Here is a 72,089-nt window from a genome sequence, read left to right on the forward strand (position 1 = left end):
AGAGGTCCACGATGGATAATGTGGGCCTCACATGAGCGCAATGATGCTTACTCGAAAAATCACACGGCTAGGCTACTACTGGACCACCATGGAAGCCGATTGCGTGAATTCACGTCAAACATTGCCACAATTGCCAAATCTTCGCCAACATACAACACATACCACCATCCCTTTTATACACCATGACGTCACCTTGGCCTTTCTCAACCTGGGGCATCGACATCATCGGGAAAGTCAACCCAGTAGGTACCAAGGGGCATTGTTTCGTCCTCGTCGCCATCGACTACTTCACCAAATGGGTGGAAGCACAGTCATATGCAGTCTTGACCGCCAAACAAGTGGACAAGTTCATTCAAAACAACATCATCTGCCGGTATGGAGTACCCCATGAGATCATCAGCGATCAAGGCTCTCACTTCCGGGCGGAAACTCAAGCTTTGCTGGACAAATACAAGATCAAACGACATCGATCATCCCCTACCTTCCCCAAACCAACGGAGCGGTGGAGGCAGCGAACAAGACTCTTGTCACCATTATCAAGAAGATGCAAGACAACTACCGCGATTGGCCGAGCAAACTCCCATTCGCACTCTGGGGATACCGAACCTCCATTCGAACACCGACAGGAGCCACACCCTTCTACCTAGCATATGGTATGGAGGCAGTTCAACCGATAGAGTTAGAGGTCCCTTCTCTACGCATCCTAATGGAAAGTCAAGTCCCTGAGGCGGAATGGACTCGTCAAAGGTACGAGCAACTCACTCTTCTAGACGAACGACGACTCAACGCCTTGCACAACGTCCAGCTATACCAACGACGTATACAACGGGCATTCAACAAGAAGGTTAAACCCAGGAACATCCAGGAGGGTGACTTGGTCCTCAAGTTAGTTCGAGCACCGCTACCCGTCGATCCGAGGGGAAAATTCAAACCCAACTGGGCCGGGCCATACCTGGTTAAGAAAATACTTTCGGGGAGCGCAGTGAGACTGAGTGACCTAGATGGGGAGGACTTTACAAACCCGACCAACCTGGACTAACTCAAGAAATACTACCCTTGAACCATAGCAACCAACGACCTAAGCCTAGTTTTACGACTAGCAACCAACTCAACCTCTTTTCAAGTCAAGTTCCTCAACGTGTTCTGATTTGAAATTGCATGTTTTATCGAGTCTAAGCTGCGGCACCTTACGCGTTTCGAATGTCCTTTGATCTGTCAAAGGCAACATCCATTTGCACTAAAACAAAAACCCCTGAACTACATGGTTTGATTTCACCTCTTCAGGTGGATACGTAGGCAGTCCCTCTTATGCCTGGGGGATACAACCACAAAGCCCAATCAAATTCTACAAAACATTTCGAACTACGATGATGGTTTGATTTCACCTCTTCAGGTGAATACGTAGGCAGTCCTTTCTTACACAAGAAGGATACAACCATCCCCACAATCAAATACAACCATCCCCATAATAAAAAAAAACATCACCCACATAGAAAAACATCCCCATCAAAAAAGAGAAAGGGAACAACATTCCCCTTTTCTCCACAAAATACAAAAATAAGCCTTTCTCCCTTCCTACAAAAATACCACTTTCCCAAATGCAAATGTTTAGGACGATTCAAATCGAATTGCCTTTACAAAATGGATGGAAGAAACGAGCGTTCACAATTTTTGACACGAGTAATCCTCTTATTTAATTAATAATGGGAGGGATTACAATTTCAACAACAAATAAAGCTCGACGAGTCTACAGCTTGTCAAGGCTAAGGTGTCGACTAAAACACCTCACGTAATAAAACTAGCACAAAACACACAATAACTAGCTAGCACAACATAATAAAAACTCACAAAAATAATACGACATAATAATAAAACGGGTAATGGAGGTCGTCACTCTTCCATTCTACCATTGCCTTTTCCCTCGGGGTACATCTTCCCCTTGTTCTTCTTGTTGGCCCTCCTAGCATGGATTTCCTCTTCAGAACAGATCCTCAACGGATCTAAGACGGCGACGGCCTCCGGTCTAGCACAAGATCTCGTGTTCGGCCCAAAACGAGCCAATTCACGGCCCACCATGTTCTTGGGACCCGAGCTTTTCCTCTTCGGTGGTCTCATCACATCGGGGGTAGCTCCATCGACATACTCCTCAAAGAAGGCACGGTTGGCCTTGCCAACCTCTCGGTACTTCTAGTCGACAACCTCGTCCTTACGGAATTTAGACCTCTCTTCCAAGGACGGAGAACGTGACCACTTGACATAAGCGGGGGTCACCCATGTCGTAGCAACGGGGTTTGGTACCTCCCAAATCGGCCGAGTGGCCCACCATCTTTCGAAGACCTCCACAAGCTCGGAGTTCCGGAAAACATTCTCTTGGACAAGGGTATCTTGTGCGGGCACCTTTTGTTGACGCCTCATTTGCCTCATGAGCCTTTCGGGATATATGAAGGAAGGAACCTTCAAACCAACCACCATCAAAGAACGAGGACTAGCACCCGAAGCGGGCAATCCTGTGAAGGACCTCAAGTGCCACCACGGCACCACCCAACGGATGTGAGAACCACCCTCCTCCGCCAATCTTGCGGCCTAATAAGCCTCGGTAGAAGCAAAACTATCCGGGTACAACTTCTTCCTCATGGTAAGGTGGCGGAAGGAATAAGAAGAAGAATCAACCAGAGGCTCCACATACCTTAGTCTCACCAATATCCACACTTGAAGGATCCTTGGGGACCCAAATGAGGGAACTTCTCCACAAGAGTCTTCCTTGTCCAAAGCTTGGATGATCTCGCCAAGCACAAACCACGATGGATCTCTACCATTCTCCATTTGCTCAACCACATGAATAAGGGTCATGCTACCATAGCATTTTGGCCCCTCCTTCTTCAAAACATCAACAAAAATGTACACATGGACAAGGCAAAAGGCAAAGGCCCTTCTCCTAGCCACTTCCGAGACATTGACATCTAATCGGTTTGAAAAGATGTTGATAAGGGCCAACATATCCACACCATGTGAAGCAACAAGAAAGTTGACTTGACTTGTCGACAAACCCAACATGGAACGGAATTTCTCCTTGTAGCACAACCGAGTCGGAGGAAGCACCGAAACGCAACCCGGCCACCCACCAATAGCTCCAACACTTCTTCGGCAAGAGGACAAATCTCACCCTTCGGGAAAACGAAAACATGGTGTTTCGAATCCCAAAACCGAGAACATGCTTCGAGAAATGAAGGTTGTACCTTGACTTGACGGAGCACCAACAATTGACCAACTTCCATGCAAATGAGTTGATACTTTTCGGGAGGCGACAAATCACAGCACCATTGTCGCAATGCATTCTCGAAAGCATCCATGAAATATTTTTGTGGAAGAAGAAGAAGAAGTTTTGTAGAGATGTTTTGTGTTTCGGATGATGAAACAATGAAGCGCAAACATCACTATTTATACAAAAATGACCAGCGCGTTTTTCAGAAAAACGGGAGAGCCGGCTTCCATCGCCAGGCTGCTCGCGCCTCTTTGGACCTTCCCCAGGATTCCCGCTGTTGACTTGTGTTTTCTCTTGATACCTCAAACCTCCCGCCAGGACGCTCGCGCCTCTTCGGGATGATCCAGGACATCTTTGTGTTTCCTCGCACTCACATTTCCTTGTTTTCACGTTTTACGAAATCCGACACGGTTTTCATGATGCGGCTTTAAACATACTGATTTTTCTTTCTTTTTTAAGGGGGGAAGGGCTAGTCGCCCCGATCCGCGACGGATCGTTTCCATGTCAGTCGAAATTCCGAAAAGTTTTCGCTTATTCGCAATTTTCCATCAAAATAAAAATCGAAAATTGATAACACGACGTCAATTTCCTAAAAATTTCAAGCACTCACAAATTCGAGTCTTGACCTCAAAAATCAAATACACTCGTAAAAATCTTTTCTAAATTTCATTTCCCGACGGTTTGAGTTTGAATTTTTCGAGTCACAAATCAATTTCAATAATTTTCGATGCAATTTAATTCACGACACGAGTTAATTGCTCAAATTTCCAAATCAATTCCATTTGAATTCCATACGTGACAACTTGTCGCGGAATTTTTCAAAATTCATTTCAATTTTTCAAACTTCAATTTTAACTTCGAGTCATCTTGGTTAATTTTTGTTCAAAAGATTTTACGTGTTTACGTTTATGCATATGTGCTATCTGTTGCCTGTTTTCTACACTAACGATGCAGGAACTGGTGCAAAGCATAAGGAGAGTCAGCAGCCGACAGCGCTCCTCCGAAACACAACACAAAAAAGCCAAAAATCACAAAATGGGCTACAATCCAAAAACACATATATACAAACCGCCTCACGCAAAATACATCGACACGCGTTTGATATGGACAACGACGATACAAAACAGGATCCAAAGATGGACATCTATCATACAGACACTGGCCTAAAACAACTATCTATCATACAGACACTGGCCTAAGACAACGAACTGGGGGCTATCCACCACCCACCGAACTAAGCACTCCCTATCCTTCCAATCAGAAAAGAAAGGGAGCAACATAAGGAACAGAGGAGCAACAACGGAAGCAGAGGTGGTTACCATGACGGTAATACCTCGTTCCTGCTCCACGATAAAAAGAAAAATGGTACCTGGCAGATTTTGGACGACGCAATAACCGAGGATCGTAACTCAACGCGCTACCCCGACGTTGGCCTCCAATCGTCAGAATTCAAGGGTGAAAAGGGACCAGGACAACGGATACTACCCCGATGTTGAACCCCAATCAGCTGAATTCAACGGCGATTGAAAGTGCCAGCATGGGATAACACGCCCGTATTGAACCCCACTCATCGGTCATCCGAATCTCTGCAGACAACGACCAACGATCGATACCCGATCATTGGCCGGGCAAAGGCCGCCAGGGAGAAACACAACCAAGCCTGTAACAAAAAACAGTCGTTTCTTCCCCTCCAGGATCATCCTCCTCCTCCAGTACCTCAACAACGGACCCCATAGGTCCCAAATGGTACTCTGCGATCAAAAGAACAAAACAAAGAACGTCAGCCGAAATTTCGGCATTATGACGGCATAAAATGGACAAGTCAAAAAAACACAACCTGCAAAGCAAAACCAGGGCAATCCCGCTCAAAATCCAACCAAACAAAACCATTCACAAAAAAAAAAAAAACAAAAACAAAAAACGCACAAAAAACGACTCGCCCATCTTTTCAAGCAAAAGACGAGTCAAAACCACCACAAAAAAAACGGCATTTCAAGACCCATAAAAAGTTCGCCAACAAACCAAAGTTCATTCCCAAGGCAATGGAAAATTTTTCTACGGCTCGAAAAGGCAATTCATGCGCCAATTTGAGCACAAGCCGCTCAAAATTCAAAAACGACCGCAAAAAGGGCAAACATGATTTTATCACGCCTCAAGGCGACCTAAACTACCAATAAGGTCAATTTCAAGGCAAACTGACTCAATTCAAGTTCAAACAGACGCTTATTTTATCAGACATAAGACCGTCACAAAAGGCAAAAATTCCAATTTTGCCCACAATACCCAACAAAGGTCCACAATGGCAAAAATGATCTTTCCCGACTACAATGCAACCTAGTGGGACCCATTATCCAAGCAAATAAACTTGGCATTGTGAAATGAGACGGTTTCTCACCTCACTCATATTTTTCGAGCATAGGGAGCGGGAACGGGGACCAAAATGCAAACTAAAAGCACCCCTATACACCTAAACAGGCTTCTAACCTAATGCAATCGTCAATTTCACTCGAAATGGGCTCAATCAAAAACGCCCAAATCGATTTTCTAGGGTAAAGGACCGCCCTAATTCAATTAAGCCAAAAGGCCAACAAAAACAAATGGATTCGAGAGGAAATGCATACCTTGAGACGACATTATTGTTGATGGCACGAATGGAAGCTACCAAGAGTCCAACAATGTCGATTCTTTGCGGGTTTTTATGTCGAAGGTTGAAGATGAATGAGGAATGACGAGCAGCCGAACCTCGCGTCTTTTTACAGAAAAAAAGGGAAGCCCCTTTGGTTCGCCAGGTGGCTCACACCTCAATCAGGCGTCCCTTACTCTTTCAACGAATTTTGGGCTTTGGCCCAATTTCCACATAACAAACTTCAAATTTTCATTGACGATATCAAAGATCGTCATTCTCTCAGAAGCAAAAACAAATAGTGAAAATTTAACTTCGCTAATTTCGAAAATTTCAAACAAACGGCGATCAAAACCGCCAATTTCAAAAATAATAGTGAAAATTCATAATTCACAATTTTCGCCAATTTCAAAAATAATGGTGAAAATTCAAAATTCACTATTTTCTTCAATTTTCAAAATTAATAGTGGAGATTCCAAATTCACTATTTTCTTCAAATGTCAATGGCGGCACATAAACCGTCACTTCATATAATAGTGAAGATTCCAAATTCACTATTTCATCAAATGTCAACGGCGGCACATAAACCGTCACTTTAGATAAGAGTGAAAATCCCAAATTCACTGTTTCCATCAAATATCAGCGGCGGCGCATGAACCGTCACTTCAATCAACAGTGAAAATTCCAAATTCGCTATTCCATCACACGTCAACGGCGGCACATAAACCGTCACTCCAAGCGTAATAGCGAAATTTAAAATTCGCTGTTCCCTTCAAAATTCAAACAGATGGCGATCAAAACCGCCACTTCAAATTCAAACAAATGAGTAGTGGAAGTTGAAATTCGCTATTCCTTCAAATGTCAACAGGGGGGCTTCCTCGCAGAACCCGCTTATTTCAACAACATTGATAGTGAAATTCAAAACTCACTATTTCCACGGCGGCATCACGAGTTCGCTAATTCCAAAACTATCCCATTTGACGCGGCTGTTCTCACGATCCATTAACCGACCACCATGGCTGGCGAGCCTTACTACGCGTCATGGCTGGCGAGCCTTACTACGCACCATGGCTGGAGAGCCTTACTACGCGCCATGGCTGGCGAGCCTTACTACGCCTCATGGCTGGCGAGCCTTACTACGCACCATGGCTGGCGAGCCTTACTACGTGCCATGGCTGGCGAGCCTTACTACGCGACATGGCTGGCGAGCCTTACTACGCGCCATGGCTGGCGAGCCTTACTACGCACCATGGCTGGCGAGCCTTACTACGCGCCATGGCTGGCGAGCCTTACTACGCGCCCTGGCTGGCGAGCCTTACCACGAACCACAGCTGGCGAGCCTTTGTCCGCACACACCCAAGGACATATCCCGAAGATGCCTCGGGTACAACTCGTTACCACAGCTGGCGAGCCTTTGTCCGCAAACGTGCGAGGACACATCCCGAAGATGCCTCGGGTACAACTCCTTACCAGAGCTGGCGAGCCTTTGTCCACAAACGTGCGAGGACATATCCGAAGATGCCTCGGGTATGACTCCTTCTTATGGCTGGCGAGCTTTTGTACGTAGTCTAACGGACTTTAAACGTCCCGCACGGATAGTCGACAGACTCTAAACTGTTCCCGACGACAGGTCCTTGGCTCGTACCCTCGAGTCGCCTTGGCGTCGCCCTTCCAGACGGCAGGTCCTTGGCCCGAATCCTTTCGAGCCACCTCAACGTCGCTTGGGTCTCCAGGTTGTAATCTTCGATTGACCTGGGGGCTCTACTTTGACTTTTGTCGTGTCCAAGCCTCAGTCAAAGTGGGGGCTCTGTATCTGCCCAGTATCTTCTGAGACTCCAACAAACACCCGATGATTATCGGACTATAACATGTTTTGAAATCACGGCGTTTGATCGACAGTTTGTGTACAACTTTACGTCGGAAAACTTAAAACGATTTCGAAAATAAAACATTTCAAAAAAACCTGGAGTGTTTAATGCACGACGACGGAGTCGCAATGGCACTAACTAGAGTCAAAACCGACACCGGACCAAGAATCGACTCAAAAATTCAAAATCCCGACTCCAACAACGAGTCAAACCGAGTCAACCACCAAAAACAAAACATTTCAAACCTTCTACCTTAAGTTTTCCCGGATTTATGTTTGGTCAAGTACCAAACATATGACAACAAAATCTAGGATAGAACAAATCATGATTACGTTTGTGTGAAAGCGACAACTCACCTCAAAGACCCGCGACGTGGCTCGCGCCTCTTTGAGCAGCCCAGGTGGCCACGTCGCTCAAAACTCACACAACCACTCATTTCCCTATAAATACCCCTCAAATGCCCCCCATTTAAGACTTACGCGAGTGTCCGCGCCCCTCTTTTCTCCCTTAAAATTCTCGACTCGACTTCTTAAGTCACAACCCGACATGTATTTATGACCTACCGATCGTAAACACAAGCCTTACACATTGTTTGGTACCGTCATCGTGCATTAAATCACTTGACCGACCACTTCGACCACTACACCGTCACTAATCTTAAAACACTCTTTTTACTTACAAAAACGGTTTTAAACCGAGTTTTTTCCGACTAAACGAGTTGTTACACTTACGTCGGTCACTCCCCATAACCAAACATGTAAGTATGAGGGTGTAAAAATCCTCTTTTTATCATGTTTTCATTTGTTTCATGACTATAACATGCTAAAACGTGCATAACATGAACCAAAACATGGGATAAACGAGCCAAAACTGATTTTTGGCCTGAGACAGAAGCCCCTTGGTTCGCCGGCTTGCCCGCACCTAAATGGGGTGTCCAGGTCAGAGATCAACCATGTTTGTTCTCGTCTTTCCCCTTTAATTCATTTTCATATTTGTAATCGGTTTTTACTTTTTACCATTTCAAATATTTTCAAACCCTTTTTTTTTTATTTCATTATCTTTGTTTTAACCATAAAACATTTTTCACCCTTGGTTCCTCATACCATGACAATTAAATCCGTGTTTCGGTGATAATATTTAGTTATTGACATTTAAAAGGCATTTAAAACCTTTTATTTCATTTCTTTACATTTTTGTGGTATTTTAAAGCCTTTCATCATTTCGTTACATTTTCGAAACGAATATATTAGTCACCAACACAAAGTCATATCCTTGGTTCTACATACCATGCCGGATTTTAACCCGGGTACGATGATGAGTATCGACTAATTATAGTCAAATGAACTTAAAATAATTAGTTCATAATCATTTTCAAAACTATTCATGTCAAGCTTGTCAAGTCGAACCCGACATCGAATATTATAAAAATAATGATGATTATTCGAGTCTAGTTCTTCAAATCAACAAATGCGGTCTAAAGGACCCTTTCAGACCAAATCGGGTTCAAATACCCATTTCTCAACACAATTTATAACGTATTCAAAAGGTCAGAACATGGCATATAACCGTAGGCTGACCCGCGCCTCAAGCAGGCCTTTTCTTTCTCATTTTCACAACCAGGGAAGGCCCCTTTACACCGCCGGCTTGCTCGCGCCTCATGTTGCCGTCTGGTACAGGGCCTGTTCCCTTTCCAGCATTAGTCTAGGACGATCCCGTCTCCGGTTAGCCCGAATATAGGACGGATCAGATGACTATTTTTTTATTCCAAAATCATATTTGCAAAATGCCTTACTAAGAAAAATGGATCACGTTATGCACCCTAAACCTAATACGGTAAATGGATGTTTAATCTCCGTCTTGCATGCAAATCAATCATTAATCCAACTCGACATATTATACTTGATACTTGGATTAAATCAACCGACTTAGAAAGCTCTCACATGTTAGGTTTAAATTATTGGATGCGCATTCATGCATTTAAACCGTTTTATCAACTTTTGCATTCAACCAACCAAGATCGATCAGTAGAGGCTGCTACTGCGGGCGGGATTGGGTGTCTAATTAAAGGGCTTCCCAATACGTACCTTCACCTCTTACTCAGAAACTTTGGATAGTGGACGACCTTATCAAGGGCGTACGAGAGTCATTCTAGAGATAGGATGCTAAAGAGGGACGATTTCCTTATCTTTAGTACCTATGTCAAACGCTGCTTTGTGCTTCAATTTGACCGAGGAATAGATGATGCTTTAGGCTCCAAATGACTTGCAATATTCAGCATCTTTACTGGGTGGTTTACAGAACTGAGATTATTTTCTCCTAAATAATGATCTTCTGTAAATACGAAATGCTGAAGTTCGGGTTCGAAAGTACTCAAGTCTTCCTTTCGTGATTCTCTCTGCAGACGGAGTCTATGCCTGAACAATCTCTCTGGCTCAGAATCAGCTGAAACTAACTCCAACCTGTCTGACCTGGGCATACACAACACAGAAAGAAAATAAATAAGAACTGTCTCAAGGAATAAAAATTCCCTGAGATGGATAAAATAAACGAAATAAAAACAGATAGGGCAATTGCCTCCTCGGCAACGGCGCCAAAATTTGACAGGGCTGTTGTATACCTATCAAAAATAACTAACTAAACTAACTATATAGCTAGGGAAGTCAGGTCGATCTCCTCAGGGAGGCAAGATATCTGTGAGAGTCCGTCTATTTGGTCACAAATGGGGGGGTTTGTAATTGATTTTCTAAACTAAAAGATTTAAAGGAAGAGAAGCAAGGAAAGTGCAATAAAGATAGAAAATGAGAATAAACTATCAATAGAGAGGGGACATGTCAGGATTCCGGTTCACTACGGTAGTCCAATGGCTCAACTGTACACAACTTAGATAAATTACTGCGAGACGGATATGGAAAGGTCCTTCCGGTCCACTTTCTACCCTAGATTCCCACTAACTTAACTTCCGTCCTCGTCAGGGTAGTCTACTGTTCATAGCAGGTCTATTTAGTCCAATCTTCCAATCCAGGATTAAATTTAACCAGATTAAAAAGGTGACTCAGAAGCGTGCACTCAACTAAGTCGGTAAATACAGTTATATTGCTATGGGGACAGAGTCTCACAATTAATTCATCTAACCTATTTACTATATCGTTACATTTCTACCGTAGATCCCCTAATCCTAATGATGCCGGTCGTTATGTGTACTAAAAATAAATTTATAATTCCTAACTACAACTATAGATAGTGGCAGCAGGGTCGAACCACAGAGAGGCAGATGTAATTATTATTTGTCTAGATCCAGTCCTAGGTAACAATGATGTGGGGGTTTGATTGAATTGGTCTATAACTAATGAGCAATGAACTAAAGAAATGTATAAAATCAAATATAAAAGAGGTACTAAGATGGTCGGTTCACTGCAGTTTCGGCAGCAGCATATTATGTAGGTCTGAAATAAACACATGAGGCGGGAAAACAAGAGGTCCTCTCGGTCCACTCTTAACAAGTAGCGTCTTTCGATCTCGCTACGGGTCCCTAATACCTTTTTTTTTAGTGTAAGGTAAGTATATTAAATAAAAGGTGTCAATGTACAATGCTCATAAGATCATATTACATAAGATTCTTGCTCTCTAACCATTCAACATCAAAAATGCTTAAATGACTCTTATCTCTCTCCCTTATCCTAGCTTTCATATCATTTAGAATTCTTTTTGCTAGCCATTCAGGACGAGCTAGAACCATCTCTTGTCTGCAAGTATTACGCTGCTGCCATATCACATACACTGCACTGACCACCATAGCATACTGCACCCCCTTTTGCACTGCAGACCCTTGCATGTTCACACACCATTCTAGTGCATTTGTTGTAGAGATATCCAACCTACTGGACTGCTTAACCTGTTGTATTACTCGTCTGCTGTAAGGGCAATCAAAAAAGAGATGTTCCTGGCTTTCACTTCCCATTCCACAGAGCTGACATGTATCTTCATCTACCACCCCATAGTTCAGCAATTTACTCTTTGTCTGCAATGCCCCATGTGCCCATAACCACCCCAGGAAGTTGTGTTTGGGAAGACTCCACCCCGTCCAGACTACCTTCTCCCACAACATTTTTGGAGCCTGCCCCTTCAACCAGTCATAGCATCTGGCGGAAGAGAACCCCTCCTGCTGGTGCCAGATACCATCAGTATATCCATGGGCTATTTCATGTTTAACCCTGCAAATTCTCCTCCACACCCAGCTAGAATTAGGACTAGGAAAATAGTCCGTCCATTGCTGCCCCTTAAGATAATTGCATTCCACCCATTGAACCCAAATTGTGTCCTTTTTCTCCATCACCCAGTTAACAAGCTTAGCAACTAGTGCTTTGTTCCAAGTTTCCAGGTCCCTTAGCCCCAATCCACCCTAATATCAGTAGTACTGAATCTCGTCCTGAAAAGTGATTAATAACCTAAACTTTACCTATCTTTCGATCTTAGCATAGTTTAGTCGTTTTAATTGGTAGTCTAACAACCTTCCCTATCTTTCGATCTAATGGGTCAGTCAATTACTAAGCATTTAACAAGTCGCGTGCCTCGATTCGTCAAATATAGAATTTAAAACAATTAAAACGAAACAAAACCTCACGTGGCCAGTCGATCGACCAATGATGCCAGTCGATAGACCAGCATGCGATTTCAGGGTCTACAAACTAATGCCGCCTAACCTACAGTTCCCCTACATCCTAGCACAAGGTATTTAGCTACTCATGATATTGGTAAAAACAACAACAAGATTAACAAAATAGACTACTGAATTCATGCTTAAAATAAATAAAAAATAACAATAAACGATAATCGGCTTCGGGAAACTAACTAGCAATTCTATACTATGAATAAAATAAGCAATGAAACTGAACAGAAGAATACCGAAAAGGAATTGCAGAGCCAGATCCAAACCGAAAGCGAAGGGAACTTTACTAATCGAAGAACAATAATTTCGAACCCTAATTATGAAAGTAGAACTAAAACTAGATTAAAGCTTGATAAAAACTCGATAAAACTGGATGATTGTTCTCAAAACCTAGCATACGTTATATAGAATACAACATAGTTCTTATTTCCAAAACCTAACTACTATGGGCTTGCTATTCCTCGATCTTTTAATTCACGCAGATTAGCGGCTTGGTCGATCGATCACTGAAACCGGTCGATCGACTGAGCTATGCTGAACAGTAGTTCCTGGAAGTCGTGGTATGGTCGATCGACCATCGGTAGCGGTCGATCGACTGCTTTAGCTGATACTTGACTTCTAAATTCTCGTGGATTTGTCTTTTGGGCCTCGAAATGCGCACCAAGTTCATCTCTTGAGTAAGTACTTCACGTCAAATGCAATGCAAGGTACTCGGGGACGGATTTAGCTCGATTTCTACTCATTTCCGCATAAATCTGCAATATTACATAAAAATACGAAAGTAGACGAAATGGGGCAAATAGTAGCATAAAACTACACAATTGAGCTCTGAAATGCGTGTAAAATGGGGTGTAAAACATCATATTTAGGACACGCATCAAACTTCCCCAAACCAAATCCTTGCTTGTCCCCAAGCAAGAACTAGACTCGGTCCTAAAACCTAATGAAACGAGTTCAATCTCAGAGCAAAATGCAAACTGAATAGCCTAAACCAATTTAATGCACAACTAAAAATCAATTAGTAATATGAATCATGCAAACGAATTATGGAGTCGTTAAAAACTGCTGAACTGTCAACTATAGAGACTTATCAAATCGGAGTCTCACGGGTCGCTCAAATCACTCAAATAAGCGCAAGGTGAATAATGTATAAGATAGAAAGAAGTAATTTTGTAATGACTCTCACCTAACTACGACCTATAAGAACATGCCTGCAATCTAATATGAAAATAATCTCTACAACCGTACATATGCATTCCAACCAAACAAATGACCATGACACATGCCGAGGTAAATATGGATATGTGAGGAAATGGGTAAGAAGAAGGCAAAATATTTATGGGAATGTGGAGGTACAGGTGATCAAGCTAGTACCTAAACAAAGCCATACGACAACATCCAACTTCTTGCTCAAGATCAAGAATAAAACCCGGTGCTAATTAGAAGCACAAATCTTACAATCTCCATAATAATTAATCAATCAACTCCCCATAAGATATAAATACAGCATGGGAGCAAAAAATCGCCATTAAATAAAACTTTAAATCATGCGAATTGATTTTCTTCTTTCCTCCTCGGGCTGCAGTCGATCGACCAATAAGGCCAGTCGATCGACTGCCTCTACAGTACAGCATGCACTTCTTTTTTTTTGATATTTTTTCGAATCATTTTTTCCTTCTTTTTTTTCCTTTTCAATTTTATTATTTTTCTTTCTTTCTTTCCTTTCTCCATCTTTCCAACTTCATCTCAAAATGAGCATATGCTACCAAAAACGAAGTAACAATCCCAAAAACGTAAACTACTAGCTTGACATGGGCAGGCTAAATGTAGGATGTAGTAATGGGACAAAAAGGCTGTTTTTGGCAGTGTGGAGCTTATGGGTAAAATGAATAAAGGAAAACCTCTACCACATGTGTCAACAAACCACTAACCGAATGCATACAGGTATTAAGCAGATCAAGTTCATATTTATGCAAATTTATGTAACATGTCTCATAAGGAGTAACTACTCTCAATCCTAGATAAACTGGTCATGAATGACACCAGTTATAAGCTCTAAACTCAGAATATGATTTAGCTTGCCAAAAATCGAAGTCAAGTCTCAAGCTCAGCAAGATATTTAACAAAAACTCGTAGATATGCACAAACGATTCTTCTAAAAACTTGTCAATTAGCAAGGCTTAGGCGTAAACAGATGCAAATGCAATGTCATCATTGAAATACTACCGTTCCGACTCGACCTATATGCTAAAATAAACGTGCATTTTTTTTTGAATTTTTCAAACTTTTTAATTTTTGATTTTTTGAATTTTCTGTATATATGAAGGAAAATAAACAACAATGCAAGACAAAATGTAAACGTGAATGCAAGCAAATGAAATGCAACGCAAAACCCTTCCCCAAACCAAATCGCACAATGTCCCCATTGTGCAAAATCATGTAATGAAACAGACACGAAATGGGAATTTGCGATAAATTAACGAAATAAGACATAAAGTAAGACTCGGAAACTCACAAGACTTTAAGCGCAGCAAAAGGAAACCTCCCCAAACCAGCGTGAGCTAGGAGGTTTCAGTAGCCAGCAGTGCTACCAATAAGTACCTGAAAAGACAAACAATACCACGCGTAATCTCGAGAAAGCAAAGTGGAAGCGGTAATTATGTGTAAAAATTAAAAACGGGAGAAAACAGAAAAATGGCGGAAAGTAAAGAGGAGGGAAGACTCCCTCAATTCCGCAAATCGATCAAACACAGCAGGGGAATGATCGAAAACAAGTACATCAACTCTGGGCGGTCGATCGACCACATCACCCAGTCGATCGACCAAGGTGAACAAAGAACAGAGCTTACGAAATCGCGGCTCGGTCGATCGACCATAGGAGGCGATCGATCGGTAGCCGACTCTTTAAACTTTCTGATTTCGTCTAATTAGCTCAATAACTTGAGCTAATATGGTCTATAAACCTGCATACACACGTAATAACGCGCCCAAAATTGCGCAAAACCCAAAGTAGTCGACTAAAGTGCTTAAAATCTTAAACAAACTTATTAAGATGCGAAGTCTCGCGCACACGAAAAACGATAAATAGTCTTAAAAAGCAATAAAATGAAAGTCTGAAAAAGCATGTGATCAACTAATAGTTGATCAAGAACGGCCACGGAATGGCCCACTTGGTCGGCTTCTGGCTACAAGAAGTAGCCTCAACAAAGCTCATCTTCTCAGCTGCACTCTCACTTCCATCATCTGCAAGACTCAATGGATCAACAGCTTCATCATCCTCCCAAGCAATGACCTCTTCTGACTCATCCGAATCCAAATCAGACTCCCTCACTTTGACTGGCTCATCTTCAAGCTCCTTATCAGTGCCATAGCTAAGACATCCTAAGCCGCCTCTTGAAACGATTGGCTCCTTCACAGCTGGAGCAACATACGGCTCTTCCTTCCCCAAACCAGCTCCTGCAATATCATAAATAGACGAATCTTCCTCCAATTTGCTCCCAATCTGGGGCGGAGGGGTTACAACAGGAATAGGTGTAGAGACAGCCATATCAGGAAGCACAAAATAGGATTTATTTTCAGAAACCGTATTATAAGTTATCGGCCACATGGGGTCTTTCTTCTTAGCAGTCTGGGCAAAGACAATAGAATGCTTTCCTACTTTGAAGGTCAAAGTCCCTGAACCAACATCTATAACTGCACCAGCAGTGTGCAGAAATGGTCTACCCAATATGATAGGAATGTGAGCATCCTCGGGCATATCTAGTACAACGAAGTCAACAGGGAAAAAGAACTTTCCTATTTGCACAAGAATGTCCTCTAAGACTCCTATAGGCTGGACCGCAGATCGGTCAGCCATCTGTACTGTCATGTTGGTAACTGCAAACCTAGTCAATTTGAGCTTCCTAGCAAGACTCAAGGGCATAACGCTAATACTGGCTCCTAGGTCACATAAGGCCTTCTCAATAGAAAAGGTGCCAATACTACATGGAACTGAAAAACTACCCGGGTCTTCTAGCTTATGGGGTGCAGTATGGGTCAAATAAGAACATGACTCCTCAGTTAGTGCGACAGTATGCACAGTTTCAAGTGACTTCTTTTTAGATAAAAGTTGTTTCATGAATTTCATGTAAGCAGGCACTTGATTGACTATCTCAAGAAAAAGAACTTGTACGTTTAAGCTACGAATAACATTTTCAAACTTATTAAATGATACCTGTTCCTTTGTCAGCACTAATCTCTCCGGATAAGGGGCTGTAAGAAGTAACTTAGCCCTCTCATCTAAATCTCTCATCCCGGCATCGGTGGACTTAGGCTGAAAATCTACAACCTTCTCCTTATTGTAGCTTGACCCTTCTTCAGACCATCTCAAATGTGAACCATTAATCGACATAGGGTCGTACTTCGGAACCGGAACTGACCCATCAGCATTCGGGTCTTGCCTCAATATTTTCGGGGCGAGTGTACCCCGAAACAAGTGATCCCTCAAGTTATTAGGCATTGAAGGACGAAAAACTTCACCTTCAGCAGCGCCGACAGTCGATCGACTAGGTTGGTCAGTCGATCGACCGACTTCTACAGGACCAGAAGCTGTCTCTTTGGGCGGACTGGTCGATCGACTGGGTATGTCAGTCGATCGACTGACATACCTGCTGATTGTCTTTTTCTTGTTATTATTCGTTCCAGCTTTCTTCTGACTCGGTTCCGCCTCATCTTTTTCAGAGATATCCTTGACCATAACAGCCCATCAAGGGTAGACCCACTCCTCAAGGTAATGGCATTAATGGTCTCCTTTTGATCTGTCTGAGTCGGTAAATGCCCCGGAGCTCGAGTTGTATTCTTGCTAGCCAATTGGGCAATTTGGCTCTCCAACATCTTCATCCCGACCTCTCTAGCTTGAAACTCCTTCAGCAACAAATTCTTCAACTCATTGAAATCAGAACTTTGGGATTATTGTTGCTGTTGTGGGACATACGGAGGCTTTTGGAACTGTTGTTACTTATGAGGGGGCACATAATTCTGCTGCTGCTGCTGTTGTGGAGGTTGAGTCGGATTCAAGACATTTTGGCTACTCCACCTCAAGTTTGGATGGACATTCGGCTCATAGTAAGTGTTTGTCTGCCTATAATGTTGAAAGGAAGCACAAGACTCAAAGGGACTAGGACAATTGTCTGAAACATGTCCCTCAGCTCCACATCTTTTACAGACGAAAGGACCGTCTGAAACAGCATTTACATGATAAATCCCTCCTTTTGAACCTCCACCCAACTCATACTTATCAAATCTCGCCGTGAGAGCTTCTAATGCAGCTATAGAAGGAGATTCAGCAGCTCTCCTATGATTTCCCCTGGAATTTCCATACTCAGCTTTATGGGTGGCCAAATCATCAATGATCTTCCACCCCTTAGTCTCCCCCGTATTCTCCTGGAATCCGCCATTAGTTGTCGCGTCCAGGATAGCCCTCTGATCGTCATAGAGCCCATTGTAGAACTGATTGCATAGGCTCCATTTCTCAAACCATGATGCGGAATGGTTCGCACCAGCTTCTTAAAACGGACCCATGCTTCGTGAAAGTTCTCATCAGGACCCTGTTTAAAGCTCGTGATCTGAGCTTTAATGGCATTTGTCTTCGAGGTAGAGAAGTATTTCTTGTAGAATGCCAAGGCCAAAGAATTCCAGTCTGTGATCCCATTAGCAGCTCGGTCCAGGTCTCTGTACCACTCCCTTGCAGCATCGCGGAGTGAGAATATAAACATAGTCTCCTTTATCTGGTCCTGGGTCACACCGGTTGGTGGGGGTATAGGGCAGCAATAATCGATAAATATCTCCATATGCTTGGCTGCATCTTCATTTGCAGCTCCCCCGAATTGGTTCCTCTCAACCAAGTTGATATAAGAAGGCTTTGGTTCGAATTTTCTATCAGCTCCCGGTAATTCGAACTCCTTATATATATTTGCAGCTGTCGGTTCAGAATGACTGGCTAAAATCGCTTCCTCAGCCATGACTGGAAAATCTGGAGATGTGACGGTCTCGGCTGATGAAGTAGAAACAGGAGATGATGGTGGATCCTCCTCGAACAGCTCGTTCTCGTAGTAACTAGACAGAGTACTCAACTCTTCCTTTGTCGGCAATACTCTAGATGATCGTCTCAACTCACGCAAGGTCTTCTCAATCTCGGAATTGAACGGTAGTAATTCACCACCCTGTGACCTGCGCATAAGAAGAAACTACAAAAAGAATATGAGAATAGTTTAAGGAACGAATGTCCCTTAAACTAAGAAACGGACTAAAATAAAATAACTAAAAATTAGAACAATTGCCTCCCCGGCAACGGCGCCAAAATTTGATGCCCGTCGTTATGTGCACCAAAAATAAATTTATCACTACTACAAATACAGGCAACCACAACGGCCCTTTAACAACGCTTATTCACGAAAATCATCAAAACACGTTGTAGAATTTATTCCGCGAATTTTACCAAACTTAATTACAACGGTTATGTGTTGTTAGCCGTTGTTATTGGTTTTAACAACGGGTCATACTTAAACAACCGTTGTTAATGAAAAAACTAATAACAACGGTTAAATTTTAACCGTTGTTAATTGTTTGGCGCCAAATTAGTGAAAAGTAATCACAACGGTTATATTAGAACCCGTTTTTAATACGTTTTAACAACGGTTGTAGACTCAATAACCGTTGTTATTAATATTATGAAAATCTTAAGAACAACATATTGCTTTATTCTGCTATACGCTACAAACACAAACACAAGCTAATACTGCTACTATATCATCCTCCATTCCTCCCTGATCGTCTCTCTGTCTTCATCTTCATCACTGTTGTCACGTCTTCTCTCCCTCATCGTGTTTATCAATCAGGTATATATATGTTTCTTAGCAACGCTTATAACTAGATATAGGATTTTTTGGGTTATTATCTAATTTATTGATAATTTAGCTTAATTGCTTTCCTGAATTTCGTTTATTTGTTTGCCTATTATTGTATTTTCTGAATTAGTTGCGTATTATTACGAATGTAGAATAATGACTCGAACTTGGATGATTGATGCAAATATGAGTGACCGCACCTACAAGGATGGTTTAGCTGAATTGTATGAATTCGTTTCGAACAATTTGAAAGGTTCTTCTAGTATTGCAGTTCCTTGTGAAAGATGTGGTAATATTAGCTATATGGCTTTTCCGGACGTTAAAATACACCTAGAAAAGTGGAGATTTAGTCGATCCTATACACTTTGGATTTTTCATGGGGAATCATTAGAGGAAGAGAATAACTCTGAAGAAGATGATGTTGAGGTACACGAAAGGCTAACTGATGATCCTGAGTTTGCCGAGTTTTTTGAGTTGGAAGAGTTGGAAGTAGAGAAGTTGAATGTTGGGTCTATAGATAATGAAGAGAATGATGATGAGTCCATTGCTTTTGAAGATGTAGGTGATGACACTAGTAATTGGGATGACCTTAACAACATGTATGAGAAGTTGTGTGAGTCCGAAGCACCTCTCGTATCCTGGTTGTAAGTTCACAAAAATGTCACTGTGGTGAAGTTGTATAATATCAAGGGGGCAAATGGGGTGAGTGACACGTGTTTCACTAGTTTTTAGCCTTGATAAAGGAGTTGCTTCCTGATGGTAATGTTCTAACTGTTAAGACATATGAGGCGAAAAAACTAATAAGAGGAGTGGGTATGAAATATGAGAAAATACATGCATGTCCAAATGATTGCATATTGTATCGGAAATTATATCAAAACTTAACCAATTGCCCTAAATGTTGGGAGTGGCGTTATAAGGATAAGGAAGGGATCCCGGCTAAGGTGTTGTGGTATTTTCCATTGATACCAAGAGTCATAAGGATTTATGCGAATCCCGATGATGCAAAAATGTTAACTTGGCATGAAACAGGAAGAATAAATGATGGAAAGCTAAGACACCCGGCAGATGGTAAGCAATGGAAATCGTTCGACGCTAAGTATCCCGAGTTCGGCAATGAACCTAGAAACTTACGTCTAGCGCCATCCACGATGGAATGAACCCACACGGAAACATGAGTAGCCAACATAGTACTTGGCCAGTAGTGTTGGCTATTTATAACTTACCTCCATATGTGTGCATGAAAAGAAAGTATTTGATGTTGTCGTTGTTAATTTCCGGCCCTAAACAACCTGGAAATGATATAGATGTATATTTGGAACCTCTTCTAGATGATTTGCGATTGTTGTGGGATAGTGGGATAGAAGTATTTGATGCATATAAGAACGAAACTTTCAATTTGAGAGCGATGTTATTGTGTACAATAACTGACTATCCGACTTATGGCGACCTTTACTCGGGCACACGTTCATGGGAAAGAGGCTTGTCCATTGTGTGGGGAGGATATCGAGTCCGAATACTTGAAGTCTTCTCGTAAGTATGTGTATATGGGAAATAGGAGGTTCTTGTCTCATGACCATTGTTATCGCAAGATGCAGAAAGCATTCAATGGAAGACAAGAACTTCGTCAACCTCCTAGAATTTTGAGTGGGCATGAAGTTTATCAGAAAGAAAAGCATATTGAGATAGATTATGGGAAGAAGAGCGGCTCTAAATTGTCTACTCGTGGGTATAAGAAAATATCCATATTTTTTGATAAACTTCCATATTGGCCTGACCTGGAGGTCAGGCATTGCCTCGATTTCATGCATATTGAGAAAAATGTCTGTGATAATATTATCAATACCCTTCTGAATGTTCCTGGTAAAACAAAGGATAACGCCGCAGCTAGGGAAGATATGAAAATGATGGGTATTAGGCTAGAGTTGGCACCACAGAAGAGAGGTAATCGTACATTTTTACCGCCAACAGCTTTTACCCTTTCACGGAATGAGAGAAAAGAGTTCTGTGCATGCTTGAATAGAATTAAAGTGCCACATGGTTATTCATCGAACATCAAAAGCCTAGTGTCGATGCAAGACCTAAAACTCACCGGGTTAAAGTCACATGATTGTCATTCTTTGATACAACAATTACTACCTGTGGCTATTCGTTCCATTTTACCTGAAAAGGTAAGATATGCTATAACTAGATTCTGTCTCTTCTTCCAGTCCATATGCGAGAAAGTCATCGATCCCGATGACGCGGATTCATTGCAGGACCTCGTTGTAACCTCTCTTTGTCAGTTGGAAATGTATTTTCCACCCTCTTTCTTCACTATCATGATTCATCTGACCATTCACTTGGTTAGGGAGATTTTGTACCTTGGGCCCGTGTACTTGAGATACCAGTATCCTTTCGAAAGATTGATGAAAGTCTACAAGGACTATACATCTAATCGGTATCGTCCGGAAGGTTGTATTGCTGAACGCGCTATTTTAGACGAAGCTCTTTCATATTGTTACGCTCATCTCTCCCTGAGGAGTTGATTGGCGTTTCTAAGAATCGTCATAGTGACTGGATGACCGGAAAAGGTATTAGGGGCCGGGTTGAAAAAATTGTGACACGTGAAATGTTGCATTTAGCACACATGTATGTGCTAAACAACGAAGATGAGGTGCAACCTTATATTCAACAACACAAAGATGAGCTCAAATACGATCACCAAAACAAGACCGAGAAGTGGATTGCGAACGAGCATACGAAGACGTTTCCGAGTGGTTTAGGAATATTATCTTACGATTATCTGATCAAACTTGTGATGACATCTCTCCTAGGTTACTACGTCTTGGTTTAGGTCCAAATGCCAGGGTCACCTTTTACAACAGTTTTGCCATTAATGGATATACTTTTTACACCCGCGAGCAAGATGAGGTGAGCACAATACAAAATAGTGGTGTGAGTTCTCAATTTGAGGCAATGCACTTTGCTACTTCAAAAGATAAAAAGCCTATTTGGGGAAAATGCCTTTATTATGGTGTTATTCAAGAAATATTGGTACTAGATTACATTGATTTCACAATGCCTTTGTTTCGATGTATCTGGGTTGATAACAACATCCATTGTGTCCGAAAGGATAAGATGGGATTTACGTTGGTCAATCTGGGTAAGGTTGGCAATAATAAGGATGATCCTTTCATAATGGCATCCCAAGCTAAACAAGTGTTCTATGTCACCGATCCTATGGATAAGAAGTGGTCATTGTCTGTACTGTCTATAAGGAGTAGAAGGAGTAGTCCATCCGATAATGGTGATGATGATCGGGATGTCGTTTTTGAGGGAATGGATCAGTCTACCACTGTATCTTATTTCGACGATGTTGACACCGATCATGAGGACACTGAAAGCATCTATATGCGTGATGACCATGGTGAAGGTATTTGGGTTAACGAAGAAATTATGACATCCAAGAAACGTCCCGATCCTGAGATAGTTCATCGGACACGATATGCATGCATCTTTGGTGTTGTCTTATTTTCTTGATCTTATTATTAGATGTGGATGCTTTGGTGTTGAAATTGTTTGAATAATGTTGCTTTGGTGCTTCTTTTTATTCTGTATGTATTGTTCTGAGTTTAGACCGTAATGTAATTACAAAGAATTTTTTAAAAAAAGAGGTTCAACAATAACAACGGTTATATTTAAATTACCCGTTGTTAATACTTTCAACAACGGGTGTAGTACCTCTACCCGTTGTCAATTATTTTTTTGACATATTTCATTTTGGCGCAAATTTGGTGAAAATATACTACAACGGGTATATTTTAACCGTTGTAATAAACTTTTGACAACGGTTTACTTTTATTGACCCGTTGTTATTAACATATAACAACGGTTCTTCTTTGAGCACCCGTTGTTAATAGTTTGTCTTAATAAAAAACTAATATAGAAACCCATACAAAGATGCCATACACAAACACACACAACATTATTAGTTCAACCGTTGGTATCCAGTGTTAATTCTTCTCTCTTCCTCGCTTTTTACATTCTCGTCGCCGCCGCCCGCCTAAAGCCCGTTCCGATTCCGTTGCCTTCCCTTATCATCCCGCTCGTTCTCTTTATCATCATCATCAACAGGTATGTTCACTTTAATTTTGTGTTTCGTCATTAGGGTTTTAAGACGATCATCTTGTTTCTTTTTCATGCATCTGTTTGTTTTTCGTCTTCTTTGTTATCTTTATCATCCCGCATCATCTACTTTACTCCTCTTATCAGGGTTTAGGATTTTAGAAGCTCAATCTGTTGTTTTAAATTTTCATTCCTATTAGGGTTTAGGGTTTTAGATAATATTCTGCATGTACGTTGTTAAGTTGTTCATTTACTATATCATTCATATTTGGGTTTTAGGATTATCATGGGTGAAAAACGTAAAAGAAGTCAAAAGAATAATGAGCCTGGTGATAATAAGCCTGGTGAGAGGGGTGCTACGAAGTGCAAGAAAGTCCTTGCGGCTATAGCCGCTAAACAGTAGTTCCAAATAACATGGAGTGAGATGGGTTTCCCTACTGGTCCAAATGCGGGTCTTTTCTCCAGTTGGATTGGTGCTTGCATAAGACAGTTTGTGCCTATCTATTTAGATGATGTTAGAACTTTGAATCCAAAATTGGCGGAGTTATACTTGGCTCGTGTAAAGGAAGGCTTTATTATACCCGATAAAAGCCATGATGAGTATTTAATGCATAAGGCGGCGGATGTCCACAGCGGTGGAGGTGTGGCGTTGCTAGGGATTGGTTGTATGTGGACAAGGCAACGGGGAGATGCGTAAGAGCCCACCGGAAAACAAGTGTCCCACCATCAAGCAGGAAGAATGGGATCTTTTCAAAAAGATGAGAACTACTGAGAAGTTTCGGGTTAAATATCCTCGCCTTTTAACGATTTACCTATCATTTTTTTAATTAATGAGTCCTTTATATAATCTTTTTATTATCTCATCTACTTGCGCTTTTATATAATTATTTGAAGGCCGTTAGCAGAAGAAATCGTGCTAACATTTCATGCAAGAAAGGGAAATTCTATGGTTCTCGAGGCGGTTACAGAAAGATAGAAGAGGACCTCGTACGTAGCATGCATTATTCCCCTGTGAGACTTTATTTTTTTAATCACACTTGGACTTGCATTGATACACATTTACGTGTATAAATGTTACCATGTTAATGTGTAGGTGGCAAAGGGAGTGAAAGAGGTGGATCGGCATGTAACTTATAAACAAGGGCGCACGCCTAAAGGATCCCGGTCGTCGCGTGACAAATATGATGAGGAAGTTTTGGCCAACATAGTAAGCATTATTTTATTAAGACGAGTTCATTACTAACTTTATTATTTTAGTCACAAATATAATTTGAAGTTTATTTAATATATTATAGGACAACGTATTGAAAGAGGTAGAAGAAGGGAAATTCACTCCCGATTGGGTCGTAATGACGTTCTTGCTAGAGCGATCGGCCGACCCGAACATCCAGGTCGTTTGAGGGGCGTCCGTTACGAGGTTGAGTAACAATTATTATGGGAAAACGCCCGAGATAAAGAAGAAAAGGAAGACTAAGTCTGAGAAGGCCGACATGGTAACATTTATTCTATTATTTTCATTTAAGTTCAATTCACATGTTATTGTTGGGATAAAAATTGCTGACACATTACATTCTTGGCAAGCGACTTGATTAATGGCATACGTACTACTAAAGCTGAATGCTGGAGGTAAGCTTTCCGAAGAAGAAGTGAAGATGATGGAGGATGTCATTTCTAAAGGGGGTAATAATAAGGTACAACAGATTGGTGAAGAGGCCGCTACTACCTTGGCAATACATGAGAAGGAAGTATCGGTCAAACGAGATTCAGAAAAGATCGGGTACCTAATAATGCTTCAAGTTGTAACAACTAAAGCCGATCAGGTACCTAATACTTCCTTATTTTTCTTTTGTTTTTTTTTTTTTTGGTAAGATCGGGGTGTGTTCACTTTGCCGCCTTTAATGCTATAACTTCTGACATGGTGCCATTGAATTGGTTAATTTTATTAGGTAAATAATGGGTCTGAAAAGGAGATGCAACTTGAGAAGACGGCTGATGGAAAACAGCATACATCCCCTTCAAGTCAGTTCCCTGTTTTCAGTAAGGTATGCATGAAGTGTTTAATTAGTTAAATTTATATGAATGCTGAAGTTTGTGCAAAAATCGGCCTGAGACACGTTTTGCAAAATCTTTTGAATTTTGAAGCGTTTTTGCAAAGATATAATAATGTATGTGTATATTCTTCAGGCCGTAAACAAGAGGCCGTTATTCTTCTTGACCCTAATAGAACCGAAAAGTCACATGTGCGTGTTGGCCGGGGTCTCGTAGAAAACAAATCTGCAGCAGCGGAAACTGTAGTTCATGGCGAAAAACTTTTGCCGAATCATAGAATAGTAGAGATAACTACAGTCTTTCCAGGCCATGAAAACTTTCAACTGCCTGTCCCAGTTCGTGACGACATTACCATTCTGGGAGATGCGCTTGGAAGTTTCATCCAATGGCCTGAAACTCACATCTACTTGGCGAAGATATCTCCGCCGCCTCAGCAGCGGAAAGCAGTTGGGGTTAGAAGAAATACCTTTATATATATGTTACATTTTTTAATTGTTGAATGTTTTTATATGTTAAATTTATATGTTATTTTTTTTTTTTTGTAGGGAACAAAAAAGACGGCTTTGGCGGATAAGCCTAAGTCCACAGACATGCCAACGACCTCGACTTCACAACAACTTGATGAGGTATTTAATTAACTTCTCCATTTTTTTAAAAATTAACCTCGCTCCCTTTATTTATATTTTGTCTGTATTTATAAAAAGCATGGTAATTTTGTGTAGGGGACAAAAAAGACTGATAAGCCTAAGTCCCCAGTCTTACCTGCTACTACTACCTCATCATTGAAAGAGCAGGTTGACGAGGTATTTAATTAAGTACGCTTTTATTTTTATTACTCCAACTAGGATATGTTACCTTTGGATTTTTTTATATTTTAATTATCTACTACATGTGTAGGCTGGTGGTAGTAGCACAAAATCAAAGACTCATTCTTTCCCGGACCGGAAAGTTAGGACTTTAAACTCCACACAATATAAAGGGAAGGATTACATGCAAAAAGTAAGAACGGTGACGATGATGAGACTACATGAGGAGGCTGGCCATCGCATAGCCACCGAGCAAGTGATAGTTATTCCGCTCGAGGAGGATATTCTAGGGGCTGAGCGCCAAGCGCTTATATCATGGGATCTGCTAGCCGTATGGGCTGGCCTAGACCAGATTGATATATCACACATATTTGTTTGGATGAAGTAAGTTTCTTAATAAATAATTTCATAGTCTAATATTCCGACTACTAGATAGTGTTTTAAATACCGGAATTAATACCGTAATAATGTAGGATATTGAAATTGAGAGTGATCCCCGAGAAGAATATTCAATCTGATCTATACGGATTCCTGTGCCCCTATGTTTTATCTTTATTTATTCCGGATTTCTCGTTCGAACAACGGGTAGATTATATTGCTCAGCAATTGGCGACAACCAAGAAGCTGATTTTTGGCGCTTATAATGAAAAAGGGTAATAAACAAATTAATATTACGTTTCCCCCTACAATTGCATTTTCATACCTAATATATGTACTTGTTAATAATGATGATGTCTCTTGATGTAGGACTCATTGGGTGCTAGCAGCCATCATGCCGACAAGGAATAAAGTTTTCTGGTTGGACTCTTTACATCATCAACCAAGCGAGACTTTTAAGCACTTGATTAATATGTAAGTTTATAATACTGATTTATTTATAATAACATTTTCATTTTTTATTTATAGAAAAAAGCTCTTTCATATTTTTTCCCTAAAAAATTAGTTTCTGCCTCCTTTTTTATTTTTTAAAAAAAGGGCCTTTAAGAAGAAAAGAGCAAACGAGCAGGATCAACCCACGGAAGATTCTGATGTTGGCCCTGATTTTATTACAATAACAGGGGTACGTGCTCAAATACAATAACATTAAGTGCAAAATCTGTGTTCAATACTAATACAATACCTAAAGTTCAAGATTCTGATGTGAGCCTTCTCTCGTCTGTTTTTTTTATGTAATAATAGGCCCCTCGCCAGCCAGATAGCATACAATGTGGATACTACGCTTGTCGGTTCATGTTGGAGATTATTAGGCAAAGATATCTCGTTATTCCAGACAAGGTTAGTAATAATTTAAACATGTGTTTATTACTTTTTTTTAAATTAGAGCTAATGTTGTCTTGCTTGCTGCTATATATACCATGATGTTGCTAATGTTGTCTTGCTTGCTGCTATATATACCATAATGTCTTCTCTTTGTTTTTTCCGCAGTATGCAATCAACCCGTCACAACAGATTGAGCAGTACTCAAGTGTAGATATAGACGAGGTAAGAGACATGTAGGGCAACTACGTCTTAGAATATATTAGAAATGCATGATACTCAGAGTTTAGATCAACTTATTAGTAAATTTTTTGTTGAAGTTAGGGAATGATTAGTTCATGTAAATTCAACTCCTTGTAAGTATATATATATATATATATATATATATATATATATATATATATATATATATATATATATATATATATATATATATATATATATATATATGATGCAAATTGTGGTTGTGGTTGAATTGAATCTATTGAGTTACGATGAACCCAAATTTGTGATTTATCTTTGGTGCTTGTATATGGTGTTTCTGACATATGCAGGTTTTTGAATGGCATGAAACAAATTTATTTTTTTCAAAACATTAGGAGTTTGTAATAAAAACGGTTACTAAAAAAAACCGTTGTGAATACCTTTCACAACGGTTAATAAAAATAACACCGTTGTGAATGACATTCACAAATACCCGCGCATAATATTCAACAACGGGTATTAAACAAAGAACCGTTGTTAAAAGTCTTCACAATTTTGGAGGTAAAATTACAACAACGGGTATTAAACAAAGAACCGTTGTTACTAAAAATTTCAACAACGGGTATGTACCATAAACCCGTTGTCAAAAGACTTCACAATTTTGGAGGGAAAGTTACAACAACGGTTATACATACGACAACCGTTGTTATATTATTCCCTCCAAAATTTTGAAACATTTTCCACAACGAAGAACACCCAACAACAACGGCTTTTAACCGTGGTTAATAGTTTAGACAACGGTTTCACTAAATAAGCAAACCGTTGTAAATACCTTCTATAACGGCCGCTTTAACAACGTCCGCTTTTTGATTTTACAACGGTTTTTACCCGTTGTTATAGGCTGTATCTGTAGTAGTGTATAATTCCTAACTACAACTATAAATAGTGGCAGTAGGGTCGAACCACAGAGAGGCAGATGTAATTATTAGTTGTCTAGATCCAGTCCAAGGTAACAATGATGTGGGGGTTTGATTGAATTGGTCTATAACTAATGAGCAATGAACTAAAGAAATGTATAAAATCAAATATAAAAGAGGTACTAAGATGGTCGGTTCACTGCAGTTTCGGCAGCTGCATACTAAGTAGGTCTGAAATAAACACATGAGGCGGGAAAACAAGAGGTCCTCTCGGTCCACTCTTAACAAGTAGCGTCTTTCGATCTCGCTACGGGTCCCTAATATCACTAGTACTGACTCTCGTCCTGAAAAGTGATTAATAACCTAAACTTTACCTATCTTTCGATCTTAGCATAGTTTAGTCGTTTTAATTGGTAGTCTAACAACCTTCCCTATCTTTCGATCTAATGGGTCAGTCAATTACTAAGCATTTAACTAGTCGCGTGCACTCGATTCGTCAAATATAGAATTTAAAACAATTAAAACGAAACAAAACCTCACGTGGCCAGTCGATCGACCAATGATGCCAGTCGATCGACCGGCATGCGATTTCAGGGTCTACAAACTATAATGCCGCCTAACCTACAGTTCCCCTACATCCTAGCACAAGGTATTTAGCTACTCATGATATTGGTAAAAACAACAACAAGATTAACGAAATAGACTACTGAATTCATGCTTAAAATAAATAACAAATAACAATAAACGATAATCGGCTTCGGGAAACTAACTAGCAATTCTATACTATGAATAAAATAAGCAATGAAACTGAACAGAAGAATACCGAAAAGGAATTGCAGACCCAGATCCAAACCGAAAGCGAAGGGAACTTTACTAATCGAAGAACAATAATTTCGAACCCTAATTATGAAAGTAGAACTAAAACTAGATTAAAGCTTGATAAAAACTCGATAAAACTGGATGATTGTTCTCAAAACCTAGCATACGTTATATAGAATACAACGTAGTTCTTATCTCCAAAACCTAACTACTATGGGCTTGCTATTCCTCGATCTTTTAATTCACGCAGATTAGCGGCTTGGTCGATCGACCACTGAAACCGGTCGATCGACTGAGCTATGCTGAGCAGTAGTTCCTGGAAGTCGTGGTATGGTCGATCGACCATAGGTAGCGGTCGATCGACTGCTTTAGCTGATACTTGACTTCTAAATTCTCGTGGATTTGTCTTTTGGGCCTCGAAATGCGCACCAAGTTCATCTCTTGAGTAAGTACTTGACGTCAAATGCAATGCAAGGTACTCGGGGACGGATTTAGCTCGATTTCTACTCATTTCCGCATAAATCTGCAATATTACATAAAAATACGAAAGTAGACGAAATGTGGCAAATAGAAGCATAAAACTACACAATTGAGCTTTGAAATGCGTGTAAAATGGGGTGTAAAACATCATATTTAGGACACGCATCACCTAACATGAAACAAATTAGCTACTCATGCTATTAATATTGTCAAAACTAATAACAAAGAATAAACTAACATTAAGCATGATGAAATAATAATTAAATTGCATAAAAGATATTAGGGCATAAAATTAAAGGAACAAAACAAGTAATTAAGATGAATAAATGAAAGATTAAGAATAAAAGAGAGTAAGGGATTATAATCGCAAGAATCCGGCGTAAAGAACAACTAAATCCGAGCGAGAAAATCCGAAAGCAAAAGTTACAGTGAAAGAGAGAAAGCAACGTAGTGTTTACAGTGAAAGATGAATGATAAGATAAAAACTGAATGCTAATGACCTAGTTATTATGCGTTTAAATGGAAAAATTACTAAGTCCACTAACGAAAAACAAGTTCACGGACTAATTAAAGCCCATGAAAGACAAAACCACTCGATCGAGAAGTCTAAAACAGCTCGATCGAGTACTTCTCCAAGTAATCTACTCGATCGAGTAGAATTGTTGCTCGATCGAGTAACTCCTAATTCCAGCACTTTTCGATCGAGTAAAATACTACTCGATCGACCATTACCAGCAATAGAAACCACTCGATCGACCAATAAAACAGCTCGATCGAGTATTCTTCCTCCGAAACAGCTCAAACTCATAACCGACTGCTTCGTAAACCGTTCCTTCACGCATCCCAATGCAAGATCTCACTCTGAAAATCCCGTCTCCTCAAAATGCATGCAAAGTAGGACGAAAATGGTACGATTCCACTACTTTCACGTTCATTTCTACAAAATGGACAAAACGAACCAAAGTAGCCAATTCGAGGCATAATGCAATATAAACAGTACAAAAGTACATGGAAATACGTGCTAAAATAGGCTAAAAAGACTATACAAAATATACGTATCAACAAATCTCTCAATTCTCTCTCTTCTTCCCATCTCTCTCTAAACTCCATTGCCGCCACCACCATTCCACTGCCGCCACCACCCACCTCACCGCACACACCATTTCCGTTGACCACTAGCCACCACAACCTCCATACCCACGTGACACCGCCCCTTTAATCCACCGCCGACAACAGCAACAACGCCAACACACCGCCACAACCACGATGACGCCGCCAGAACAATCGCCGCAATTCTTTTTTGATATGACTCTTATTTGCGCACATTTAGTCCCCTAATTGAACCCATTTTGCATACTAATATAGAATTGCATGACCATTTTATCCGTCAATTCCTTCCTATTTTGCTTTCCTATTGCATTGTATATGTCTTGTAGGAAAGAAGATAATGAGGCAGAATTCCAGTCTCCCGTGCATATTTGGAAGCTTATTGACGATCTTGAATGGACTAGTATGAAGAGGAGGCAAGAATAATGACCAAAGATGTAGGAATAAAGAGTATATAGAAGGATCATAGGCTTAAAAGCAAGGATGACGAGAAGGAAGCCATTACAAGAATAAATTGCTCGGAACCAAACCAAGAGTTTCTCCTTTGGCTCTTAAAGTATTCTAGATGAAACGGCGTCGAAAAATCAAGTGGTCTAGGCTTTTGAATCACTACAATAGGAGTCCGGATGAGGAAATGACGTCCATTTCACGATCCGAGCTCAAATAGACAAGCTGTCCCAGGATCCGCGCATTCCGAGCTCAATCCGGGCATCCCAAGCTGCTTTGCCATTTCAGAAGGTACTGCCCAAGGATCCGCGCATCCCGAACTCAAGCTGAGCATCCAAGACCTAGGATCCGCGCATCTCCCTCAGGACTTGCAATTCTCTATTCAACACTTAGCATTGTTATTTACTAATCTACCCTTGCTTAACCTAATGATGTACCACTATATATACTCCATTTGAAACTTCTTTAGATTAGATTAAACCTTCATTAGGAGTAGATTAGAATAGATTAATCTCAATCATTCCACAAAATTACACATTAATCTTTCCTTAATCATTGTTCAAGTTTATTATTGGGTAATTGAAGATTATTGGGTTTATTATTGGAGAATTGACAACTCTTCATCAATCAATCAAGTTTTCTTCTATTATTCTTTCTTTTCCATATCTTCATCTTAAGTTTGGTATAATTCCTTTACTCTTTACTCTTTATTGCTTATTTTTGCACTCTTTTATCATGTTTATACTTGTTGTGATGATTGACACCATTGATGACATGTTTCCATGATAATAAGTGAGTAGTTACTTAATTAGGATTAGTGGTAGATTAGGGAAGTTAATCATAGGATAGATTTATGCTTAATGAGTTCATATGAATGCTTGCTTATTGTTCTTCAACTTATGCACATATCATGTTTGATGAAATGCTAGACTATTAAACCTTGTATTTTTTACCCATCTCTTATCTATTTAACAAGGCTTGTAAGATATAAACAAACTCATGCCTTGTTAGACCTTGCATAGAGTTGAATAGGGATAACCCAAGTCGACTTGTAGGTGTTGTAAAGTCTTAATCGACTCGGCTCCGAGACGTAAGTTTCTCTAGGATTTGGTTTATCATGTATGTAGTTTAATAGGAAGAATTAAGTCGACTTGTAGGTGTTGTACAGTCACAAATGACTCGGCTCTGGGACCCAAATCTTCTTATGAATTATAAGACATGAACTAACTCAATTCCAATAATAATAAATTGCTTGCATCTATATAACTCATTTATGCTATCTTACCATGATTCCCCTATGATGTCATGACATCCTAGTATCCTTTATTATTTGTTTACATCTTTAATTGCTTTATTGCTTGTTTTATTCCATTGCCTTCTTTAGTTTAGAATCATCAATCCAAACCAATTGTGACAACCCTTAGCACAACTACGATTAGATTGATTAATTTAAATAACCCCGTCCTATGGGTTCGACCCCGACTTGCTTGCTATGCTAGTAATTGGGTATAAATGTGTTTGAGGGCGTACAACAACACGCACCATCAAAATGGCGCCGTTGTTGGGGACGGTGTTGTGTATTTGAATTATTCTTTTGTCTAGTTTTAGTTGTGCTTTTTATTCTTCTTGAGTTTTATTGTACTTGTTCTATTTCATATGATCAACATGTCTAGTTTCACATTTTTGGAATTTGAAAATGAGTCATTTGATAAATATATTGCAAGATTTGAAGATTATATGACTCATGCTTCGCATCATGGTTTTACTCTTTCAAATTATGAAGCACGTTGTATTGTTTATAATGGCATGAACCTTGAAACCCGCAACTTGGCATTTCACTTGAGTGGTGGTAGGATATGTGAGATGAGTTGTGAGGAATTTTGGGAATTTGTTGAGTTCATGACCACCCATTGTCTTAAGCAAACTATACATGACATATTTAAGAGTGCCAAGGAAGGAGCGATAAAGACCACATTTCAAAAATTCATTAAGGAAAACTATGATGAAAATGAGATTTGTGAGAATGAGGCACCTTCCTATAACCTTGTGCCAACCTACTATGTTCACAAATTTGCCCCTCCTTGGGAAGATGGTATGATAGATTAAGAGAGTGAAGATGAGGAGGAATACATTCTTGATTGTGAAACCAATTCTTGGATACCGTCATCCTACTCTTCTTGTGTAACAATGAACCCAACTTCGACGGAATTTGATGTTAATGGGCAAAGTGAGAGTGAGATGGATGTGAGCTTGAGTGAAAACTCACCCTTTTGAGGATGACATATTAGAGGGAGACAATTGTGTTGAACTTGGTGAGCCTTGTTATGGCAACCCTTTTGATAATGGTCCTTGTTGGGATGAGGAATATGAGGACATTTGGGAACCCCAAATAGAAACCATTGAAGTCACCTTGGATGAGAGTAAGAGTACTTGCCTTGAATGTGGTGATTTTGAATATTTGGAGGACAAGTTGAATGAAGTGCTAAGCAACTACCCATTTCATGTTCCTTTCATCCATTACATCTCTTATAACTTTTGTCATAGTATTCTTCACATGCTTGTTCGGTGTATTACTTGGGCACTATTCAATGTCATAATCTTTGATACGGTCGTTTCCGTACCAAAAATAAATACCTAAATATACTAACAGAAGCTAGTGATAAGTAGGGTCGATCTCCACAGGGAGGCAAGATGTCTATCTGTAAGTTCGTCTATCTAAGTCACTACTGGGGGGTTTTAGTTATGTTTTCTAAACAACTAAAGGTCAAAAGGCAAGGGAAATAAGGCAAGAGCAGTAAAGTGAGAAAAATGAGGTAAAAGTGATCAGATAAAAGAGAGTATGTTAGGATTTCGGTTCACCATGGCAATCTATCGACTCAGTTGCAAATAGCCTAGACAATCTACTGTGAGAGGGGTAAGGGAAAGGTCCTTCCGGTCCGCTATCCACCCTATATTTCCTCTAACTTAACTTCCGTCCTCATTAGGGTAGTCTACTGTTCATAGCAGGTCTGTTTATTCCGATCTTCCGATCTAGGAACAAAGTTAACTAAATTAATGTTATTTAGAAGCGTGCACTCAGCTAAATATGTGTACAGTTATATTGCTACGGTCACAGATTCTCACATGTGAATCGTCTAGTCTATTCACTACATCGTCACAATTCTGCCATGGATCCCCTAATCCTAACATAGGGAAATTAGCTACTCATGTTCTTAGGGCAGTCAACAATAACAACAAAGAGCATACTAATAAAAGGCATGATAAAGGAATTAAGATCAAGCATAAACTAAACAAGAATATGAATAATAATAAGGGAACAAGAAATTAAGAATAAATAAGTCTTAGATAAAGATTAAGGGAAAAGAAGGATTACAATCCAATCGAATCCGACGTAGAGAACAATCAACAAAAGTAAGAGCAAAGGTATGAGATTAGGAGAAGTTCAGCAGTGATTAAGAAGTAAAAGTGTAAAGAGAGGTGTTTATTAACCTAATTAGGACTCCCTTATATAAGGGACTGAAATTTAACATAAATAAACCTATCACGGATTAAGATAACCCGTGTAATATAACAAACCACTCGATCGAGTACTTTCAGACTACTCGATCGAGGTCTTCTTCAGCAAATCTTCTCGATCGAGCACTTTAGGCTCTCGATCGAGTAACTACATAAAAGCTCATTTCAATCGAGCAGAAAGAACTACTCGATCGACCTTCTGTTCCTGCCAAATCACTCGATCGAACTCCAGAACATCTCGATCGAGTGGAAATCCAATGCATCAGCCTCAAACTCATCTTGGCAGCTTCACATGACCTCCCTTCACGCCTCCCGAGGTACGGCTCTTGCTCTAATGTCTCCTTCTCCTTACAATGCATGCTAAAAGGGATGTATAAGGCGCGGTTTCAGTACTTTCGGGTCCATTTCTGCAATTAAGATAAAACAAACCAAAGTAGCCAATTCGGGGCATTTTGCAATACAAAGCGATACAGAAAAGCATAGAAATGCATGCAATAAGAGGCTAAAAAGTCTATATAAATTCCACGTATCAAATCTCCCCAAATTGAAACTTTACTCGTCCTCGAGTAAACTAAATGCAAACTAATGGAACGGATATGAAAACTCAGAGCTAGCTATAACTTGTCCACTTAAACCAATTTAATGCAATCTGAAATCAACAGTCATAGCTACAGCAGTCAAATACGCAAACGAGTTGTATGATGTCCATAAATAAGCTGACCTGTCGACCTTGCAAGACCATAAAAATCGGACTCTCACGGGTCGCTCTTCTCTCATGAAGCAAAGGGTGAAAGTATATGTGAAAGAGATAAGGAGAAGACAGTCACTCACCTAAACTGCGGCCTACATAACATGCATGCAACAAAAATGATATACGATTCAAGAACCATACATACATTCCAACCAACAATGTCCGTCACAGCCGAAGGCTTACAGAAGATATGGGAAAGTGAGGTTACAGTTAAGAAAAGGCAAAATAGATTATGGAAATGTGGAGGTAAAGCGTTAAGCTAGCACCTAAACAGGACCATTTAAGACTATCCAATTCTCAGCTGTCTAAAAATCAAACATAAGTGCCCTTCATTGGCACACAACTCACTACCCAATACACTATCTCCTCAAAAAGATACAAATAAGAATGGAGGAGTAGACAGTCACAAACTTCCCTTTTTTAACACGGTCTAATTTCTATTTCAAATTCTCTTTTTTTTTTCTTTCTTTTTTTTTTCTGTTCACGTTTATTCATTTTTTTTTCCATTTTTTTTGTTTTTTTGTATTTTTCATCTTTTTCCATGCTTTTTTCATTTTCCTGCCCACTTTTCTTTCTTTTCTACCAACTCCATATAAATGAGAACAAACCAACTAGCAGCAATAAAAATATACCACAAAAATTACACTAAACTAGCTTGACAGGCATGCTTAATTTGGGTGTAGCTAATGGGTCAAAAGGCTATTTTTGGCTAATGTGGAGCTAAATGGGTGAAAATGAAAGAAAGGGGGAAATTGTAAGCACCTCCGTGCATGTGACACCGACCACAAACCCGAATGTATGCAGGTGACAAGCAATCGAGTTTCATAAAAGTGCTAAAGTGATGAACATGTTATGCAAGGAGTACTAATCTCAATTCCTACATGAACTGGTCATGAATGACACCAGTTATATGGCTCTAAAACTCAGAAATTGTAAAGTAGGTTGCCAATTTATCAGGTCAAGTCTACACAATCAGCTATATTTTCAACATTAACTCGTAGATATGCGCATGACTAAACTAATAACTGCCAATTAGATGCAAGGCTTAAGTGATATGACAAGTTAAAGTGCAGTGTCATTATGGAAATCTAACGTTCCGACTCAACCTATATGCAAAATGAAACGTGATAATTTTTTTGAATTTTTTATATTTTTTTTGGATTTTTGATGAATTTTTAAAATAAATACAAATGCATGCAGAAAAGTAAACGTGAATGCAAAGATAAATGTAAAATGCAGACTCAAAGGATGCAATACCCTCCCCAAACCAAAATGGACAACGCCCTCGATGTCCTCCAGCATACACCAGCAGATAAATAATGGGAAAGGGATATATACAGTTAGGTTTATATACCTCTTATTAGACTCCTCTAATAGTGAACTAATTAACTTCTTAATTATATGTTCTTTAGATCTAGTGCATGCATAACAAAATAAAAGATTTATAAGAAAAACAATGTCCCTTACATTGTTATATGGTTCAAAATATAGGGCACAAGTAAGGTTACCTTCCTTCACTTGTTCTTGAGCTTAATGTGATGGATGATCCTCCAAGATCCCAAGTATAGGAATCCTCCTTAGATTGCACCCAAGACTTACCCTTAAACTAGTATGCTAATTAACTAGATTATTATACTAGTATCCTTAAAATGATTCTAATATTATTAATATTACTACACTAGTAATGTTATTGTTATATTAGAATGGATGAACAAATGCTTGTGAATCTCAAAAACTTGTTTGAGAAAACTAGAGAGAAGGATGAGCAAACTATTACATGTAGATGTGAATGAATTAGGTGTAGAAAAAATGAGGACAAAAGTCCTCATATGAAGAGGTGTGGCCGGGGTGGGTAGAAGCCAAACGGGCATCTTGCCTTTTCTCTTTTTGTCTTCACAATGTTTAGGTGTGTAAGACAATGTAGGATAGGTGTAAAGCTACAAAAGCAAAGCCTATGATTATTTATCATAAAATAATTCATCCTCACACCACACTACTCCCTCCATTCGGTCCATACTCTTAAAATGGACTACCATTTTATTTTGTCAATTTGTCATTTGTCACACAATATGTCACATGTAGTCTTTTACATGTTATTAATTAATTTAATGCATATTTATCACATAAATATCATTGTATAAATTAATTAAATTACATACAACAAATTGACTAGTGATACTTGATCACATAAATAAAATGGGTCTTATAATTATAATTCACAACATCTTGTAATTATAATTAATCATTCATTCTTATCTCTATTGTTTCTCAAACAATAAGCAATTTTAGTAATAAAGCATTTTTATTACTAAAATAAATCTTATTTAATCCCATTACAATAAGATATCAATATTCTCTCTCACAAGTAAATTGTTCACTTTTAAGGAATTGAATACCTTGTAACGTCATACAACTAATCAATTTATCCATTAAGAGAATTGTCCTTTAGGTGTGACCTTAAGGGATCAACTGACCACCACCGTCACACGACAGTAATGTCAAACTCTAGTCAGCCAATCATTACCGATTAATGACGATCAGTTGATTATATAACAAATCATCCGTCACGTATTTTTAATATGAGATTTAGTTATGATATTAAATGATGTGATCGCACTATTGTTGAGGACACATTTCCCAACAATCTCTCACTTGTCCGAGACAAGTGTGCGTCACCAATTCTTTTGTTCTATTACAATCTCCCACTCAATGCAAGGTGTCTTGCAGGTCGTACTTACATTTGATCATATCTTGAGTGGTTTCCTCGATCAGGAGAGTAACTGTCTGACCGGAATTATCTACCATAGATATCTTCCGAGCGTGGCCATGCATTTCCAGTTAACTACTCCTCGAGTGGCCTTGAGATTTCAAACAACCCTGACAAGGGGTGGACAATTCCTATCGCCCTATTCCCTTCGTTCAGCCACAGTCCATCATAACCCAAAATATACCCAGTTTGACCTCATTTACGAAGTTGTAGAGTATAAATCAAAGCTAATCAGAAGTTTGTGCCAACTTGGGGGAATAGTCTCTAGTCAAAAGAATTGACTCATAAGAATACTATAGTAGCTCTTGCCACGACCAGGCTTTAAGAATTACCAGAACTCTATAAGCGGTCACTGCCCAACAGAGTGTCCCATGCAGTCTGCCTATGTGATCGACTAGTCATCCCATATGACTCTATGGCACTTCAACTTGCCATCAATCATATCACACTCTAGTCACTTCGAGACGTCACCTCATATAAGTAACTAGGGGCGAATACCATGTCAATCCAGTTCACTTTAATGGGGTTCAATTTGTCTCTACAACTCATTCGGATACGACAATGTAACGGGTCAGTTTTAATGAAACTCAAACGATAAATGCGATAATCACATATGAATAGTCAATACACTATTACTACTTCATATCTTATAATCTTTAGTGTATTATTAACACTAGTTAAAATGCAATAAAAGCTTGGCAAGTGGATATAACCGATATCCATGTATTCCAACTTTTTCAATTGTTATTTCCTTCTATTCAACGCCATCTCCAATGACATGAATTTATCTAAGTATATGTCTAGACTTCTTACTAGACTTGAGCTCTTTAACTTGAAAGACGCTCCCACTGTTATCGCATAACTTGTGATAAAGTCATTTGTCGAGAGATTCACCCTTAATCCCTATGATACGGTCGTTATTAACCAAAAATAAATACCTAGATACTACTAACAGAAGTCAGCGGTAAGTAGGGTCGATCTCCACAGGGAGGCGGTCACTATCTACTTGTTAATTCGGTTTCTCTAAGTCACAAGATGGGGGTTTGAAATATTTGAACTAAACTAATAAGAGATTAAAAAGGAATAAGAGAAATTAAATAGAGGAGAGAAAACTAGGATGTCGGGTCATCAATGAACGTCAGTCAATTGCAGTTAAGGTCACAGATTAGTCTATGTGTCGGTCTAAGGGGCAACGAATATCTCCTTCCAGTCTCAATTCGCCCTAAAATACTATTAGCTTAGCTTCCGCCCTCACTAAAGCATTCTATTGTTCACTGCGGGTCTCACCCCTTCCAACCTTCCGGTCTAGGTCAAGGCTTACCAAAATTAAAAGGCTAATTGCATCGATTCAACTAGAAGGATACAATTATAGCAGTGATTAACAACATAGACTAAAACAACGACAAATCTATAAACCTAATTAGCAATTAACAACAGTCCATCGAATCACCTAATCCTAGAAAGGAGAATTTAGCTAGACATGAATAAATAAAGAACAAGAATAAAGGGAAGAAGAACAATAAACATTAATTAAATTAAAGAGAAAAGGGAAAGAAGGAGTTACAGAAATAAATCCGGAACTTGGAGATGAACAAAGAAACAGGAGAAAAGTAACGAAAACAGTGTATTAGATGATAAGAGGTAGAAGAGAGGAGAGTTACAAATGACGTCCCTCCTTGCTATTTATAAGAAAATAGAACTTTTATTTAACCTAATGACGGATTAAAGCTAATAAGGCCCGTGTAACATTCTGTTTGATGTTTGTGAATGTCTTGATATTGGAGTTTCTAATGGATAATATGTTACGGAGCTAGCAGCGTTTGTGGATAGTAGTTGGTGGTGTTGGGAGTTGGTGTCGAGAGAGAATATGATGTAGTTGATACGATATCGTGAGACATGTTGTGGAGGTAAGTATAGTTGGTGGAGTTGGTGTTAAGAGTTCATGTGTTATAGGGTGAAGTTTTGTTTTGAGTCTTAGTTGCGTTGTTGTGTCTTAGTCAAGTTGGTAGGTTTGCTTTTATGTATGGGTTGAACTTCGGGGACGAAGTTCTTTTTAAGGAGGGAAGACTGTAATACTACGGTTTTATGAGTCTCTGGGTACTCTATCGAGTAGGCCTTACTCTGTCGAGTAAGGGTGTGTTGCATTTTAAAAATAGTTTCAGACATGTTGGGTACTCGATCGAGTAACCTTGATACTCGTTCGAGTAAGGGGGCACTCGATCGAGTACCTCAGCTACTCAATCGAGTAGCCGGTTTACGGGGTGATGATTTGTCGGGTTTTGTTAATAATGCGATTAAGTATATAATTACTTCCGCCACTTTTCTTTAAACACTTTTATAACCTAATTGCTTTCAAAAGAGAAAGCAAACTACGTTCTTCACATCAATCGCATCGTTGGCAAATCCCGGAGCATGGAAGATCGGATTTTACCTTTCTTTATACCTTTGTGATCCTTGCGTCGAGGGTAAGATCTACGTACCGTTTTTATAGTGTTTCGTTAAAATTGGTTAAACCCTAATATTGGGATTTGGGGGTTTTGTTGTATTTCGTGATTGGTAGTGATTATATGTTTGTATGTTAGGAGGAGGATTCGTAGAAGAACCTTTTGATATCAGATGTTGAGACCGTCTGACTGTGTTGCTTTCCAGGTAGGGTTTCCCTACTCAGTATTAGTCTTATAATGCATTGTTGGTGTTTTGTGATTGTTGAATATTATCGTATTCGTATTGTGACGGTTGTTGGTTTTGATTGCTATTTAATGGTTGTGATTGTTTGTCTCTCGAGATGCGTTCTCGGCTGAGTGGAGTCACTTGCGGGAGTGGCTTCACGCCCTAGTTTCGCCCTCCGTGGAATCCGCCACGGGAGGGGATGTGCACATTAATGGGACAGGGTTATCGCTCGGTATGATGAGCGGGGATTTAGTGGGTACGGCTGCGGTCCCCCACTGGCAGGGCTGGTCCAGTGGACAGTCGGTGACGGAGGTTGATTGGAGTGGGTGTGATTGTGTGTGTGACCGTTTGAGCTGTGTTGTTTATTGTGTTGTTGGATTATAAAAATTGTGTGATTAGTATTGACCCTGTTTAAATGTTTTAAAAACTGTGGTGATCCATTCGGGGGTGGTGAGCAGTTATTGAGCAGGTATGATATGACGCGTATGGGATAGCTGGGATGAGTCATCACGTGGCAGTTAGAAGTCTTCCGCTGTGTCAGACGATGTTTTATAGCTTTGATAGTTTTAGCAATGAGACCGTCTGAGAATCTTGTAATTCGATTTCTGATTTTGGTTTTGATCATGTAATCACTTTAAACTAAATTGTAATTTAAATTATGTTTCTTCATTGTCATTTGATTATCATTGCCTCGCGTAACCGAGATGGTAGCACTTTCATGCCTTATTTAAAAGTTTCCGACCTGTTGGGTACTCGATCGAGTAACTAGGATACTCGATCGAGTAAGGGGATACTCGATCGAGTACCTTGGGTACTCGATCTAGTAGCCGGTTTACGGGGAGTTTTTCTCGGGTTTTGTTAATTATGCGATTAAGATATATAACCTTCGTCGTCATTATTCTAAACACTTTTGCGAAACCTAATTTACTGTTAAAGAGAGAAAGCAAGTACGTTCTTAATCCTAATCGCATCGTTAGCAAATCCCGGAGTTTGGAAAGTCGGTTCTCATCGTTGGTTATACCGTTGAGATCCTTGCGTCGAGGGTAAGATCTATGTACCCTTTTTGTTGTCTTTCCTTTGATTTGGTTAAACCCTAATATAGAGATTTGGGGGTTTTTGAGTAGTATGTGATTTGGTAGCATTTGTATGTTGTATGATAGGAGGAGGTTTCGTAGAGGAAGCTTTTGATACGGATAGAGAGACCGTCTGATAGTATGCTTTCCAGGTAGGATTTCTTACTCAGTATTAGTCCCATAATGGGATGAGTGTTGATGTGTTGAGATTGATTGTTTGATATAGTAATTGTATTGTGATGGTTGTGATTGTGATTGTGATTGTTGTCTATGGTTCTCGAGGCCTGTCCTCGGCTGAGTGGGGTCACTTGCGGGAGTGGCTTCACGCCCTAGTTTCGCCTTCTCTGGAACTCGCCACAGAAGGGATGTGCACATTAATGGACAGGGTTATCGCTCATTATGAGGAGCGGGGATTTGGTGGGTACGGCTGCGGTCCCCCACTGGCAGGGCTGGTCCAGTGGACAGTCGGTGATTGCGATGATTGGAATTATGGTTGTGTGTGTGACAGTTAAGCTGTCTGTTTATCTTATTGTTGATATATATTGAGTTGTGTGATTAGTACTGACCCCGGTTGTTGTTTTGTAAACCTGCGGTGATCCATTCGGGGATGGTGAGAAGATATTGAGCAGGTATAAGATGAGTACTAGGATAGCTGGGATTGCCACGATATGATGATAGAAGTCTTCCGCTGTAGCTTAGTAGTTTCTTTACATTTCGATTAGAACAATGAAATGATCGGTTTGAGAACATGTATTATACTTTTGGTTTTGGTTTCGAGAATTGTAACCCTTCACTAAGTATTTCTATTTAAACGTTGTTTCTTTATTTTTTATTTGATTATCATTGCCTCGGGTAACCGAGATGGTAATGTCTTCATACCTGAGTGGTCCTGGTAAGGCACTTGGAGTATGGGGGTGTTACAAATGATATCAGAGCGACGATCCTGAAACCTGTAACCAATAAATCTAATGAATATAGGGAGTCAATTAAAATGAACCCGGGGTAAAGGTTGTAGGAGCTAATGCAAAGGCTTGGAAGACGTCCTAAAGTCGCGAACTTGCCCTACAATTTTGAACCGGTCACATGAGGGGGGTGTATGTCAAGGTCGTATGTGTTGTTTGGTTAAATTGTGTGTGAATGTGATGAAGTGTGTGTAACTGTTGGAGAAGTAGAAAGCTGAGAATATGAAAGAAAGGTTGATGATATATGTAGACTTGTTGTTGGAATGAAAACATGTTGGATGTTTACAATGTGGCGTTTAATAACATGATATAATGATTTCGTGAATCGTATGAAAAGATGCGTAGCATTGTATGTTTAGTTATGTTATAACGTTGATTTTATAAAGTTTTAGCATGTTAGCATAAGACATAGCATGCGGGTAGCGTTTCTGAGTTAGCATGACTCGATCGAGTGGGACTGACTTGATCGGGTGGGTTTTTGACGATTTTGAGTTCAGAATCGTGTTTTTGGGCACTCGATCGAGTACATCGGGCACTCGATCGAGTAGGGGGTCACTCGATCGCTCGGTCGAGTATGTTAGAGATCAGAAGGTCTGTTTGGGGTCTGATGTTGGGGCACTCAATCGAGTATGGTGGGCACTCGATCGAGTAGCCCGTTACTCGATCGAGTATGTTTGGGAACTCGATCGAGTAGGGTCTGGGCAGCGTGTTTTCTTGTTTTGAGGTTTTGGCGCATATGTTTATATCCACCCCTTTTTCTGTTATAGTTTCAAGATGCCGCCCAAGAAGAATGCTTTGTATGCGAGAGCTGAGCTTATGAACATAGATGATATCGTTAAGATGTTGGAGCATCAGGATGCTCTTACGGAGGCTTTAAAGACTGTGGGAAAAGATAAGGATAAGGATAAGGAGAAGGAGGTTGATCACTCTAAAATCAGCCTCTACATAGCGAGGTTTAACCCGAAAGAGTACAAGGGGGTTGGGGAGCCTAACCTTCTTGATAATTGGCATAGAGAGATGGAGAACATACTAGATTTGGTTCACTGTCCTGATGAGATGAGAGTAGAACAAGCTGTGTTCTACCTGAGGGAAGCAGCTGGCAAGTGGTGGGATACGGTGAAAGTGAGTGCTAAGGAGCTGTATGCGAACCAAGGTTTACCTGTTATACCTTGGGAAGAGTTTCGTAAGGCTATGAGAAAAGAATTCGTACCGGAGCATGTGAGGAGTAAGTTGAGAGAGGAGTTCGATGGGTTTAAGATGACATCTGACATGTCTGTGGCCGAGTACTACAGGCAGTTTAATGAGAAGTCTAGGTATACTAAGGATATGGGTTTGAGTGAGGAGAATCTGGCGCTGAGGTTTGAGAGGGGGTTGACCCCTAAGAGCATGGACAAGTTACTCGTGGGAGTCCTTACTGATGTTAAGGAAGCTTATGAGAGGGCTGGGAGAGCTGAGAGGTTGGTGGAGATGGCTCAGGAGAGAGTGAGTGAGAAAAGAAAGGCTGAGAGTGAGGGTGGAGGCCAATCTAGTCACAATAAAGGCAACCACAATCAAGCTAAGGGGTTTTCTTCTGGGTCAGGATTCAGTGTTGCGGCTTCCTTTGGGCGTGGCCGTGGAAGTGTTAGTGGTAGTTGGGGAGTGACCTGCTATAGTTGTGGTGGTGTAGGCCACAAGAGACATGAGTGCACAAGTGCACCTGGAACTCTCCAGAGACCTGCGCAGAGCTATGCGAGCAATAGACCGACGGGATCATGGGCAAACCGGGGAAGCCAGAGCTATCAGAGTGGAGGTAACCGCAACGGCGGTAATTCTTATCAGAAACCACCGACGAACAACAACAACAATCAAGGGTCGGGTGCTAAGTCGACCACATCAGCCAGCACTGTCCAGGGAGGTGGACAGAAGACCAGTGGAAAGCTGTTCATGATGGAGAAGAAAGCAGCTGAAGATGAGTCACACGTTATCACTGGTACTTTTCTTGTTAACGGTATTGATAACTTTGTTTTGTTTGATTCGGGGGCGTCTCAGTTGTTTGTATCTTCGAGTCATGTTAAACGGTTGGGTTTGAGGGTATATGAGTCTGTTAGTGAGGAAGTTTTTATACCTTCGGGTGAGTCTGTAACATGTGGGAGGTTATATAGGGATGTAACTATGATAGTTGGGCAAGTTGATCTACCTGTAGACTTGCTAGAGTTTCCTTTTAGCGGTTTTGAGATGATAGTTGGGATGGATTGGTTGGGAAAGTATAAAGCTAAGATAGGCTGTCATCAAAAGAAAGTGTCTTTAAGAGGTCCTAAGGGTGTTAGTGTGTCTTATCGTGGGTTTCTGGTCAAACCCAAAGTTAAGTTGATTGCAAATTGTTACCTTGAAGTCTTATCTGAGGAAGGGATGTCCTTTGATCTTGTGCCATGTGAGAGATGACCGGATAAAGAGTCCGACGGTTGATCAGATACCAGTGGTGGGAGAGTTTGAGGATGTGTTTCCGGAGGATATTCCGGGGTTGCCACCGAAGAGAGAGATAGATTTCACAGTTGAGTTGAAACCGGGGACGGGGCCAATCTCTAAGGCACCGTACCGGATGGGTCCTAAGGAGATGGAGGAGCTTAGGAAGCAGTTAGATGATCTGATAGAGAAGGGATACATTAGACCAAGTGTATCGCCGTGGGGAGCACCAGTCCTTTTTGTGAAGAAGAAAGATGGGAGTTTGAGGTTGTGCATAGACTATAGAGAGCTGAACCGAGTGACAGTGAAGAACAAGTATCCTTTGCCAAGGATAGATGACTTGTTTGATCAGTTGAGTGGTGCATCAGTCTTTTCCAAGATCGATTTGAGGTCGGGGTACCATAAGGTGAAGATTAGAGAGGTGGACATACCAAAGACAGCTTTCACGTCGAGGTATGGCCATTATGATTATGTGGTGATGCCGTTTGGGTTATCTAATGCACCGGCACTGTTTATGGATTTGATGAATAGGATCTTCAGACAATTTTTGGATAAGTTTGTGGTGGTGTTTATCGATGACATCTTAGTCTACTCCAAGACTAAGGAGGGGCATGAGGAGCATCTGAGGATTGTGTTGCAGACTTTGAGGGAGCATGAGTTGTATGCTAAGCTGGCCAAGTGCGAGTTCTGGTTAGAGAAAGTTGCTTTTCTGAGGCATGTGATCTCTAAGGAGGGATTAGCTGTGGATCCGGCGAAGATTGAGGCAGTGACAAAGTGGGAAGCACCAAAGAATGTTGCTGAGATTAGGAGTTTCTTGGGTTTAGCTGGATACTACAGACGGTTCGTGAAAGATTTCTCCAAGATAGCTAGACCTATGACAGCGTTGATGAGAAAAGAGAACAGGTTTCGTTGGGATGAGAGTTGTGAGACGGCGTTCCAAACATTAAAGGAGCGTTTGACCACGGCTCTGTCTTAGCACCGCTGAAGGGAGCGAGAACTTTGAGGTTTATACGGATGCCTCAAAGAATGGGTTGGGATGTGTGTTGATGCAGAACGGTAAAGTGATTGCCTATGCTTCTAGGCAATTGAAGCCTTATGAGGAGAACTACCCTACTCATGATCTGGAGTTGGGTGCGGTGGTGTTTGCTCTCAAGATTTGGAGACATTACCTTTATGGAACAATCTTTAAGGTATTTTCTGATCACAAGAGTCCCTAGTACATCTTCACTCAAAAGGAGTTGAACATGAGACAGAGGAGGTGGATGGAGCTGATTGGTGATTATGACATGGAAATTATCTACCATGAAGGGAAGGCCAATGTAGTTCTTGATGCTTTGAGTAGGAAGAGTGTACATTCTTCGTATGCTCTATCTTTGATGAGGCTGAGAGATGAGGTAGCGAGGTTTGGGATATATATGATGAAGAAAGGAGATGCCATGGGTGATATGACAGTACAACTTGAGTTTTATGATGACATTCGAGGTAAGCAGGCGTTGGATCCTAAGATAGTTGAGTGGAGAGCTGGAGTAGAGAAAGGGACAGTGTCCCGATTTTCTATTCATACAGATGGTAGTTTGAGGTTTGACGGTAGGTGGTGTGTTCCTAATGATGAGGAGTTGAAAAAGACAATCATGACATAGGCGCATTGTACACCATATTCAGTACATCCAGGTGGTGACAAGCTATACAAGGATTTGAAGAACACGTTTTGGTGGCCTGGGATGAAGAAAGAAACAGCAGAGTTTGTGGCCCGTTGTTTGACATGCCAGAGAGTTAAAGGGGAACAGAGACGACCAAAAGGTAAGATTCAGTCTTTAGAGGTACCTGAGTGGAAGTGGGAATCCATTTCTATGGATTTTATCGTGGGTTTGCCAAAGATTCAACAAGGTAATAACATGATTTGGGTAATAGTGGATCGACTGACCAAGTCAGCTCACTTTGTTCCAATGAAAGATACATGGACTAAAGCACAATTGGCTGTGGCCTATCAAAAGAACGTGCTTAAGTTACATGGAGTCCCTAAGAACATAGTGTCTGACAGAGATGCGAGGTTTATATCAAGGTTTTGGAAAGAGTTGCAGGAATCGTTGGGAACGACTTTGAAGATGAGTACAGCTTTTCATCCTGCGACAGACGGTCAAACTAAGAGAACAATCAAAACTCTTGAGGATATGTTACGAGCTTGTGTGATGGACTTTGGTGGTAGCTGGGAACAGAGGTTAGATTTGATAGAGTTTTCTTACAACAACAGCTACCACACTAGTATTGGTATGACACCGTTTGAGGCTTTGTATGGGAGGAGATGTAGGACCCCGATTTGTTGGAACGATAGTGCTGAGGCAGTGGTTTTAGGACCAGAGATGATACACGAGATGGTTGAATAGATTAAGATGATCAGGGAACGGATGAGAGCAGCTCAGGATAGGCAAAAGAGTTATGCAGATCTACATCGCCGAGATATAGAGTTTCAGGTTGGGGACAAGGTTCTTCTGAAAGTATCTCCTATGCGTGGGGTAATGAGATTTGGGAAGAAAGGCAAGCTGAGTCAGAAGTTTATCGGGCCTTATGAGATCTTAGAGCGAGTTGGGGAAGTTGCATATCGTCTGGCTTTACCAGCTGCGTTAGAGAGAGTGTATAATGTGTTTCATGTATCACAGCTGCGGAAGTATGTGAGTGACCCGTCACATGTGTTAGAGGCAGAGATCTTAGCGCTAGATGAGTCCTTATCATATCTTGAGGTGCCTAAGCAGATTCTTGACCGAAAGGTTAGGAAGAATAGGAGTGGGGAGACAGTATTGCTTAAGATCCTTTGGTCTAACCACGAGACTGAGGAAGCTACATGGGAGCCAGAGGAAGCTATGAAAGAGCGTTACCCTTTTCTTTTAGATCAGGTATGTGTGGTTACGGGGACGTAACCTTGTTTCTTTTAGGGGGGTAGGAGATGATCGCGAACAGTTTTTAAGAGTTTTATACTTTTTTTTGTATGTTGTGTCGGTATGTTTGTCGGGATGTGTTGGGTTAGTAACATGTTTTATGTTGAATTTTGTTTTGGTTGTTGAGTCGGGAGTGTTATGGGAGCACCTTTGTTTAGTAGTGGTTTGAACTTCGGGGACGAAGTTCTTTTTAAGGAGGGAAGACTGTAATACTCCGTATTTGTGAGTCTTCGAGTACTCTATCGAGTAGGCCTTACTCTGTCGAGTAAGGGTAAGTTGGGTTTTAGAAAAGTTTCCGACCTGTTGGGTACTCGATCGAGTAACTAGGATACTCGATCGAGTAAGGGGGTACTCGATCGAGTACCTTGGGTACTCGATCGAGTAGCCGGTTTACGGGGAGTTTTTCTCGGGTTTTGTTAATTATGCGATTAAGATATATAACCTTCGTCGTCATTATTCTAAACACTTTTGCGAAACCTAATTTACTGTTAAAGAGAGAAAGCAAGTACATTCTTAATCCTACTCGCATCGTTAGCAAATCCCGGAGTTTGGAAGGTCGGTTCTCATCGTTGGTTATACCGTTGAGATCCTTGCGTCAAGGGTAAGATCTCTGTACCCTTTTTGTTGTCTTTCCTTTGATTTGGTTAAACCCTAATATAGAGATTTGGGGGTTTTTGAGTAGTATGTGATTTGGTAGCATTTGTATGTTGTATGATAGGAGGAGGTTTCGTAGAGGAAGCTTTTTTGATACAGCAGTAGAGACCGTCTGATAGTGTGCTTTCCAGGTAGGATTTCCTACTCAGTATTAGTCCCATAATGGGATGAGTGTTGATGTGTTGAGATTGATTGTTTGATATAGTAATTGTATTGTGACGGTTGTGATTGTGATTGTGATTGTGATTGTTGTCTATGGTTCTCGAGGCGTGTCCTCGGCTGAGTGGGGTCACTTGCGGGAGTGGCTTCACGCCCTAGTTTTGCCTTCTGTGGAACCCGCCACAGAAGGGATGTGCACATTAATGGACGGGGTTATCGCTCATTATGAGGAGCGGGGATTTGGTGGGTACGTGCGGTCCCCCATCGGCGAGGCTGGTCCATGGGGACGATCGGTGATTGCGATGATTGGAATTGGTGTGGTTGTGTGTGTGAGTTAAGTTGTCTTTTATCTTATTGTTGATATATATTGAGTTGTGTGATTAGTATTGACCCGGTTGTTGTTTTGTAAACTGCGGTGATCCATTCGGGGATGGTGAGCGATATTGAGCAGTATGAGATGAGTACTCGGGATAGCCGGGATTGCCACGATATGATGATAGAATTCTTCCTATTGTAGCTTAGTAGTTTCTTTACATTTCATTAGAACGATGAAATGATCGGTTTGAGAACATGTATTATACTTTTGGTTTTGGTTTTAGAAATTGTAACCCTTCACTAAGTATTTCTATTTAAACGTTGTTTCTTTATTGTTTATTTGATTATCATTGCCTCGGGTAACCGAGATGGTAATGTCTTCATACCTGAGTGGTCCTGGTAAGGCACTTGGAGTATGAGGGTGTTACAATATGTAAGAAAGATGGTGATGATGTGATTTTTGTTATGTTGTTGGTTGAAAGCATGTTGCATGATAGTTGGTTTACATGTTGGTTGGAATCGTTGGAAAAGTATGTGAGAATGATGAATGATGTGGTAGAAAAAGGAAGTAGTTCATATATGATAATATGTGACGAATAATGATGTTGCAAGATCAATGATTTATAATGTGGCAATCCTAGTAACTTGTGAATAGGGGGTTTGATAAGATTTGTTTTCATAATTTCGTTTGCATAAGGTTATATACAAAGTTCATATAATTGTCTACTGTTGTATCATATACACTTGTGAGATAAAGAATGTGATTGAACTAGATGAATTGATTGGAAAAGATGAAGTGGCAATTACATGAGAATATGAATTCCTTGATTATGAACATGTTTATGTGATGAAGTGGATTTGTAATATTATTATGTTAGTAACATGGAAATAGGATTTGTAATGTATGGGTATGATTTGTGTTATGAAAGTTATAAAGTTAAAGCATGCGGGTAGTACATGTTTGATAAGTTGAATGTTATATGAGCATGATAGATATTATTGTTTAGTTTTGATAGGTAGTAGCATGTGTTTATGGATGGTGGTTTTATAAATATCGAGTCGCGTTTGTTCACCTCGTTGATGTTTAAGTTGTTTGAAAAAGAAAATCAAATAGCTATGTAGTCTGATTAAAGCAAAGTTGTCTTTAAACTGTTATAACTTGAGATGCATAAATGATTATAATGTGATTCCAATTGGAGATGATAGACTGTTCTTTTACGATTCTAACGATAGGTCACACGCCCAAAACGACCAAGAAATGAGTGAGTTATAACTGTTTTACGAAAACTGGACAATGCTGAAAATTGCGTAGGGTACTCGATCGAGTAGCCTTGGTACTCGATCGAGTAGGCGGCACTCGATCGAGTACGTTAGTTACTCGATCGAGTAGCCCTGGTGATTTGTTTTACATGCTTCTGACCTTCACCTACTCGATCGAGTAAGTCCCGTACTCGATCGAGTGGCCAGTAGTCGATCAAGTGACCCATGATTCGGGTCATATGCTTATCTTTTGAATTCGTTGCATATTATGTTTAATTCAAAGTTGTTATTTTGCTTCTTTATGCATTGTTTTACATATATGTTGGTCTTGATACGTAAGTTACCCAATCTTATGGGGTGGTGAGTGGCACCTTATGGTGAGTATGAGTTTGGTGGGAGGAGATGAGCTATATGTGGTTGTGGTAGATAGTGGGAAAAGAAAAAGGAAGATCGTTATGGCTTAATTGAGACATAGAGCATGTTTTGTGCGATGAGATGAGTGATATGTTTGTGTGTTGAGTAATGTAAAAGTAAATGAATGTGGGCAAGGGATGATGTGAGTTTATGGAACGTGAGAATGAAAAGATTGAAATGAGGGACGCAAATAGTGGCAACTTGAGATGTGTAAAGAATCATGGAGGGAGATGGTTAGGAGTCGTGTGGGTTAAGAATATACATAGTGAAAGTTCGTTTTAAAGGGGCTGAGAAGAGTGGTATATAGTGAACTTTGTGGAGACATGTCGCAAGGTGGATTTGTAGACAGTGATCTGAGTGAGTTTGGGAGATTTGGTTTATTAAGAGGTGAAACTATTGTGGGATTTCCTTGGGCAATTAACGGTATGAAAGGAATTTTGATTTCTAGAGATGTACAAAGGAGATGCAATTGTCAAACAGTAAACGTTGATTCTCTGGATGAATTAGTGGCAAGGGTGATTGATTGCATAATAAGAGAATATTTATGGTAAGAAAGAGTGTGATGATATCGATATGAAATAATGAGATGTGAGTTTTGGAGCAATGAGAAAGTAATCGGAACACTAAAGAGTTAGGTAGAAGTGATAAGGAGTTGAATGGTTAATTGATTTTGTCGAGTGTAAAAGAAAAGAATGAGAGGAGTAAAACTAGGAAAATGTTGACCGGAGTTATGTGACATAAAAGTAAGGAATCGTCGAGATGTATGATACTATTAAGAGTAAGTAAGTTAATGGTTATACAGAAGTTTCAGGACAACATGATTAATCACGAGTTTCGAGGAATTAAGGGAGTAAGAAGTTGGTAGAATATCTCCATGATATGAGATTTTGGTGGAGAGTTAGATGATGACACAATTAAGGATAGTATTGGGAAGAATGTTGAGGTAATGTTGTTGATGGATTTGATGTTCGTTATTTGGGATGTTAACACAGATAGGAAAGAAATCGTGATGTTTAGAGATGAGTGTAAGAGGTTTGATGCCCGGACAGTGGTAGTGTTATGGTTTGTGACTAGTGGTTAAGGGTGATGGTATATTAGAAAGGTAGCAATTCTAAAGAGGTTGATTTTATAGAGACCAGATTGATATGTATGGTTGTGAGAGAGTATAAGATGTGGTTATATGAGGCGGTTGTTAGTGGTTGAGTATTAATGGTATGGTTACAATTGGCAGGGGGTGATGGATATGCGAATGGGAGAATATGTTATGAGGGGTATACGAGTTAAGCTCGGGTGAGAGGTAACTTTTATCAGGTGGTAACTTACGTGATCAGGACTGACCAGTTGGATGTAATTACGGGTCTATGATGTGTATAAATGTTTGTGTGAGGTTCTGACCTCACGGGAAGTGGTATGGTGTGATAGTTATAAAGCTGTTATCTGAATGTTATGTAATATATGTTGGACACGGTAATTTAATTGAATGATATTCAAAATGGTAATAATTTGATTGATCTGCCATGACTGGTTATACTTGTATGTATTCATGATATATGTTATTCCGTGATGTGGTAAGGGGGTGATATTCATGAGGTTATTATCTGTTTAATTCATATAGTATGTTGCTTTGTGATTTAGTAAAGTGGATTTGAGTATGTTTTTCTTATCCCAGAAGTTATGTTGAGTCAGTGCTTATGGGATTGTGTAAGTTGTGATGACTATCGATGTGGTTGTGGTGCCTCGGGTGGTGATCCGGGCACGATACTTAGTGTTGTGATGCGGGTATTTTCGCACTGCGGTGTGGCTGTTGGTGACGGTGTTGCGATGCCGTCACCGGTTGTGGTGGAATGGGCGGGATGATTATGATTCGAGTTTTGAAAGTACATACCAGTCATACATAGATTGTTGTTTTGTTTGATGTTGCTTCCTGTGAGTTTCAGTTTGTACAGATAGACAGTTGTTTTGTTTATTGATGGTTCTTACCAGTTGAAGTTTGGGAATGAGGGTAAAGTATGATATGAAAGAGAGTTGTGTCTGTTTTTTAAATGCGTTGTCGTGGTATAGTGATATTCTGTTGATGGGACACGGTTGTGAGAAGTTGTTACAGTACATGTGATCTTGTTGTAGATGAGGCATTGGTGCATATAGTCATGGCAAGTGATTTGTGGAACATGGGTTGTACTGATATGGACGCTGCAGAGGATTCATAATCAGATTTTTTGGGACAGTGAGTGTAGGGTGTTTGCAATTACTGACATGTTAAGTTATGTATGAGTTTTGCGGTAATGAAAGAAAAGAACTTGAGGATCTAGTGTGAGTGTACGTAACAAGTGTGGATAGTGAGTTATGCTTTTGACGATGGGAATTTTATATAGTTTATATAGAGAGGTATGTCCTGTTGCGGTAATGTGGAAGAATTGAAGTTTTGGGTTAAGCTAAAGATTTTGAGGTATAGGTTAGGTGGTGTGACGAGTGAATTGAAGTATGAGAATTATTTAAGTAAGAGAGCCTTAGATATATGCATGGCGAGTGTTTAGAGTATAGGTGGTTAGTTTTGACATGCGGTGGTGATGAGGATAATGAGAAGATATAGCTGGGATTTAGTATTAGTGAGTTACGAGGACGTAACATTTGTCTTAAGAGGAGTAGGATGCGATAAAAGAGGATTTGATGGTTGTGCATATGGTAATATATTTGGAAGTTTGAGTCTTGATGTAGAATAAAATATTGATTCGTGTTGTGGGTGATTTTATTAAAGGTCATGACCGTGCTTGTAGTAGTGTGATGTTTAGGAGTGTGAGAATATTTCACTAGTGTTGTCAGTTGGATGATGAGGTTATGAGTGTGAGTAAACTTCGAGGACGAAATTCCTTTTAAGGGTGGTAGAATGTAACATTGTGTTTGATGTTTATGAATGTCTTGATATTGAAGTTTCTAATGGATAATATGTTACGGAGCTAGCAGCGTTTGTGGATAGTAGTTGGTGGTGTTGGGAGTTGGTGTCGAGAGAGAATATGATGTAGTTGATACGATATCTTGAGACATGTTGTGGAGATAAGTATAGTTGGTGGAGTTGGTGTTAAGAGTTCATGTGTTATAGGGTGAGGTTTTGTTTTGAGTCTTAGTTGCGTTGTTGTATCTTAGTCAAGTTGGTAGGTTTGCTTTTATGTATGGGTTGAACTTCGGGGACGAAGTTCTTTTTAAGGAGGGAAGATTGTAATACTACGGTTTTATGAGTCTCTGGGTACTCTATCGAGTAGGCCTTACTCTGTCGAGTAAGGGTGTGTTGCATTTTAAAAATAGTTTCTAACCTGTTGGGTACTTGATCGAGTAACCTTGATACTCGATCGTGTAAGGGGGCACTCGATCGAGTACCTCAACTACTCGATCGAGTAGCCGGTTTACGGGGTGATGATTTGTCGGGTTTTGTTAATAATGCGATTAAGTATATAATTACTTCCGCCACGTTTCTTTAAACACTTTTATAACCTAATTGTTTTCAAAAGAGAAAACAAACTACGTTCTTCGCATCAATCGCATTGTTGGCAAATCCCGGAGCTTGGAAGGTCGGATTTTACCTTTCTTTATACCTTTGTGATCCTTGCGTCGAGGGTAAGATTTACGTACCGTTTTTATAATGTTTCGTTAAAATTGGTTAAACCCTAATATTGAGATTTGGAGGTTTTGTTGTATTTCGTGATTGGTAGTGATTATATGTTTGTATGTTAGGAGGAGGATTCATAGAAGAAGCCTTTTGATATCAGCTGTTGAGACCGTCTGATTGTGTTGCTTTCCAGGTAGGGTTTCCCTACTCAGTATTAGTCTCATAATGCATTGTTGGTGTTTTCTGATTGTTGAATATTATCGTATTCGTATTGTGACGGTTGTTGGTTTTGATTGCTGTTTAATGGTTGTGATTGTTTGTCTCTGGTTCTCGAGATGCGTTCTCGGCTGAGTGGAGTCACTTGCGGGAGTGGCTTCACGCTCTAGTTTCGCCCTCCGTGGAACTCGCCACGGGAGGGGATGTGCACATTAATGGGACAGGGTTATTGCTCGGTATGATGAGCGGGGATTTGGTGGGTACGGCTGCGGTCCCCCACTGGCAGGGCTGGTCCAGTGGACAGTCGGTGACGGAGGTTGATTGGAGTGGGTGTGATTTTGTGTGTGACCGTTTGAGTTGTGGTATTTGTTGTGTTGTTGGATTATATAAATTGTGTGATTAGTACTGACCCCGTTTAAATGTTTTAAAAACTGTGGTGATCCATTTTGGGGTGGTGAGCAGTTATTGAGCAGGTATGATATGACGCGTATGGGATAGCTGGGATGAGTCATCACGTGGCAGTTAGAAGTCTTCCGCTGTGTCAGACGATGTTTTATAGCTTTCATAGTTTTAGCAGTAGACCGTCTGAGAATCTTGTAATTCAGTTTTACAGTTTTGGTTTTGATCATGTAATCACTTTAAACTATATTGTTATTTAAATTATGTTTCTTCATTGTCATTTTATTATCATTGCCTCGGGTAACCGAGATGGTAGCACTTTCATGCCTTAAGTGGTCCTGGTTAGGCACTTGGAGTATGGGGGTGTTACAGCCCGAGCCCAATAGAAACCACTCGATCGAGTGGTTTAAAACACCTCGATCGAGCAAACTCAAGCTCAAACCACTCGATCGAGTAGAAAATCTACTCGATCGAGTAAACACTAAAAAGACATTGTTCGATCGACTTGAATAAGTACTCGATCGACCTATTATTTGATCTAAAACCACTCGATCGACCAATAAATTACTCGATCGAGTGATATGTAACTTCAGCAGCTCAAAATCTCGTTAGTTTCAGCTTTGACTTGTCTTTTAGCTCCCAAAATGGCTTCACGCATCCCGTAACAACAACATTTCCGCTACAAATTCACTCTTCCTCCAAATGCATGTAAAACGGACGGTAAAAGGCTTGATTTCACTACTTTATGGTGCATTCCTGCAAATAGAACAAAACAAACCAAAGTAGCATATTCGGGGCATTTCGTAGCATAAAACTATGATAATAGCATAGAAATACGTGCATAAAAAGGCCAAAAGGACTATATAAAATGCACGTATCAAATCTCCCCAAACCAAACCTTTACTCGTCCGCGAGTAAACTAAATGCAAACTAATGGAAAGGAAAAGATAACTCAGAGCTAGCTACAAATGTCCACTTAAACAAGTTTAATGCAAGCAAACTAACACTTATAGCAAACAGTCAAATGCAAACGAGTTGTAAGATGTTTATAATAAAGCTGAACCGTCGACCTTGCAAGACCTTTAATAATGGACTCTCACGGGTCACTCTTCTCTCATGAAGCAAAGGGTGAACATATATATGTAAGAGAGAAAGAAAAATCGCCGCTCACCTAAACTACGACCCACATAAACATGCATGCAACTAATATGATAGACAATTCTAGCTACCGTACACACATTTCAACCAAACAAGGTCCGTCACAGTCGAGGGCTTACAAAAATATGGTAAAGTGAGGAAATGGGTAAGAAAAGGGAAAACATTTATTGGAATGTGGAGGTATAGGCGGCCAAGCTAGCACCTAAACAAAACCATATGACAACATCCATTTCCAACTCAATTATAGAATTAAGCACATATGCCCTTCATTTGGCATAAAAACTCACCAAACCAAACTGAAAATACTCCTCAATAAATGTAAATAAAGCATAGGAGCGAAACCGTCTCATCAAACAACATCTTTTTCTTCATTTTTCTATTTTTTTTCACGGTTCCCTTTTCTTCTTTTTTTTTTTATTTTTTTTTATTTTTTTTTCTCACGTTTTTTCAACTTCTCTTTTTTTTTCATCTCATCATCCTTCTTTTCTTCATAAATTACCAACTCCGATTCAATATAAAACAAGCCAAATTTGGCACAATAAACAATATACCACAGAATAATCTAAACTAGCTTGACAAGGCAGGCTAAATTTGGAATGTAGCTAAGGGTCAACAGGCAAATTTGGCTAATGTGGAGTTAAATGGGTAAAAATGAAAGAAAGGGGAAATGTAAGCACCTCCCTACATGTGACACCAACCACTAACCCGAATGTATGTAGGCAAAAAGCAATTGAATTTCATATATGTGCAAATTGATGATACATGTTATGCAAGGAGTAACTACTCACAATCCTACATGAAACTGGTCACAAATGACACCAGTTTATACGGCTCTAAATCTTAGAAATATAAGTAGGTTGCCAAAATTTCAGGTCAAGTCTATGCGTTCAGCTAAATTTTAACATTAACTTGCAGATATGCAGAAGACAAAGCTAAATAGAATAATAGTTTATGCAAGGCTTAAGCAAAAAGGCAAATGCAGTGCAATTTCATCATTGAAATCTACCATTCCGACTTAACCTATATGCAAAAATAAACGTGAAATTTTTGAAATTTTTGAATTTTTTATTTTTATGGGATTTTTGAGTTTGTATAAAAAAATAAATAACAATGCATACAGAAATTAAACGTGACAACATAAATGCAGTAAAAACAACAATGCAGACACAGATATGGATGCATAACCTCCCCAAACCAAACCGTACAATGCCCTCATTGTACTCAAAACATGGAAAGGAAATGCAAACTAAAGGAGAAATAGTGTAGATACGGAAAGCTCACAAGATTGCGCGAATAAGGGACCTCCCCAAACCAGCCGGCAACGTGGGAGGTCGCTAAATAGCTGCCAAATATCGTCATAAGAAGCGAATCCAAGTCAAAACCACTCGATCGAAAGGGAATAATAATCGATCGAGTGAAATGGGCGTAAAAAACAGCTCGATCGAGAGGAATAGTGGTCGATCGAAGACTTCTCTCTGGAAGGTACTCGATCGAGTAGAAAATATACTCGATCGAGTAAACTTAGCAGCAAAAGCTCTCGATCGAGTACAAAAAGTACTCGATCGAGTCATCCTCAGTGGATTCCTGCAAATATGCATCAAAACAGCCCGTAAAACTAACAAGACAAGCTTAGCCGAATAGTCTATGGTACGAAGACCAATTATTACAACTAAAACTGAAATAAAATGCAATGTTTGAAAAACAATTAAAAATAAATCTCCGGATTGCCTTCCGGGTAGCGCTAGTTTCAGACAGGTCCCAGCTCGACCTTCTTTTCTTCGAGCCTCTCTAATCAGTCACAATCAAAACAGCTTAAAGCGCGCAGCAACCGATCGAACAGCTGCGCATGTGCTACATAAAAATATAAGTAGCACCACAGTGGAATAAAGATATAGGAAATAAAAATGTACAACCGTTTAAGCCTAACAAATTTCCTATGACAGCTCCTAAATTTGTCCACAAAATAAAGAAGCTCATGAGCAATTAACAATAAATTAGGATATTGTTTCAGATTAACAAGATTGAAATGATAATAACGGTGAAAAATCGTTAAATTACTCGTCCAGCTAGGAGGGGGTATAGTATTAAAATACAAAGCATGAGTCAAACGAGGTAGCGTACTATTAATACTAACAACAATGAAATTATCGCTAACTACCTCAGGTGGGTTGCTCTCAATGGAATCATTGACAAAAGAATGTATTACCTCATCCGTGCTAGGAGCAATTACCGACTCAGCTGTCTGCTCGTCACCCTCCTCTGTGGATATCGTCCCGTAAATCGCAGCCTCAAGCGCATCCAGCTCGACCTTGAAAAGGGGCGATTCACCGTAACCATTATCATCATCAAAATTGTCATCTAGAACAAACTCACATGATGAATCAATGCTCTCACTGGCCAAACTACTCGATCGAGTAGAATTATTACTCGATTGAAGGCTTTCTTCCTGATTTTCACTCGATCGAGCACAATGAATTGCTCGATCGAGGACTTCCTCAACAAAACTATTCGATTGAGTGGAAATATCTGTTCGATCGAACGGTTTCTCTGGTAATTCACTCGATCGAGTAGAATTGTTAGCTCGATCGAGTGATTTCTCTAGTGCAGCGCAGAAATCTTCATAATTCGCTTCATTTTCGGATAGATCTTCGTAATCCGAGTCATCCAAATTATTTATAGCGCTAGGCAACTCGGGTCTTTCATGGGAAAGACCACTCTCGGTAAAGTACACCTCCTCTGGTTGCCTACTATTCGACTCAGCGACTTGCTGAGCTATTTGAGACTCCAGCTCAATAAGTCGAGCTTCTATACGTCTATCATACTCTTGCCTTTTGGATGAAAGTGCCTTCATCAAAGATTTCAGCTCCGCAATCTCTTCTTTCCGTATATCAGGAGGAGGAGCTTGTTGTTGCGGTGGTCAGACAAACGGAGGCTGTTGGTAGCCTCGTTGATAAGGTAGATGTGGCGGCACAACTACAGAGGAATAGCTAGCTCGTCTACGGTGCTTGAATGCGTAGACCTCGTCCCCGGCAACGGCGCCAAAATTTGATATGGTCGTTATGTACCAAATATAAATACCTAGATACTACTAACAGAAGTCAGCGGTAAGTAGGGTCGATCTCCACAGGGAGGCGCTCACTATCTACTTGTTAATTCGGTCTGTCTAAGTCACAAGATGGGGATTTGATATATTTGAACTAAACTAATAAGAGATTAAAAAGGAATAAGAGAAATTAAATAGAGGAGAGAAAACTAGGATGTCGGGTCATCAATGAACGTCAGTCAATTGCAGTTAAGGTCACAGATTAGTCGATGTGTCGGTCTAAGGGGCAACGAATATCTCCTTCCGGTCTCAATTCACCCTAAAATACTATTAGCTTAGCTTCCGCCCTCACTAAAGCATTCTATTGTTCACTGCGAGTCTCACCCCTTCCAACCTTCCGGTCTAGGTCAAGGCTTACCAAAATTAAAAGGCTAATTGCATCGATTCAACTAGCAGGATACAATTATAGCAGTGATTAACAACATAGACTAAAACAACAACGACAAATCTATAAACCTAATTAGCAATTAACAACAGTCCATCGAATCACCTAATCCTAGCAAGGAGAATTTAGCTAGACATGAATAAATAAAGAACAAGAATAAAGGGAAGAAGAACAATAAACATTAATTAAATTAAAGAGAAAAGGGAAAGAAGGAGTTACAGAAATAATTCCGGAAATTGGAGATGAACAAAGTAACAGGAGAAAAGTAACGAAAACAGTGTATTAGATGATAAGAGGTAGAAGAGAGGAGAGTTACAAATGACGTCCCTCCTTCCTATTTATAAGAAAATAGAACTTTTAATTAACCTAATGACGGATTCAAGCTAATAAGACCCGAGCCCAATAGAAACCACTCGATCGAGTGGTTTAAAACACCTCGATCGAGAAAAATCAAGCTCAAACCACTCGACCGAGTAGAAAATCTACTCGATCGAGTAAACACTAAAAAGACATTGTTCGATCGACTTGAATAAGTACTCGATCGACCTATTATTTGATCTAAAACCACTCGATCGACCAATAAAGTACTCGATCGAGTGATATCTAACTTCAGCAGCTCAAAATTTCGTTAGTTTCAGCTTTGACTTGTCTTTTAGCTCCCAAAATGGCTTCACGCATCCCGTAACAGCAACATTTCCGCTCCAAATTCACTCTTCCTCCAAATGCATGCATAACGGACGGTAAAAGGCTTGATTTCACTACTTTATGGTCCATTCCTGCAAATAGAACAAAACAAACCAAAGTAGCATATTCAGGGCATTTCGTAGCATAAAACTATGACAATAGCATAGAAATACGTGCATAAAAAGGCCAAAAAGGACTATATAAAATGCACGTATCGCCCTACGTTGATCATTTTATCATAATTTACTTAGATTCCTTTTGTTGAATTTGCAATACGCGATACTAAAATACTTTTCTAGTCTCTTACTCCTTAGTCAACAAGACACTCTAGGATTTCAACAAATCCCTTTTGGTTTGGAAACTAAAGTGTGCATCCTTTCAACACATAACTTAGTTTATTATCCAAACATATGAACGAATCCTTAATTCTTCTCAAGAATCTCAAGGATGATCTTTAAGGCTTTCACAAGCCATATCATGGGAATTATCTTGTTGTTGACTTATCATGTTCTTAGCATATATCACATCATGGCATGTGCGTCTGTTGGCATACATGATCATTCTAATGGCGGAAACATTAGAAATCGATTTCATGTAATCAACAACTTAATAGGTTTTGTGAATGACTATGACTCCATCATAGTATTTCCACTTCTATCAACATGAATAGCCTACTTAACCTTGTTGATGTACAATAGGTATGAAAGATCTTATCGTCATAAGACTCTCTACTCTATGCCAATATTCACTCACATAGATTCAAAAATCTAAAATACTTTGCATCCCCTTCCAAGTCTCCCAATCACTCTTGCCAGAAGAGAGCATTGCAGGTACATTATTCTCAATAAGAAATATGTCTTCCATATATAGGACATGAAAACATGATTCTGGCTCCCAATTAACTTCATGTATAATCATGATTCTTCAATCATGTGAATAAAACCATCCACTATTATCACATGAAAAGTAAAATCCTTTAATGCTTGCTTAAGACCATCCTAGGTTCACTTAAGAAAGCTACGCATAAGATGTTAGGACACTTAAATCTTTATCTAAGGTTTTGTATTTCAAACACTTCCTTCTCTAAATTCCCATGTTAGAAAAGCGAAATTTATTTGCCATTTTTCATTAGAATGAAATGTGGCAATTCCTAACACAATTTATCTTGATCAAGATCTTCATGTAAATCTTATGCATTTGTGTACTTTGAAGCTCTATTTACCTTTAAAGAGACCCTTACTTTAAAGTAAATTTACTCATGAGCAACCATTTTCGGACTGTAATGCTTCAGCTTGTATGTTACAAGGTCATGATACTATCACTTTCACAAAGTAATATTTTTAAACAATAAGACATGTGCGATAAACTCCCATTAAACTATGCCCCCACTCTATAGTTTCATTACTTTCACAAAGTAACACTATAAGACATGTTTGTAACAATCCAATCTACTCCCACTCTATCTCTCAGAAATACATCTATCATCTTGAGAGATAGCTTTGTGAGTTACAAACATATATATGTTGGAGTATTAGGAGTTTATCTAGACTATGCATTAGCTTTCAAAAGGCCATCCTTATCATGGCAGTTTGATTCATGTAATATGCGAGTCTTATCCATGTCATCTGTTTAATAGACTCTCTATTCTAGGTATCTCCTGGTTGACCATCCGTTTAGAATAATGTGTCCGTATGGTATCGTTAATTCCCTACTTTATGAGCTCAATAGCTCATCACAACTTTATAATTGTACTTACATAAGTAAGTTGTTACATTTAGTAACAATGACATAAGGAGAATCAAATTCATATATAGCTTATGGACATATAATGATCTAATCATCATAATCGTCTATTTGATCAATTTGAGTTGTCTATCTAATGTTTCTTTACGCAAGTAATTAATGATGATGATTTTAGAACAAGTAATAAAATAAGTGATTTGGGTTGAAAACCAAACCACAAATATCCAAAGCACAACAATTGTTTAAAGGATTACAGACCAATTTCCAAGTCACACAAGGAAATCAAAATAGTTCTAAAAAACTTCAAATACATCATAAAATTAAAGACAAAGCAAATTAAAGCCAAGCTTCCAATGATCCATCACCACGGTTGGCTACTCTAGCTTCCCACATGATCCTCTAGGCTTGCTTCTCCTTGCCTTTGTCCTTGCTAGGAGGCCCTATGTACAATAAAAAGGGTAATCATCACAACTTGTATCATCATACCAAGGTTGAGATTGAAACATAAAAGATAGGGATAGTTATATAACTACTGGAACAACCTTTCCAGCTTTAATGTCGCCAAGGTATTTGAAACAGTTTCTCTTCCAATGCCCAACACCACAACAATAGTGGCACTTGTCCTCGGTGGAGGCACTGTACTTGGGCTTGGAGGAGCTTGCTTCATAAGTCTTAGCTTTGTTCCTTTTGGGAGTTCGCTTCTTTTCCTTTTTCCTGCCTTTCTTGAAGGTTCCCTTGCTCTTATGATTGACATTGAGCACATCTTTGGTGGTGCTAACACTTATCCCCATGTCCATTTCGGCTTGCACAAGCATTTTGTGCAACTCATCAAGGGAAACTTTCTTATCTTGCATATTAAAATTCACCCGGAATTGAACATATGCTTTGATTTTGTTGAGGGAATGAAGAATTCGATCAATTACGAGTTCATCGGGAATTTCCACCTTATGCATTTTCAAGGTCTCAACATGCTCCATCAACTTGAGCACGTGAGGGCTAACTTTTTGGCCCTCCTTAATGTTGAGATCAAAGAATGCGGAAGCCGCTTCATATTGTATGACCCTAGGAGCTCGTGAAAACATGTTCACTAGCTTCATGTAGATCTCATGAGCGGTGCTAATCTTTATAACACTTCTTTGGAGTTCGGCCTCCATAGCAAAGATCAACACATTTTTGATCGCAGCCGACTCCTTTTGGTAAACCTCATAGGCTTGCCTAGCGGTGGCGGTGGACCTAGCATTAGGTTCAGTGGGAGATGCTTCGGTAAGGTAACGAAGATTGTCGTCACCCTCCGCGGCTAAGCGAAGTTGCGTGTCCCAATCGGCGAAATTGGACCCATTCTTTTATAACTTACAACGATACATGAAGGATCGGAGCCATGACACATTGGTGAGCGTGGTCGAACTAGTGGATGCGGACGTGATTGGAGTTGCCATTGCGGTTGATAAAACAAATTTGACTACAAAATAGGAAATGAAGGAACTAATTAACATCTATCGTTTTATGGTACTCGTATATTTTAATACAAGTATTTAAGCATCTATGTAGTGACCTCCACCCAACTAACATAAATGATTCCGAGATCCAAATTCATATTAATACGGGTATGTTAAGCCGAGTCATCCCTTATTAATATAACTCGGTGGATTAACCTCTTAATCGATTCTACTTTTAGAACTCTAGGTCGATAAAAATTACTCTAACTTTCATCTTTAGCCCGGAACACATGCGACTACGGTCACGAATACGTCCGTTGAGCTCAATCCAAATTTCAATGTAATAACATTTTATTACCCACTTACCCAACGTAACAAGGTTTGTATTACGGTAAAACCGGCTCAACTCCCTTATGAAATTGGGATTCATGGTTTCTACAATTTGGTAAGGCTATTTCTCAATTCTTATATGTGAGAGGTCTTGTCAATTTATTATCTATCATGTTTTAAGTGAACTAAAGCGGTGAACTAAGATAATTATAATTGACACGGTCGATGACTCGATATGATATGCATGTATAGTTATGGCGATTTGGCAATGCATGTAACATATTAAAAGAAATGCAAAGTAATAAATACAAATTCCTAGTATGGCCATCCTAAAATAGAAAATCTAATAATCTATTACATTTTCGAAAACCAACTCCTTTGGTCCCTTAAATCTTCAAGTGGCGCGCCTTCCAAGAACTCCGTCTTTGTCGGATCACCTTTCCGAATGGCACCGTCTTTGAAGATACTCCATAATTACAAATAATAATAAAAATACAAAGCTATTCCTATTATACATTTGTAAAATGGAAAAACTAATAAAATAAAAGTGATGCGAGATCACATTAAATTACAACCGAATCAATATTCCCTTTCATTACGGGTAATATCGATTAAAACTAAGGCCATACTAAGATAAAATTACATAATTCAACAATTATATAAATAAAAAACATTCAACAATTAAAATATGCAGCATTATAATATGTACCTACCATACCAAATGATGTGCCAAATCGCCCTATTTATCTTATGTCGTATATATAACCCGGTTTTATGGAAATGCGTGATAATAACCTTTTAAAATCACTAATTAACACTTAAATCACATCTAAGCTCAAGTTAATTATCCTAATACTTTTTAGGACTCAAAAATGAGTCATCACTCAATTTTTGACAATAATTCAACTTGATTTAATTTTATGCTCAGTTTTTACCTTAAAATCATAATATTTATGAAATAAATCCAAATTAAATTATAAAAATTTCAAAATTTGAATTTTTTGAATTTTTGGATATTCTAGAATAATTCCATGACACTCATAATGTCAAAAAACATGGTTGAAATTTTCGAATTATTTTTGAGAAAATATAGTTGCATTTTATCGGTTTTATCTCATAAAATATTTAAAGTATCCAAAAATTAATCCAATAATTGTTACAACCTTAGATATGATTAGTGGGATATTTATGCAACCTAAAATAATTTTCTCATACCATGCAATACGTTTTAGCTATTTATACCAAAATAGTCACTATTTATGCCATTTTTACTCTAAAAATTCATAAATCATGCTAAATGAGATCATTTAATATCGAAATTTACATACACTATGTAACTTATACATGTGACAACATATTAAAATCTCATGGCCGAATTCGAAATTTAAATATTTTTAAGCATTTTACCTCTTTTAATCCATTTTTATCTCATAAAAATCATAAATCATGCAATATTAATCCAATTAATACGAGATTGTACACACAACTTGTAAAATATTCATGTGAGGACATATAAAATTTTCAAGGTCAGAAACTTATTTTAACTATTTTTAGCATTTTAATTCCCATTTTAGTCATAAAAATGTAATAAAATGACCAAAATTCCTTAAAATGAGCAATACGTTTCCATAAATCATAAAAATGACCTAAAAAAATTTTAGGACCAAAATATATAACATGCAAGATGATTTCGTGGCTTATACTTATAAATCATAAATATTTAGTTTTATATGTTAACCTTTTAACTCGGAAAACCAATAAATGATTCTGCATGCAACATCCTTATGCTCTGATAACACTTGTTAGGTTTATATACCTCTTATTAGACTCCTATAATAGTGAACTAAATAACTTTTTAATTATATGTTCTTTAGATCTAGTGCATGCATAACAAAATAAAAGATTTATAAGAAAAACAATGTCCCTTACATTGCTATATGGTTCGAAATATAGGGCACAAGTAAGGTCACCTTCCTTCACTTGTTCTTGAGCTTAATGTGATGGATGATCCTCCAAGATTCCAATTATAGAAATCCTCCTTAGATTGCACCCAAGACTTACCATTAAACTAGTATACTAATTAACTAGATTATTATACTAGTATCCTTAAAATGATTCTAATATTATTACTATTACTACACTAGTAATGTTATTGTTATATTAGAATGGATAAACAAATGCTTGTGAATCTCAAAAACTTGTTTGAGAAAACTAGAGAGAAGGATGAGCAAACTATTGCATGTAGATGTGAATGAATTAGGTGTAGGAAAAATGAGGACAAAAGTCCTCATATGAAGAGGTGTGGCCGGGGTGGGTTGGAGCCAAAAGGGTATCTTGCCTTTTCTCTTTTTGTCTTCACAATGTTTAGGTGTGTAAGACAATGTAGGATAGGTGTAAGGCTACAAAAGCAAAGCCTATGATTATTTATCATAAAATAATTCATCCTCACACCACACTACTCCCTCCATTCGGTCCATACTCTTAAAATGGACTACTATTTTATTTTGTCAATTTGTCATTTGTCACACAATATGTCACATGTAGTCTTTTATATGTTATTAATTAATTTAATGCATATATATCACATAAATATCATTTTATAAATTAATTAAATTACATACAATAAATTGACTAGTGATATTTGATCACATAAATAAAATGGGTCATATAATTATAATTCACAACATCTTATAATTATAACTAACCATTCATTCTTATCTCTATTGTTTCTCAAACAATAAGCAATTTTAGTAATAAAGCATTTTTATTACTAAAATAAATCTTATTTAATCCCATTACAATAAGATATCAATATTCTCTCTCATAAGTAAATTGTTCACTTTTAAGGAATTGATTACCTTGTAACGTCATACAAGTAATCAATTTATCCATTAAGGGAATTGTCCTTTAGGTGTGACCTTAAGGGATCAACTGACCACCACCGTCACACGACAGTAATGTCAAACTCTAGTCAGCCAATCATTACCGATTAATGACGATCAGTTGATTATATAATAAATCGTCCCTCACGTATTCTTAATATGAGATTTAGTTATGATATTAAATCATGTGATCGCACTATTGTTGAGGACACATTTTCCAACATATACAACCAATAAATGAAAAACAATAAATAAATAAGGAGACAAAAATAAAGAAAAGAGCGCAAAGGACATACAAAATGACGAACTTCCCAAAACCAGCCAGAAAATTGGGGAAGTGAGTAGACCAGCAGCTACTCGTCGCCCTCCTCCTCCTCCTCCTCTACGACCACGATGTCGGGATCCCGCTCCTGCTCCCTCCTCCTCCCCTCTTCTGCTCGGACTCTCTCCTCCTCCTCAGCTGTGTCCGCCTCGCTGGCTGGCTGTGGGTACCCCTCCGCCGGGTACCGGTAGAAGGAAAGGTGTGGCCAGCCCTCAGGAACGGGGCGTCCTTGTCTCATGTGATACTCGTATAGAGGGAACAAGGTAAGTGCAATGTCCCGCTCCATACGAGCCTGCCTGGTAAGAAGCTCAAGAAGCAAACCGTCACGACGTCCTTGGTCAATGGCCTCGGACGCCTTAAAAGGTGAAGGAGGAATAAAATTAGCCGGGTAGACCGGCTGTGTAGAAGAAGGAGTGGGAATAGGGATCGGTTGAGGCGTGGGCGTGGAAGACTGCCCAGCCTCGGTCTGTGTGGATCCCTCTCCAGTCTCAGGTCTCCTCCGCTTCTTAGCAGCGGAAGTAGTGGTAGGTGGAGCGAGTGGAAGGTGGTAGAAGGGCAAAGGTGGAGGTATCCTACCCCTAACAGTAGGTAGAGGGACATGACGGGGTAGGGTGGTGCATGGTAAGGTCTCGGACAAGGAACAACTAATCTTCCAAGTCTGCTGGTCAGAAGCTAGCCAAAACATTCCCAACATGGCAGGAATATCTAGGTACCTATCAGTATCGCCATGTACCAGCTCACGAGGGAAGTCAGGGAAGATAGAACAGGCAAGAAAGGTAGCTATGCCACCGCAGACAATGGTGCCCTACTTCTTCTTCCCAACAGTTTTAAAATACTGAGCAGTCAAATAGGCGATGTTAAGAACAAAGGGGCCCTCGCTATCAATGTTTAGATAGCCCCCGAGAATTGACAACTCGAAATTGTTAATGTTGTTGGGCTCTTTACGGCCAAAAGTAACGGGCCGGGGGGAGGTGGACATGAGCGAGTCTGCGCTCCTCAAAGGATGTCTGTGCCAAGGTCCTCCAAAGTATACGCAGGACCTTCCTAGGACGGTCCGACTCACCGTGGGAAGACAGACCTAACCTACTACCAAACTCAGCTAGGGTCCAGGTCGTAATCCGGTTAAACAACCGGAAGGAGACACACGAGATACCCTGGTCAGTGGCGTAGGCAGCTGCAGAAAAGTGAAGTAGCTGAAAAACTCGAGGGTCAGCTCCTTATAGGTCGTGGCACTCATGGTAATCAGTCCAGACATCCCCGCCCCGTTCAATATCTCAACTACAGGCTCGTAAATTCCTAACTTCTCAAGCGATTTCCGGCACAAAAATTTGGTCGAAGCAAAGTCACAGCACTCTAAGTCAAAGAAACGGGTACGATGAATAGCAATAACGAAACGTACCTCTGGGTAGTCAGGATGCTGGTCAAGAGACTCATCGGCACGGAACGTGACACGTCCGGGAGCAGGTGTGCCTCGTCCTCGACCCCGTCCACGCCCTCCAAGACCAAGAAGAAGCCCGTCGATGGCGGGCGGGTACTAGGGCAGCCGAAAGCAACAGATGACCGGTGGTGACGACGCAGCAGAGGTCGCCACTGTAGAAGAGACGGTACGAGAAGTAGACGCAGTGGCAGCCGCAAGTAAAGGTAGTAGCAGAGCTAGCAGCAGTACTAGCAGAACTAACAGTGAAAACAGGAACAGTGGCAGCGGAAACAGCAGTAGAAACGACGGTGGTGACAGCAGGGACCACCGTCTCAGTCAAGGATGGGGCAACAGTCGAACTAGTCGAAGGGAAAGTGCTACTATCCATCCTAATCAATCAAGTAAGGGCAAATTAATCAAACAAACGATTGAAACACGATTTATCCTAATTAAACTCGGATTTTCGAAAAATCGTAAACCTAAGTCCTTCAAATTATGTCGAAATAAGCAGTAAATCAGCAATAATTAAAGGATAAATCATACTTAATTGAAGACCCACAATAATAAGCAGAGAAATCGACAAAAAGCACAAGAACAATCGGATTTCGAGTAAAATCTGAATAAACCCTAATTCTTCAATTAAGCAACAACAAAGACGAATTTGAGAGGGCAAAGTGAGGGCTTTTGTCGAAAAATTAGCAATGAACACAATATGGGTGGTTGATTGGGGTAAAGGGGAAGATTAATGGAGGTTTTTGGGGGGATTTCGCAAGATAAATCGCATAAAGAGGAAGACAAAGTGTTAGAATGAAAATAAAGCATGAAAATAGAAGTTAAAAGAATAACTCCCTGCGTGTTATAGGCACATTCACTAGATTGAGTGATTTGAAACCACTCGATCGAGGACTCTGGCATTCATTCTTCTCGATCGAACAAAAGTCCACTCGATCGAGAATTCCTCATTTTTGACATTTCGATCGAGTGTCTGAAACCACTCGATCGAGTTCTTTTTCTGGGAAATCCTCTCGATCGAGTATAAAAAGTACTCGATCGAGTTGTTTTCTTATGGAACACGTCCCAATGTGACTTATGTTTTCCAAACCTGCAGAAAAACACGCAAAAATAATTCCCAAAAATACCAAATCACAAAAAACATGCAGTCTATATTCGGTTTCACTAAAACTAACTAAGCTAATGTCTTAAAGTCTAAAAACGCAATTAAAAAGTCTTAACGGAAATTCAAAATTACAAATTAATACAACGGGGCATTCCCCGCTTATCGTCCAAAACACTTTAATAGCCCACAAGAGGGCTTCTGACTGGAGGAGGTCCCTTCAGCATCTCAGACCGTCCTCTTCGATCGCCACGAGCTTATACTCGAACTGATGGAAGGAGAATAGTTGGCATCCACATACGCCCGAACTTTCTTCTTCCTCTTGACATTCCTATCTGCATTGGCGGCATTCCCATCACTTTGATTGACTTTAACTGTACATTGACCAATAGCATCTCCAGCATCCACTCTTTCTGTACCTGCAGCAGGGTAAACAATAGAATGGTCCTCCATTTCGCTCTCAGTCTGAGGTAGAGAGGTTACAATAGCAGCACAAAATTCAATGTTCTCAGCTGGAGTGTCTATATCTGAGTCAATAGAGGATAGGGCATTGCAAGGTTGAACTTGCATGGAAGCCCTACGAGATTTAGACTGATGAAATATCAGCTCCTCGTCTCCTACCTGAAATGTAAGGGTCTTTCCCCCGACGTCAATTACTGCACGGGCAGTAAACAAAAATGGTCGCCCTAAAATAATAGGGGTATGAGTGTCCTCGGGTATGTCTAAGACCACAAAGTCTACGAGAATAAAGAATCTCCCGATCTTTACAGGTATGTCCTCTATAACTCCTAGTGGCCATGATATATGACGGTCGGCCATCTGAACGGTCATATTAGTACAGTTAAACTTGGTCAAACCAAGTCTCTTAGCGAGAGACAAAGGTAAGACGCTCACGCTAGCTCCTAGATCGCATAGCGCGTTGTCAATCAAATGGGTCCCTATATGACAAGGAATTGAAAAGCTACCCGAGTCTGATTGTTTGGGTGGTGTCTTCTTCTGAACTAAGGTAGTCCCTACTTCAGTCAAAGCCACCGTTTCATGGTCATTTATATGTCTCTTACGCGATAAAATTTATTTCATGAATTTCATGTAAGAGGGTACCTGAGTAAGCAATTCGGCGAAGGGAACGTTGACGTGAAGGCTTTTCAGGAGCTCAGCAAATTTCCCGAATTGTTGGTTAGCCTTATTGTTCTGCAATCGCCTTGAAAAGGGCACTGTGATAGGAATTTCGAGCCCTTTATTCCTTTCTTCCAATGTCTCAACAGGTTCGAACTCATTCTTATTCGATCGATCTCTTTTACTTCTCGATCGAGGTCTTTCAGCAACTTTTTCACTCAATCGAGCATTCTCAGCCGCTCGATCGAGTCCTTCATTATCACCATTGCTCGATCGAGGCACAATTTCACTCGATCGAACACTTTTCCCAGAATTCTCACTTGATCGAGCTGTTTCAGCCTCTCGATCGAATCTCTGATTCTCCACTTTACTCGATCGACCCTCAGAACTGCTCGATCGAGCATTATCTTCAGCAATTCTACAAGATCGACCTCCATAAATTAATCAATCGAGTATTTTCTTCGGATTAAGCATGGTTTCAGCAATGGACGACTGTTCATTGTTAGCAACGACATCCTCCGAGTCTGATATGTCCTCAACAGTTGACAATTTGGGTCCATCATAGGAAAGACGACTGCGCAGGTTAATCAAATTTATCGTCTCATGTGGATTCTTCTCAGATTGAGACGGTAGATGACCCGGTTTTCCCATGGATTGGCTAGCGTCCAGTTGAGCAACTTGGGTTTCAAGTGACTTAATTAATGGTTCTTTTTGTTGGTCACTCATCTGCATCTGCTTAGTCAATGATTGGATCATCGATTTCAACTCAGC

The 72,089-nt window shown here is 39.8% G+C and overlaps 2 protein-coding genes across 2 annotated transcripts; one reads left to right on the forward strand and one right to left on the reverse strand.

Annotated features, from left to right (window-relative positions):
* Nucleotides 1-11,357: 11,357 nt before the first annotated feature.
* Nucleotides 11,358-12,083, reverse strand: LOC141588481 (uncharacterized). Its single transcript, XM_074409921.1, has one exon. The coding sequence runs from the start codon at nt 12,081-12,083 to the stop codon at nt 11,358-11,360; it is 726 nt and encodes a 241-aa protein (XP_074266022.1).
* A 13,061-nt stretch (nt 12,084-25,144) lies between these two features.
* LOC141588482 (uncharacterized) lies at nt 25,145-26,274 on the forward strand. Its single transcript, XM_074409922.1, has 4 exons — nt 25,145-25,187; nt 25,595-25,911; nt 26,005-26,085; nt 26,182-26,274. Exons 1-4 carry the CDS (start codon nt 25,145-25,147, stop codon nt 26,272-26,274), a joined length of 534 nt encoding a protein of 177 aa, XP_074266023.1.
* The last annotated feature ends 45,815 nt before the right edge of the window (nt 26,275-72,089 follow it).

The sequence above is a fragment of the Silene latifolia genome, chromosome 6 (genome assembly GCF_048544455.1).
Source record: "Silene latifolia isolate original U9 population chromosome 6, ASM4854445v1, whole genome shotgun sequence".
Classification (NCBI taxonomy): domain Eukaryota; kingdom Viridiplantae; phylum Streptophyta; class Magnoliopsida; order Caryophyllales; family Caryophyllaceae; genus Silene; species Silene latifolia.

What these genes read in the sequence shown, in the direction of transcription:
- LOC141588481 (XM_074409921.1), bottom strand. Translation starts at nt 12,083, where the DNA reads ATGGAGAAAAAGGACACAATTTGGGTTCAATGGGTGGAATGCAATTAT.
- LOC141588482 (XM_074409922.1), top strand. Translation starts at nt 25,145, where the DNA reads ATGAGAAGGAAGTATCGGTCAAACGAGATTCAGAAAAGATCGG. An exon ending in CGAGATTCAGAAAAGATCGG is followed by an intron (nt 25,188 to 25,594) that starts GTACCTAATAAT and finishes TATATTCTTCAG; the next exon opens with GCCGTAAACAAGAGGCCGTT. An exon ending in AGCAGCGGAAAGCAGTTGGG is followed by an intron (nt 25,912 to 26,004) that starts GTTAGAAGAAAT and finishes TTTTTTTTGTAG; the next exon opens with GGAACAAAAAAGACGGCTTT.